Source organism: Hakea prostrata, chromosome 4 (assembly GCF_041222555.1).
Source record: "Hakea prostrata isolate BN-2017 chromosome 4, UWA_Hpros_2, whole genome shotgun sequence".
NCBI classification, from domain to species: Eukaryota; Viridiplantae; Streptophyta; class Magnoliopsida; order Proteales; family Proteaceae; genus Hakea; species Hakea prostrata.
In genome coordinates, this window is record NC_142603.1 from 15,983,552 (window position 1) to 16,055,640 (window position 72,089).

Consider the following 72,089-nt stretch of genomic DNA (forward strand, 5'->3'; position numbering starts at 1 on the left):
TGATATAATAATGTAATATTGAAGAAGGAAAAAAAATTATGCATACCTTACGTAAGGGTGTCAATTGCATATCAAAACCGTTTAATCGTACCGAATCGCACCGTTTAAAATCGCACCGTATCATACCATTCAAAATTCGCTACGTTATGTACTGAAACCGAATTTCTTCGGTACAGTTCCGATTTTAGGTACTCATACTGTCGGTATGTATCAAAACTGTACTGAATTAGTACCATACCAAATTAAGGGATATAAATTGTAATTTTACAATTAAAACACTCTACCTTTACCCTATCCCTAATTCCATATTTCAGTTTTTCGTTTCATCATTCACTCATCTTCTTAGATTTATTTGTTTTGTCTTTATTAATTAGATTTACTTGTTTTATCTATGTTAATTTCAAACGATTGGTTGATCACAATTTCATTAGGATCTTAATGAACTAATAACAAAAGTGTCATAAGTTCATTTATACCAAAATTGTACCGCACTAAATATCGTGTTTAAACTGTTTTTCCGTACTGATTTAATACCAAAATCGTACCGAATCGTTTTTGTAAATACCAAAACCGTAGCGTACCGTTTAAATTTGGTACGGTACGGTTATGGTTTTCGGTATTCAAAGTTGGTACCGTACCAAAACCTTACCGAATTATCGAAACCGTACCAATTGACACCCTTAACCTTATGCACCTTGAATATCCCAATGTTAAATGTTGACACCTACTCAACAATGATCTTCTTCAATTTACTCTCCTTGTCTTCCTTTCAATACCTATTTCTTATGGAAAAAAACAAAATATAGTTTTTTCAATATCAAGGATTTCAACACTAATAATGCATAAATCTCCCAACTCAAATATTTAGGTTCATGGAACAAATCAAGAAAAGACATGATTTAACTTGGGTCAATATATTCTACAAAGAAAACTTGGGTCAATATATCACACATGTGCTCTAATCCGATTTTGTGCAACTCAAAGCAAGTTATTTCAAGATCAATTTGTAGATCAATTTGTAGTTCAATCTTAAACAGTCAACATGCATTTAATTTTTTAATATAAATGATACGATTCACTTGACAACATATCCAAATAGATTTGATTTGGCCTAATCGATTTCCTTGATATTGGTTTAATCTAATCGAACCAAATCAATTCCAACTTCAATAAAATTCTAATTAGATTAACAATTTATACTTTATAGAATTATTCATAATTAAACCATGAAATAGGAAACCCATCATTCTAAGTCAAAATCCAAAATAAAAGAAGCGAAAATCACAATATATATTAAAGATATCTATTATATCTTGACAAATAAATTTCCAAATTAAAATCTAAAAAACACCTTGTTTGATTTCATCCCTTATTGACTTTATATGGATTCATCACTTCAATGTTGGGGGATTTTTATTTTTAATGACTTTTCATGCATGCATTCATTTTCTCTACATATATTAGTCCGTATTCGTTCTTGACCTTTGAGGAGTTTCAAACTCTTGATCTTATACTATGAGGCATTGGTCGTTTATCAATTGAACAATCCCCAGTTAATTTCACTCTTATTGTTTCAATATTGTTGTTGTTATTTTTTTCTCTTGATTTTAAATTAGACAATCTATATTTAAAGTTACCACTTGTTTGTAGTTGGTTAGTTTTAGTAAACCTCATCAAAATTAAGTGATGAGTGGATACAAATGTGAAATCTCTAAATAGAAAAAATATTAAACGGTCAAAATTAAAAGTCTATGATAAATATAAACTTACAAAGTATATTCTCATAATTGGTTTTCTCCAATGCTTTAGGCTTTTCATTTGCAATCTTGTTACTTCTATGATTATTATGAATCCTTTTCATATTCAAGCAAAAGATATCTATGTTAGTAAAATGTGAGATTGATATACACAAGTACTCTGGAAAAGAGTTGTTATAACCAAATATCATGTGATTTTGTGTATCTATATTCATACCGACCACGTGTATGTTGAAGCTCTATAGTTTTACGTACATTTTTTTGTCTGAAACTTTACAAATAATTAACTAGTATGGGGTTGGCTCAGTTGGCAAAGACAAGCGTCTCATAATATGATGTCAAGAGTTGAAATCTCCTTAGGGACAGGGGTGAAATCCTGTTGTATATTTAAATTAAGGTAAATATCATTTACCTCTTCTCTTAACTAAACAAATAGCACCTAGACCCCCTCTTAGTTGGATAATGTCACTTACCTCTCCCTCTTAACTAGCAAATATATCAAACACTTCCCCTCTGTTAACTTTCTTGGTTATATTTAATTTTTACTGTTAAATATTTTTCTAAAGCCTCAAACTACCCTTAGTTGAAAACATATTTTAGGTTTAAACCCTAAATTACCATAATCAACCTAGCAGTTAAAATATTAAATTACCCTCAATTAAAATAATTATTAAAAACTAAAATACTATAGTTAAAACCTAAATTATCTTTAATTATTAAAACCCTGATGTACCCTCTTTTTTTTTTATTTTTTATTTTATCAAACAACTAAAAAAACATGTACTACTTAATATCAAAATGTAATTTAAATTGAGACATCGGTTGAAGAAGATGATGTGTAGATTCTCTTCTTCTTCTTCTTCTTCTTTTTTTTTTTTTAAGTTTAAATTAAAGAATCAAAAGTTAATTCAGGGTGTTTTGGGTCTTAAAAATAACATCAATTGAAGGTAATTTAGGGTTTACGTTAAAAATATGTTTTCAGCCAAGAGTAGTTTGGGGTTTTAGAAAGATATTTTTAACAGTAATAGTTAAATTTAAGTTAACAGATGGGAGATGTTTGATATATTTGCTATGTAAGTGACATTATTCAACTAAGAGGGAGTCTATGTGATATTTATCCTTTAAATTATATATAAAAAACCATCCCTTGGACTGTAGTCGAAGCATTTGTAAGTTAGTCCGGATAAATCTTACATAAAGAGAGAGGGAAAAAAAAGGGCTAGCTATAGTATCCTTAGAATGTTAATTACTACATTATATTACAATGAGCATTGTTACTTTTATAAAGAAATAACAACTTTACCAATATCATGTGAATGTGAATTGTTAAAAATGTCATAGAAATATAGAATATCTTTAATTAAAATATTAAGTTTAGAAAAATCCAATCACATTATATTACAATTGCTTAGAGATTAACATAAAATTTGCTTTTTTTTAAACATCGTCCCTGTGCCTAAATTGCTTGTTTCGATAAATCTTCTTATTGTACTAGCCTCTATTGTTAGGTTTACTTTGGTTATCTCTCGATTGTTAATCAGAGTCTCATCTTGTTTTTGTTGTGTTTTTTTTTGGGGGCCGGGCGTAGCATATATATGTTTTTTGTCTTGTTGGAAGTTGTTTGGTGGGGTCCATAGCTTTACGCACACCACGATTACATCCTCAAAATTGATTTAGTGATTTTGGTTTTAGACATTACAGGGATGGCAGTAACAAAATAAAAGTTGGTAAATTTAACTATAGTAATTTGTTTACTTGAGTAAGAATAATATAGCAATAATAGAATTGGTAGCAATGAAGTTTTTATAGTAATAATAATGAAGTTCATCATGCTTTATCTCTTCGGCTTCTTTCTTGGTTAAACTTCATAGGCTCTTTTACTATTGGTTCAAGGACAATCATGGCCTAAGACAGGGATGCTCCCTAGTCCATATTTTTGCTAGGGATGAAAAATAATTTTTAGATTATTGGTGCAGTATAAGAACCTGAACTTTTTAAATGAACTAGTTAAACATTCATGTGCAAATATAGCACATATAAGCTAGCAAATCCATTGCAACCTGGCACCTTGGAGGGACCTTTTTACACCATTGGTAAGAAGAAGAGAGTAAAAGAATGTACAACGTACAGAAAGTACAGCAAATATATATATAAGCTAGCAACTCCATCACAACCAATGTATCCAGGAACCAATCAAATATACTTTATTGAGATGAAGAGTATAGTAAAAAAATGCAGACCAACAAGTGAAGAAGATTCAATTGAATAATCTTAAAATGTCTTCGAATCAAAATAAGATTTTACTAATGGATCTTGATAAGCATCAAGAATACAATGTTAGATGTAAGATACAATATTTCAAAGATAAAATACATGGTGGAATACCTGCAAGTCCATGATCATCTATATTTGAGAGCTTCAGTGGACAATCTGATAAATTTGCTCATAATCAATCGTTGGAACAACCCTTCCATCATATAGCCCCCTTTTCAATTTGCAACCTTGCTGAAAAGTTACTGGAATCAACATAAATCAGTCTTGCATTTGAACTGAGGTAAGCTTGATTCGCAATTAATCTTATAAGACCCCCACTTTGGAGAATTACAGTTTCAAGTTCTTCCTTATCAATTCTCAGAATGTGTTCACTGTTGAGCATTGCAATTTCTCCTCCATACTTGTCAATCACCTTGTGGAACACACCCTTCTGCTTATAGTAACCTTTCTCTGCCAAAGCTTAACTCATTACTTTATCAATTATTTCCTCGCATAACCATAGTCTTTACAGTACTTTGTTCCTTCGCCATCTCTTGCTCTTTCATCAACTCATCCAAAGCTAATCTACCACCACTCCCCATTTTATTGCCCTCATGTTTAAGCTCTTCTCACCCCTATCTGCTTTAGACTCTTCGAACATCACTTTAGAGCTCCCAACATTCTCCCTTGCAACACAGCTGAAGACATAGGCAAAGAAGGAGACATATAGACATGCTAGATAATGAAACACAACTCACATGGACAAGGGAGTGATTACCAAGAAATTAATATAAGAGTGGCAGAACATTACAATACCTTTATTGTGTTTTCTAGCGGAGCTGATAGTAGCAATTGATTACAACAAAGAGCAGGCCTTACCACTGATATATGGCTCATCGAGTTATTTGTCCATTGGACAATCTCTGGATCCCAAACTTGCAAGTAGTTGAACTGTCGCACCAAAGATTAGCATCACCATAACCTTAAGAGAAATACTTGAAGAAATCAAGAAAGGGAAATTAATATGAACTGAAAAACATGAGAACGTTGGTTAATTGAAAATATTATCCATCCAATCTCCAAAATTCAGATTCGCAAATGTGACTTACAATTGTCCATATCAAAATCTTAAACATGTTTTCAAGGAGGTTTACATTCATTATTGGGTTGTTAACTTTGTCTCAGGCTTTTTAGTGACAGCTCTGGTTGTGCTGTCTGGCCTGAAGAAGTGGTTATTGGCTATATGATGCATCTAAGAAGTGGCATTAGGAAGCTTTTATCTCTTCATTAGGCATGGTCAGGCTGCAACAAACTACCCAGCTTCCTAAAACCCTAATTTTTTCAAGAAACCTCCTTCTACCTATCCAAGTTGTTATGAATTTGATACAATGTCTTATTACATTATTTCATATTCACCCTCCAGATCTTAACCTAAACAGATCACCTGAATCCCTAATTGAGACACCCATCTCAAAACCCTAACCATTTCAACCCACCACAATTAGTGAAGACACTCATTCCACATGAAAACATCTTAAGGCTCTTAGCCATCCTGTCCTACCAACAATCTTTTAACCAAAACATTCTAACACACTTGTAATCTTCGAATTTCAAAAGTCTGTGCAAGTTACAACTTTGCCACCCAACCTAGTAAATGTTTGAAATATCTTGCATTATATCTCTGACTTGCGTCTAAACTAGTAGATTAAACGATATTTGCTTAGGTTTGATTTATCTAGTTAAAAATAAAAAACAGTAAATCATTTTATTTTTATTAAATGATAATAATAAAAGAAATAAAATTGATATAAAACAAAGCGGACATATTGCACAAAATTAAAGCTTGGATTAAGGTTTATATGAAGTAAATATTAAGATTAAATCAATGGTTAAAATTGTGATTAGGATCAAAGTTAAAACTAGAATCCGTAAATAATATCCCCAAACGTTATGGTTTCTACTTTCTAGGGCCGGTCCGGCTACTTTCGGCTCATCGAACCGGGCTCGAAGAGACTGGGCTGGGATAAGGCTGACCATGCCAATGTCAGGCCCGTCTAGGGGAAGCTTATCTGGAAGGTTCCTGCACATTTTAAGCAACGTCCAGCGGAAGCGCCAACGACAAGAACTGACGGAGTATTCACAAAGACGTCACTCTTATTACTCTCTCATCTTCTGGTGTTCGGGTGAAGAAAATGCTGTGGGAAGAGACCTGGTGCAATGAAGCGGTGGACGAAGAAGAAGAAGAAGAAGCAGCAGCAGCAGCAGAACAAGGCTCCTATTTTGATTTCGATATCTTTTCGCTCTTATCCAAAGTGAAGGTAATTGCTCCTTCTCATTCGTCGTTTTCTTCTCTTGTAATCGCCATTATACATTTCCCATGACGGGTGGAAACTAGGGTAGTATATATTTCTTGAATTTAGCGTTTTGTTTTGGTGAGGGAAGCTTCAGAATGAGCTGCATTTTATTGTTATTCTGTTTGAAAATCGAGGGTTTTCACTCCTATCTCTTATCTATTGGAACCTAGGGTTAGCAAAAATGGTTTGTAAGCAGTCTTTACTCGGGAACTTGTCCAATTTCGTTTTCTGTAATAATTGAGATGTACCATGGGTACCAAGGCAAGCTATTTGACGTAATCGTGAATTGCTTTGTTTGTGTTGGGGGCATTGTATTGACGATGATTTAGAATGCTACGAGAAGAATTGGATGTTCGTTAATTCTTGTGGTTACCGAGGTCCTCTTAAGTAGCATTGTGCAGCAGACGTATCTGGATTGACGATGTTTCCTTAGTTTTTATTGATGTGAGAAACTCAGGAACTATTGCTTCGCAGTTGGTTTGAGGCCCTAATCCCCAAAAAAGGTTTGTCCCGGACTACCGGCTACTTTGGATTACCATGTCTTTTCTTGCTATTTGACCCAAGTGCCTGTTGGGTTTGCCCTATGACATCATTCATTCTTTGCTGGTGCTTTCCTTAGTCCTCATGGCACATAAAACTTTCTATGCCATTTTCCTGCATTGTTGAACAGGAATTGTTGTGGTAGATTCCAACAAGGTAGAAGTGAGGCAAGTTATTGGTTGCACATATCTCCATCTGGCAGGACAATCTTTTAGGGGCTCAACCTTTGTGGCAGCATACGTCGGACCATATCAATTGAGAGATTACTGCAGAGGCTAAATGATCTTAGCAAGAAAGGCAAATCTTCTTGCCAGTACAGTTGTTATCTTCTTCTTATGGACCGGGCCTTGTTAATTATTTGCAAATAAATGAGCCAATGAAGGACATTGGGAGGAAACGCTTGTGTACTGCCTGTGGAATCTATGTTGAGTCAGAACCTAAAAGGATAATGGTTGGGAACAGGGGAAGTCCTTTGCATCCCTTAAGTAAGTAAGTAGATAATAGAAATAAAATGCCCTTTGCGGGAACGGATGGTCGTTGAGGTACCATCTTACACCACCACCCATGGAACAACCATGCCATTCCATCATGGTAGTAGATGAGGATAAATCCAGTTTGGCAGATTTGATTTATGTTATGGAAGATATTAGAGTACTATCATGGCTATGACAAATATCAAGTAGAAGCTTTTGTGGGCCTGGAAGGTGCAAAAATTTGAAATGTAAGGACTGAAGGAAAAATTGTTTGAACTCAAACCAACTCCAAGCTTAATATTTGAACTACGATGTGATCATGTGATAAGACACAAGTCATTTACCTTGGGTTTACGACCATCACGATGTATGGTATAGAGTGTTGGGTTGTTAAGATGCATCATAGTATCATATAGACAAACTCAGTGTAGTAGAAATGAGGATACTAAGATGGATGAGTGGCAAAACTAGGAAGGATAAGGTAAATAATGATCATACTAGAGCTAGTTTCAGAGTAGCTCTGATAAATGATAAGCTACAAGAAAATTGATTGAGGTGGCATGGCAATGTTTCATGGAGGCCTTTAATTCTCTTGTACAAAGAAATGATTTAATTCCGATTAGAAGAACTCAAAGAGCTAGGGGGGCCTAAAATAACCTCTCTTTTTTTTTGGATGAATAAAAATTATATTAAAACATGGGACAACAAGAAATACAAAGACAATCAGAGGGGGGGGGGGGGGCAGCCAATCTACAAGGCGACTGGAAAGAGGAGTTTAGACTCTAGAAACTAACAATCAACCTATTTCTTGGAGAGTTTTAAACTGGGGAGTGGGAGAGAGTAATAAATTTAGAAGATACATCAAAATAGATGCCATTCCAAATCAAGACTTGAGATCTGGATTTGGAAGTCCATTTCCTCATGTTGTGCTCCCACCATAAATGGTGAACAGTGGCGGCTAAGACGAGCTTACCAACTTGGTCGCAAATCGTGGAGCCAAAGAAGTTCGTAGGATCCAATTCCAATCTCGAGCAAAACCAAAAGAATGTCTTAATCTGGGCCAAATAGAAGCAAGGGCTAAACTCCAAATGGATTCGGAGAAGGGACAGAGAATAAAAGGTGGTCAAGGTTGTTCTTTGTCCCTTCAAGGTTCTCATTTCCATTCCAACAAAGAATGCAGTTGGGGTTGGCGGGGATGTGGCAACTGATGAGCTTGTGTTGGGAGGGCTAAGTTAAAAGCTCTCCAAAGGGTGAGGGAGCGGCGGGGGATTTGGCCTTTGAATCAAACCAGAGGGGCCCAAGGGACAAGGGGGATGGGGACTTGAGGAGGTTCCAAGCAGAGGTGGTTGTGAAGGTTTTGGTATGGGAAGGGATCCAAAAGGTGTGGTTAGAAGCAGAGGCCTAAAATAACCTTAGGAGAAGTGAGAAAGGATATGCATGGCTTAGGCTTCTATCTAGTATGGCCTCAAATAGAGCTGACTGAAGGATCCATGTAGCTGACTCCTTTTAGCTAGGATAAAACTTCTTCTTCTTCTTGTCAAGGGGTTTTAAATTCTTTCAGCAGTCATTTCTATCTAAGGAAGCAATTATTCTTTTTTAAATAAGGCTGTATATCATTATTTGACATCGTAGTCTGTAAAGTATCTTGGATTAACTATTTAATCTTAACCTTCATGTTCTTATCTTTTTTTGAAATTCTTTTTATAGGATTACTATAAAATATTGGAGGTGGACTGTAATGCATCAGAGGACACTATAAGGTCAAATTATATTCGTCTTGCATTGGTGCGTACATTAGTTTCAACATTATTTAGCTTCCATAAAAATCATGGTTAATCTCTTCCATATTATTGTATCCATTTGTCCAAGTATGGATAATATACTTATCCTTTTGATGAAGCTCATAGAATGTCATTGTTTCTTACAAAGTTTACTTTGAATTTGAACTACATGTTCTAACAATTTGGTTTGCTTTGTTAAGCAATGGCATCCAGACAAACGGAAAGATGAAAACAGTGCAACATCAAGATTTCAAGAGATAAATGAAGCATACAAGGGTCAGTATGTGCTTCCTCCCTTCTACGGTTCTACCCCTCCCCCCAACCCCAAAACAAACCCCGTAACCCCCCCCCCCCCCCAGAAAAAAAAAGGGTAGAAAATGAGAATCCCAGATAGGAACTTGAAGATGTCAGGAAGTTCTCTCAGAAATTGTTATTCCAAACATGGTTTACATAATAAATTGCAATCTTGAAAAGATGATAGAGAATATTAGATGTTATTGAATGATGTTTCTTTGCATGAATTTTTGTTTTATATATGTTCATATCATAAACTATTCATGATTATCATTCATTTAAATAAAGAATGCAATTTATTGAAACTAAACCAATATATCTTTTACTGATTATTAGGAGCCACGTACCAAAGCTAGCCGGTACTCAAGGTCATTCTAAAGATATAAAAATTGTGGTTGGTTCAACCTATTTATTGTTGTTTGAGTGTTCTTATTCTTTCTTTTTCTTTTATGGATGAATAAAGAATTCATTAGCCAAAGGAGAGAGAGTGGGGGTGGGGGGAGAATACAAGAGTAATTAAGGCTGGAGCCTTACCAAAGCCAGAAAGGCTAAACACTTAAAAGCAAACCAAAAGGGTAAAAAGGAATTTGTCATGAATGCCAATAGACCAAAACAAACATATTGGGCCTAATCTAGTTTTTTGTTCTGTTCTTCTTCTTATTCCTTCTAGGGGACTTAAAATCTGTTATGAAGTCTCCATTTATGTGGTGGCACCCTTTGGTAGAGCAGTTGCTTTTTTTGCAACCATCAAGATCCAAGATATACGAGGAACTAGGGGTTTTTGGAATTGATAGCACCCTCCAAATCTTGGCCGAGATCAGTATTACCCTCAATGGTGACTGGGGAGACTGAGTCCATCTCCCGCAACCTCCAAAGGGGGAAAAAATAGCCGTATGGTCACACCATTTGTGGAGCTCAACAAGGGGGACGGGGTAACAGAGGGTCTATCACAAGAGAAGGCCAAAGATTGAGGAAACTAGAAAATTCCAAATTAGGAAAAGGGTGGGGGGGCCAAGGGCGAGGGGTTTCAAAGCCAGGGGAGAGAGGCATTAGAAGCTGGGCCTGGCCCACCAGGGATAAGGGGAAGGGGCTGGTAGTTAATGATTGGGATGGACCCAGCCGAAGAAGTTGGGGGGGGGGAAGGTTAGACTGGCCCCAGCCCAGAAGATGACTGGGGTGGAGCAAGCGAGTGGGCCTGATGGGTCCACGAGGGGAGTTTGGCCCCTCAGGATCACAATTTGTCTAGAGTTTCAGCCATTTGATTTCTGGATGATTTGATATCAGAAATAGAACAGTAGATACATGCTTAATTGTTTGTCCATTTGGTTTTGTCCACCCTCCCAGTTCTCCGGCAAGCATATCTGAACTAATGTTGCTGTTTCCTTCCTTTTGAACAGTTCTGAGTGATCCCATCAAAAGGAGAGAATATGACAGGAAAGGAATGGCATTTGCTGATGATTACAACATCATTGTAAGCAAAATTTCGTATTTCTTCACTGGATCTATAAATGCTTGTGCTTTGTTTCATTGTCCTCTAGATCAAGCATTTTTTTGATGTGCAGGAGTTTCTTAACGAATACAAGGGCCTAATCTTAACCTGCAATGGGCTTGGGATCCGGCATTCAATATGGTGAAGCAAGTTTTTTGTTGATCAATAGATAGCATGCATAGAGATCCCGTCCTCTTGAATCTTAGACTGTTGTTGGATAAGGTATCTATATTCTGATAGGGTGAAAAAGGTTATGGGTTTACGGTAGGGACTGAGATGTATGGGCTATTTAACTTCTCTTCTGGTGTATATAAAGGCCAACACCTAATGTCTACCGTCAATTTATGTAGTTAGTTGCACAGTAGTGGACAGGTAATATGGTTTTGAGTTTGTCTTCCAGTTCATCTTGAGAGCTTCATTAACTATTCTAGCCATGCATAAATGGTTAATTACAGTAGTGTAATCAACAGTATCAGCTTCCAAACGAGATTTTCAGGGAATTTTTTTGATTGTTGTCCCATGTAATTGCATTAGGTAAGAAAAAATTATTTTAAATTATCTCGTAATTAATTGCATAAGGTGCTTAAATTTCATACTGTAATAATGATTTTTTATTTTACATAAAATTTGATCGTCATAACTGAATGATTAAATAAGACACTCCAAGGAAACTCTCCCAGAGGCTGAAAAAGAGTTGCAAGGATAAGGGGCGGAGCATGCCACCAGAGACGAGTCTGATTGAATTGCCAAGCGCCCCTAGCAAGTAATCTGCAGCCAAGTTTTTAAGACCTTTTTACAAACTGGAACTGACGAGAGAAATCTGATGGCACATTTAGTATCTCACTAGTGAAACCTGAAGTTACCCAATCTATCGATGGGGTCTTGGAGACGACTCATTGAGAGCCAACACTAAAGGGAGACAGAAAACACGATAAATCTATCAACAAAAGCAGTCCTAGCCAACAGAAGTCCCTCTTTGATGGCTTCAGCTTCAGTCAGCTGGCAGAACTGGACACAAAGTAAGACTACCCTACGGCATTTCTAAGAGGTAGAGCAAAAGAGCCATCGGTATATATCCTGCAAGAATCCGTGTGACACCTTTCCTTTCTTATTTTCATTTCTTTTGAAACTGAAAACTTCATACTCAGGGATGGGGATTATAAAGAGTCAAACCATGATTCATTTACTAAGAGGTGTTACCCATTACCAATTGAACAACTTGATATACTCGTACAACAGTCCTTGAATTTCACTCATAAAAACACCCAAGTCCAGGTGACAACTCTCACACTTCAAAGGTAAAACGTGAAATTGGATTTAGAGTGAATCATACAAAGAAAATATTTCTTTTCCTATTTTTAACTTCTTACTTAGGAGTGTGTTTCGAGATCCGCAAGCTCAACCCATACAGGCAATCGAACGATATTATCAAAAATGCAATGAAATAGAAAACTTGCGAGTTACCAACATGTCAACTAAGTAAGGATTCTTCTATATATTTCCCTTCCATGCTACAAACAGAACCTTATGAAAAGGTGACGAACACCAATTCAAATCGATCAATCGTCAGTCGACCCAAAAACCTCTTCCTTAAACTCTTCAATTTTAGCAAACATCTCTTCCCTATTTTTCTGCAGAAGCAAAAGGACAACAAAGCCCATTCAGTATGCCATTTTAGAGCTCAACAAAATCAAATGGGAAACTATATCAAGTAAAAGAAATCAGAATTTGCAACATAATATAGAAAAAAGAATCTGACCGCTATGATGTACTATATTAGTAGAGTGCATTTAAGTGCAAAACCTTTCCCTTTCTTTTTTTTTTTTTTGTGTGTCTTGTTGGGGGGAGGGGGCCTAATTTTATCCATACTACCAAACCGTGACCACTATAATGTGTTATATAATTAGTGAATGCAAAAAATTACAAGTATAGCCCTAAATTTTACATTAAAAAACTCTTAGGATCCATAACTATATTCCCAAGAGACCCTTTGTGGTAGCACTAACACAACAGCAACACTCTTTAACACACCCTCGAGCTGGAGCATAAACAAAACCTATGCAGACAGAAATGGCATTAGCAAAGGGTGAGACTAGACAAAAGCATGGCAAACATATCACCCAGCAAAATCCTGACAAGTTGGCTCAGTTAACAAAGACCAATGCCTCATAGTATGAGGTCAAGAGTTCGAATCTCCTACAGTTCTCTCTCCTCATTCCCCCCCCCTCCAAGAAAAATAAATTTAAATAAAATAAAATTCCAACAGTCAACAACTGGAACCCAAGTAGTAACCAACTTCCAATTTACAGTAACTCACAAAGTAAAATAAATTTCGATGTGCTTGGCCTTTTTGTCATCAGGCTGCTGGAAGTATATATGACAGCAGGATTATCACAGGGCCTCTTGATAGGGCATTGCAACCAACAATTCTGACTCTAAAGCAATGATTTCAACCCTGTACACTAAGCTTTTGTGTGAGCCATGGCTCTATACTCAGACCTCTGCAATTATGCATTATTACAACTGGCCACAATTGTTTGTGTCTTGGCCCTCCATAGGTGTATCTGCTGGATTGGAAAGAAGCATGCCATTTCAGACGAAGACCTTGACCATATTTCTCTTTGAGGGGACTTCTTTTGTTTTTAAAAACTCAAAAGCACTTCAAACCAAGAAAATACGTAATGCTACTCAATTCTTTCACCTGAAAATGTTATTGTAGATAACCTTTCACCTCTGTAATCCCAGATGAATCATCCCCAGGTACGATAATATCACTGACATAAAGAACCAATACAATCACCTTAAAATCCCAGTGACAGACAAACCCAAAATTATCCGAACAAAACTCTAAGAGTCTCCATCAAATGATGTCAGAACTGTGTAATTATTTAGGACACAATTCACCTTGTGTAATTTTACAAACTCTTCAAGCATTCTCCTGAGCGACACACCTAAACTTGCTTCATATGCACCTCATCCAAATGTCATTTCATAAACAAGTCAGAACCATTTAGAGTGATACATATTAAATAGACCTTTTCAGGATTCCGGTACACATTATTTAATCAGTCCTTATCAGGGACTGAGACTGTGGTAGGAAATATTGCTGAAATTTTGCTAGTCGCTGCCTAGCACCACAAAACATAGGCCGAAAAAGAAAAGTCTCAAATTTCGGTGAAATTTCGAAAATTCCAGTGAAAATTTGAAAATTATATGGGGTTGTACCATCTAGGGTTTATGGCCATGGATATGGATATGGTGGTTCATTTGCTTATTGTAGTAGCATGCCTGCACAAGTATGGAGATGGATCAGGTGTATCATTTATGACCCCATCTTTGGATATCCATTAAGACTAGAACAACTACTTATGCTTGTGACCAACTATATGGATAACTTTATCCGAACCATGTCATGGCATTGCTTATGTTTAGTATTTAGAGTATTCCTCCATGACCCAGGGGATGGATTCAACTTGACACATATTTGTATATTGAATTCTACTTGTTGTATGTGTTGTTGCATTTTAATGAAAATCTCAGTGCTGTCTTGCACAATATTCATATTTAAATTGGTTAAAATTCATGTTCCAGACTTCCAGTTACACCCGCATACAGCCGCACATGTCAATCAAGAACATCACTTTAGGTTAGGTTTTATGCAAAAATAACACTCCTAGTATGTTTATTGGCCTCAAATTAGGCAAGACACAAAAACCAGCCCAAAATGACCCAAACCCGCTGGGGGTGAAATTCCACTGAAACATTCCCAAATTTCAGTGAAATTTCAGCATTTTTGGGGTTTTGGTGGTTTCACCACGTTTTGGCAAAATTTCGTACCTTGCCGAGTACACAATAATTAAATATTCCTTATTAGGCTAGTACTTATTATTAGAGTTAAATTTCAATTCAGTTTTCTATTTGGGTGCAACTTGGAATGCAATTGTAAGGCTATAAATAAGCCCCTACACACGTTATAGTTAATAGCATCAGATTAATAAAGTTCAGCTTTTAAGCTCAGTTTGCATTTGCTTTGCTGTTCCATTGAGAATAGTGTTTTCAGCATTGTCAAGGAACCTCTAAGTGCATGAGATTAGGGTCCCTTGCAAAGCCAAGCAGGGATTCCGCTATGGCTGTTGATTTAGCCTTCACTCAAGTCATTCCATGCCCTCCACAGTTCAAGACAAAGCTCCTAAACTCATGCAAGTGGCAGCCAGCCATCCTCCTTCGATCTTGCCTTTTTTTATCATTATTTTTTTAAAAAATTTAGATTTTCTGAAACCCTAAAGCAACATACCCCATATCTTCCAACTTAGCCATCCAAACCCAACCTAACCTTGAGGATCATATCCCCATACCATCATCATTTACTTACCCCCAAGTTTCAACCCATTCTGACCAACCAAACCCTAGAAACATCAAGCCCTAATTCTGAACCTAATATGACCAACCTAAGGTTGATTTTGGTAAGATCTTGAAAGAACTAGCCCTCATTCAACTGAGGCTACATCACTAAAGAACTATTTGTAGCAAAGGTTTCAGTTTCACAACACCCTTGCTTAGAGACAATAGAGCTTAAACAAGTGGATTTATCTCTATTTATCATGCTCTCTTCAAATCGGTATTTATAGGTAGTGGAGCCGTGCTGGACTTCTGACTTGAGAAGGCACACCTGAAACAACTATTGGTCTAATTCCCAAGTAAAATGTAGATAATTCTATTCCTTTACCACTTCAATTAGCTTCTTCAGATAGCAGAAAAGAACTAATTTGAACAGAGTGGCAAGGAAAAATTACTTCTGGTGAAGGTTTACTCCATTCATGCAGAAACTACAATAAGAGAAAAAAGATCATCCAGTCCACTTCTTACAGAGATGTAAAAGAAGAAAAGCAAAGAAAGGCAAATCTTCCGAAAATTCCACAAGCAGAACATTTTCCTCAGTGTCAAACCATTTCCACTTTCTCTCCCTCAGGATGATTTGACATTTCTAAAGCCCCTAATACGATTTAGCAGAACAAGAGATGGAAGATATCATGGAGGGATATGATTTTCAATGGGTGGAAGAGAGCGCCTTGTCAAGCGTCAGCTTTAATGACTTATCTGTCCTATCTATGGAATTAATGGCAATTCTTAAAGGGCTGCAATTTTCTGTTGAAAGTGATCTATGGGAGTGTCCATCAGTTTCTGACTCCCAGCTGAAGAGGGATATCAATCATAAGACCAACAAGTTACATGAAAGAGAACATGGGCATGCATGGAGAAAATTGAACCAACCAGCAGATTACATGGCAGCTGCTGAAGTAGGAAACGGGAGGTAGCATGGACACCAAAGGATTTTTCTATGGAGCTTATAGATATGATTCAGAAGGAAGCAGAAGCATGTGTTTTACAGAGAGTAAGTGGGTGCTCTTTGTTTCGAGTCCTCTCCCCCTCCATTTGAGGGGTTCTAGGGGCTGCCTAGTCTGGAACTTAACAGAAAAAAAAAAAAAAACACTATAATGTATTATATAATGCAACCTTCAGCAAATTACTAGGTACAATTCAGACTAATAGATGTCATACAAAAGACACTTAAACCCAGAATTATATACACAAAATACCCCTGCAGTAGCACTAACACAAGAACATCACACAACAAAAAATTCATGACAACATCACCTTCAATATCAGATAGCGAGAACTGAACCAGATCGTGTAGACAAGACCCACAATTTCCAACAGCTTTGGAAACTGTAACACAGGAAGACAAAATTTCTCAGTAGAGATGGGGAAAATCCTGCATTCAAAATGATTCACTCATCCAACAGCCCCCAGCCCTTTCCAGCATGAAGCCATTGAAAACTTACCACAGGAATGGAATCAATGGCACCAACCAAGGCTGATGTTAACCACAGGGTAACCAAAGCACCACTTCCATAAAGGAGAAATGAATATGTATCTTCTGAGTCCAACTGCAATAGTTCATAAGCAGATGTCAATAGGAATATTGACTTACAACTGAATAGCATAGCTGTAAGTTTCTAATAAATTTGTCAATCATACCATAATTATATACGTAAATCATGTAATGTAATGAGAACGTCAGATGGTGAATTCTATTTTGATAAACCACCTGCTATTCAAATTCAAGTTACCGCCTCAATAACAGTAAATAGGTTTAGTTCTCTAAAGCTAGCAAACACTATAGTTAAACTGGATATGATCAGGTCATAGGACACCAGAAAAATGCCTTAATAAATAACCAGACCTTATCATCAGGAGATCAGCTCATCCCTCTGTTGTACTGCACCCACAATCAACCATGGTATCCTACCAAATTAAGATCTGTCAAGAAGTCCATCAAATGAAGGTTTGCAGGCCTAAGAGAACTCCTGGAATAATTAAGGACTACTAGAGTACAATCCTATACTGATCATTGCCAACAAAGCCACTGAGTCTACCTCCTGCCGAGAAATATCAAACTTCCATCAGTGAAAGGAGAACAGTGGCTAGAAAACCAGACCTTGAAGCAGAGTTCACAATCAGTATCCACTAAACTCCCTCCCCAAATGGCCATATCCAATGATTTAACAGGTCAACTGAGAGAACTTTTCAAAGATATATTTCTAGAAGCATCGTCATGTTGAAACTTTAATTTTGGCCCCAGGAATATCCCAAGAGTTAAATCGATATGATTTTCTCTCTCTTTTTTTTTTTTTTTTTTGCTCATTGCAAACAGTGGTTGCATATTTGAGTCAGCAACTCTCCATGAATCAAGCCACATGCATTAAACCCTGCCTAGTCCCCACAGTGTTAGGAACCTCGATAACTGGGTACACCTCTTTTGTTTAACCATTTTTTTAATAGCTCTAAAAAGTAAGCCTTTTGAAAGTCAGAGATTTCTTTAATGCGGATGATTCCACCAACAACTGGATGACTCTCCACACAGATCCCTTTAGTTTGTGAATTAAGAAATGATTGTAATCTCTAGATCAACAGTGCTTATCTCCCTAACACAGTGGAAGTACCAATATAGCAACAAAACTGGGCCAAAAACTGAGCAGCAGTGCAGTAGTGCATAATCAATCCAGTTCTGGTTCAGACCAAACACTACACTTTGCAAGTTAGCTCATTCTATAGAAACTAGATTGTGAGGATTATCTAGGACTATCTGATGTAGAACCTCAGCAGGAACTAACCAGCTTCAGATGGACCAACTGGACTTGCTTAAGCCAGCCCAGCAGTTCCTAGAAGGGCTGAAAAGAGGCCAGATCACTGTTCACGTGAACACAGCGTCACAGCCCCATTAGAAGACATGATGGGGCCCCAGACCAGAACACATGAAGACTTTTAGATGGGTCATTTTGATTTATTGAGTCCTAATTACTATAAGTTTGTTTCTGCTTTCAGTGTCAAGATTCAAGAATTAGTTTTACTCTTAGCACAATTAGTTTCTATTTTCATGTAAATTGGAGAGCAAGCATTAAGCACTGCATATATTTGAAATAGGCTGTAAGAGAGCTTCCCCACCCACCCCACCCCCGCCCGGGCGGCCTGGGTAGACACAATCTATTCAATTCATACTAGATTTTCCCTTTGAGCATGGAGAATCTCATCCATTGTGATGATAGGAAGGGCTAGGCCCTTTTGAGAAGGATAAAATTCTAGGGCTTAAGTGTCCGTCCTGTCAAGGGTGAAGAAGCCTTGTGTTAGGACCCTACGAGGATGCCACGTGGAGGAGAGAGACTGGGGTTATCATAGTTAGAGGGTTATAAAAGAAGGGGGAAGGGGAGATGTAAAAAGGGGGTATCGGATATTTTGTGTCAGGCCTGGGCAGCCTTTGATTGAGGGCACCATAAGGTGTAGGGGGTGAATGACACCATCAAAACTAGGTTTACCTATCATTCTATTTGTTCTTGCTTATTAGAAATTAAATCTTGTTAATTTTCATATTTGATTGACGGGTTCCTATCAATAAGTATCACGCACAACATGTTTTGATCAAAGGGGAGGAAGATGGAGACCAGACTATCCATGTTTTTCGGTAAAGAGAGTCTGAATGCATGGCTCAGGGAGAATACTCTTTTTTTGTTGGGCATATCAGGTTGACTATAACCATTGCTTGGGTGTGACTCTCCAACATTTGGAAGGGGATGCATTGGGAATGGGTCTACCGGAGGTAATGGCTAGTTTTCGATTGGAAAAACTTCAAGGAGACCCTGCATGCAACATGACTTTTGTGAAAAGAAGATGACACACAACCAGGGACTTGGAGCATTGGAGACGTCGTGGATCAAGGACTGCCATCAAAGACTAAGGAACTACAAATTTTAGAGGCAGATGGTGATGATAGTGGAAATGAGAGGGCTAAACAAATTCCTATACTACGAGAGGCAACAAAATCTTGAGGATGAGGAGAAGGCTGATCAAGAAGCACCAAAACAAGAGATTGCCAAAAAATGAATTTGGAGAAGTAGGTGGGGTGGAAAGTTATGTACTAGGAATTGTTGGCAACAGAGGAGGATTTGGGCAACTGTGAATTTGAAAGTAGTGAGGTAAGAGGTCAAAACTCTGCGCTTGGGGAAGGGGAGAAGCTACATCGGTTCAAAGAGAAACTGACGGTGGGATGGGGTGAATTCCGGCAAAACAACCATGGTGGAGAGTGGAGACAACAAAAGGAGGAGGTGGGCGGCCGTAGCACAAGAGGAGGCTGAAAAACGATGCGATATGGAGGTGGTTACTGAGAGACTCCATAACTCATTTTAACCATTTCCATTTGATCACGATGCAAGGAGAAGAGGTAGTTGATGGATCAGAGAGGGATGGTGGCGATACTTGGGGACAACTACTAGGGTTGGTATCGTGAGAGAAGAGAGGATGAAGATACTGCATCAAACTAATGGCAAAAAACTTCGTAATCGGGTTCAAGTACAAATTATTAGGTTGGTGGGCTAGGAACCATAGAGGCGTAGGCCCAAAAATCATTTGGGCCATTAAAAAGAGGTGACACCTAGGTCTATTTATGGAAATGCACCAACCGTTCACCTCTTACCTTAAACCTTCAACTAGGTCTGCATGCCTGAGGGAGCAATGACGGAATTTCTTTAGGGCCTAGTTCCGACGACATTCCCAAAGGATTAAGGAAGTGCCTTCGCCCCGCTTAACCTTGCAAAGGAATGAGGTGTACATCTCCTGGGACTGGCTTCAAACAGCTCCATCTTTTGGGGCATTCATTTTCTGCTTCTTTCATATAGATGAAAAAAATATTGGGTTTACAAAAATTACCTTTGCTTCTTTGTTCTTTGGGTACCTAATACTAAGGAAGCGAATCATTTGCTTATTGCCACCATCACCTAATATGCTCATAGTTAAAGTCTTAAAGAAACAAAGCATTGAGGAACTCTTACTGTCTAGGTCTTATATCATGAATTCCCCAAGGAGGAGCAATTGACAACCATTGAAAAGAAAAGAGAATCTTAGAGATGAGAAAGAAAAAACTGCAAGAAAGAAGAGGTAATAGGAAGCACAAGGGAGGCAACTGGGGCTGGGGTTAGGCTTGTAGGGACTGTAATTGGCACAGGAGTAGGGCATGATGGAAGTGGCATTGGTAGTATTGGCTCAAAAGCCCTCTTTTTCAACTTCTCTTTCCCAAGGGGGATTTTTCCTCTCATACATGGAAGGAGGTTAGTTCTTGTAGAAACTGAATTAACATGGCTATGCGGCAAACACGTAAAGACCAAAAGTTTCCAGTCTTCTCTTGCCTTGGGGACAAGTTGATATTCAAGTGGGGCAGAAATGTTAGGACACTACGAGGACACCACTTGGAGGAGAGGGAATGGGGTTATCCTAGTTGAAGGGTTATAAAAGGGGGGAAAGATGTGAGAAGGGGTATCAAATATTTTGTGCAAGGTTTGGGCAGCCTTTGGTTGAGGGCACCATATGGTGTAGGGGGTGACTAGCACCATCAAAACCAGGTTTATCCATCATTGTGTTTGTTCTTGCTTAATAGTAATGAAATCCTGTTAATTGTCATATTCGATTTGTGGGTTCCTAACACCTTGCTGCTGAGGTCTAAATCCACCTATTCAAACCTTCTTTCTTTTGTCCAAAATGCCTTAAAATTGTTTCCGAACTGCTGCTTCTGCTGTTCAGATGAAGTAGAAGAGACTTCACTACCGAGCTACTGTTGAATGCCTCTTGCTGCTCTTCCATTCAAACGAGGTGATGACTAAAAATTTAACCAGTTGAAACCATCTTATGCCCACCCCCTCCCCTTTTTATTTTCCATCTCATAAACTATGTTGGGTTTACTGGCCTTCCATTCCATTCCATCTTCCTCTCACTCGATCCACTTCTCCATCCATTCATTATCCCATTCTACCATTAAGTCATAAGTTTATATTTTCAGCCCACGTCTATCACTGACACTAAGCATCCAACCATCACAGCTACCTCTAGCTTCCAGCATAGGCCTCCATTCGTTCTAATGTTGGAACCAATCAGTTGACCGGTTTCCCCTGCAGCACAAAATTTCTATTTTGGAGATTTGCGGCACATCTTCCAACTGTTGGAATCAAACGAAACTTAAAGCAGTTGTTCATTAAAATAGAAGTTTCATCACACTTTGGATGACTGGGTTTGCTTGAACACTAAATTACTAATTTCTGTTCCTATCTCATATTTTCTGTTTTGTGGGTTAATTGGGGCCAAGTGCTCCTAAGCATAGATTAACATTGCTATCACTGTGTTTATTTATTTCCTTGTAAAGCTTGAATGTCCCCTATAAATTCCACTGCTGTCAGCAGGCTAATTCCTGAAGCTTCTGAAGTCCAAGTCGGTTTAGGATTCTCTTTAACAGCTTTATCTATGCAATCTTTTCAGCAGCTTCCAATAATTTTCTTCCTCATTAGCAACCTGACCTGGGCTTTCTGCAATAGCAGAAGCACCTGAATCACCATCAAATTACACCCATGTCTTCATTCTTCAAGATTACACTTTCAGTATACCTCTACTTCTTCCTTCTGATTTTGTTAGAAACATTAATCAATCCATACAATGGCAGGACAAGCTGGAACTAGTTAATATAAAGGATAGGATGATCCCTTACTTGAGCTAATGTTGACATACTCTTGTTAGATAAATCCATTTAAAACCAATCAATGGGAAAGGGGAAAAGTGAAAAGGAAAAATGGAGCTTTGTGTAAAAAGAAAGAGACAATGCTTCATTCTGTTGAGAATTTATCCCAAGTCTAATTTCAAAGGAGATCCATGTTCTGAGAAAAGCAACTTGAACACTGGTTTCGATCACAGTAGGAATCTAATAATACTATGGGCTATTAAGATTTTTTTTTTTGGCAGGTTTTTGGGAGTATTCACCATTGGGGAGTCATTGCAAATTATAGATGATTACCACTTGGTCATGAATGGCAAGAGGAATTGTTGCCTTGTTGGATTAAGCTTTTGGATATTCAGATAGTTGATAGTTCTTCTAGACATATGGCAAGAGAGTTCTTGACACTAGGGCACAAACAAACAGGGAGAAGAGCTCCAGGTTCTCTGGGTTCCCTATTTTTATAAAATTCTAATAAAATTTATTTGGTTAGAAATATTATAAACTAACATATTTTCTCATGTTGACAACATGGGTATTTCCATCAACTCGAAAACTCAGGAGGGGCATTTGCAATTTTGCAAAACAAAGGGACAATTTCTGCATTTCGATAAACATCATGGGGTCCAGGTGAAAATTTTCAGCTTAAAAAAAAAAGAAAGAAATATATTCATGAATGCAGCAGCAGAGAACAAGATAACAGTATAAAATGTAGATAACTAATTTGATGTCCATAAGAATGTAAATGGATGCAGATCCACATGCCTACATGAAGAAATAACTTACAAGGACACAAATCATGCATTATATATATAATTATGAACGTAACTAACTTGCTGTCCATGAGAACCCAAGGCATAAGCAGGTTTACAAGCTTATGCAAAGAGGACATGCATAAAAAAAGAATCATATGATAATATAATGTGAAATGGAATGAAACCTTTATATTAAGCTTGTCCAAAACCTCAAAGATCTGCATCTGTTCCCCAGTAGGCAGTTCTTCAGATGCTTCTGAAGACATTGCTTCATAAGCTCCAGTTGCTTCGCTTGGTGGAGGTTCGTCTGTTGTAATTACTCGATCAGGAACTCCTCCTGAATTCACATCTAAACTAGTTGAAGCTTCTTCAGAGATCATTGCTCTGAGTAAAGGGGTAGCAAAATGCAGAAATCCTGGTGGGACCAAGAACAGACTCACATGTAAGAATTACAAAGTATTGTCCACAAAGTAAGCTGTGGCTGGTTAATCCAGGAAAAACATTTGTTTCTGTAATGTCTGAGCAAGATATATTGATATATGTAAAATTAGCATGTTTTAACAGGACCCAACTGCCATCTACCCATGCAGGTCACTACCATTCAATGGACAGCTCTAATTCTTTTAAGTTATCAGCTGCAATGTAATCACATAAGATCAGTTTTTCTTTTATCCAGTCATATCACCCGATTCACAAAGCATTGGATCATGAGGTATTTAACATTCAGGGCTTTTTCCTATAGTATCAATTCTCAAAAAAATAGGTGGGTTTCATTGCAATGGGAAGTCTGTCTATTGTAAGTCCAAGTTAGGAAACAGCCACCTAGCAAAGCAGGTAAGGTACATCACTCTCCCCAGACATGCAAAGCAGGGTAAGCCGGTAGGAGGAGTGTTGTGCACTGGTACGGCCTGCCTCCAGAACAAGGTTCTAAATCTCAGTTTCAAGGTTAATTTTGGTCCGGACCAAAATTAAGATGCACTGGATTTTAAGTTTTTCACAATGGATGTCCGGGAAATGCTACATCTGAAACATCCAATCAAAGCTTCAAAACATCCATAACCAGAACTGCAAAAAATTATATAAAGCGCCAGGGAATATTACTACACCAAAATTTATAAAGAACACCTATGTTAAGCAATTTTTCCTCCTTTGAAAGCATGTGAAATATTGAAGGGGTCAAACGCCAGGGAAAACTATAATTGCAGCAAAATCAAAATCCATTATACCCTCCCTAACACCACCCAAACCATTTGTACAATTCTTCAAGGTTTTGGTTCAGGTAAATGCCAGGAAGATAACTCAAAATAAAATTGACTCGTCACTAAGCGAATGGGCTTCAAGGAAACCTAGCTATTTCAGAAAAATGGAGACCATCTCATTGAAGCTTAGCTCAAGATATAAACTGATTCACCTTATACGGTTGCACTTACATTGGTTTTTATAACCTTCAATGATAACAACGAAACCAAACAATCCCACTTTCCCCTTTCTCAACCCGAACCAGTAAGAGAATCTATTAAAGTCAGTTCAACATTCATAAAAACGCAATTCAAACATCTAAAGCCAGAGTCAGAGCAACATGCAGCATAACAAAAGAATGCAAAAAGCTCATACAGCGGAAAAAGACAGTTGAAATCAAAGCGAAATGAGAAACCACATGATTCGTATTCTGAAAAAGAAAACTAGGATTGATAGAGCAGAATGTGGACTGAGAAACGAACCAGGTTTTCTGAAAGACATTGTGGTTCTCTTGGGCGGCAAACAAGCGGTGGAGAAGAGAGAAGAGGGACCTGGAGCGGCACGCCTATGGTGGAGGGAGTTGGAGATGGCGCGGGAGTTACAGAGGGCCATTTCGAAACGCTTGCAATTCCTGCAAATTGCCTAAACAGAAGTTCTCAGCTGCTGACAAGGTTGAAGGTTTGAAGCTCTTTTCGACTCTTTCTGGTCTTTGCTGCTACGACCCTACGAGCGCGACTCCACCGAGCACTTCTGTCTGAACTCCCTATGAATCTGCCGTCGGATGTCATTTTCTCAGTGAAACCGTTGGATTGCTTCTGTATCGACAATCAAGGATAATCTGACGGTTCCTACATGTAGAAAAATGTTTATAAATCTCCATTTGGCGGCATTAATTATATAAAAGCTTCCCAAGATGTAATCATGGTGCTCGAAGCTGGCCCGAAGGAACCTCATATCCAAAAAAAAAAAAAAAAGTTTATAAATATACCCCTGAACTCATAAAAAGGAAAAATATAAGAGAAACGGACAAATAACCGTCAAGTAGAGGGCTAAAGGCACCAGATTCAGATCAGATAGTGGTAATATAATATTTGCATTCTATTATGTTCAAATAGATTCGGATAATATCCTATAGATTTTCGGACAGATTCAGTTAGATTTGGATGATAATCCGATAGTTATTTTCTTTTAAATGAGCGTGAATACAGATTGAATACAAGTTTTTGACTACCTGTTTACATCTTTACCATTTTATTTATGAGGTGATTAGGTTTGAAATTTAAGAATTTAGCAACTTTGTAACTATTTTAATAGAAAATCTAGAAAAATAGTCATGTATCAAAGACAATTTTTTTATAAAAATAAGAAGAATAAATCTAAGTAACTTAATCAGATAATTTTATTGGAGGGATGATAATTTGTAAGGAAAGGATATATCATATCCGCATCCTAGAACAAACTCAGATACCCAGATGTAGATGCGAATTCAAAAGCAAATTTCACTTATCCATTTACACCCCTACCTACTGCCAATAATAGTTTTTTGGGATAATTACTATTGACCCCTTGTATTTTGATTTTATTACCAATGTATCCCTTGTATTTTTCAAAATTATTAATCTAACCTTTAACTTTGTCTACAATTACTAATGACCCTATTGTTAAGTTTCGTTAGTTTACTGATGATGTGGCATCTTTATATCTTCTCAAAATCCCAAAATACTCATTATACTTATCTCTTTACTTATTTACCCTTTTGTCAAGTTACAATAGTACCCTAAATTAATTGTGGAGAAAAAAAAGTAACCATTATCCGTTTTATTCTAAAAAAACCCCACCAAATAAAGAAAGAATGATTGAATAAAACTCGAATAAAAATCGAAGAGGAAGGAAGATCGAATTCAACTCAAATTTAAAACTGAATATCACCTAAAATATTTTCAACTTAATCGTTAACTTCACTCACTTTGTTAATTCCTTCTCTCGCAAGACTGCAACAACCTACAATGGCTAAGAGGAGCAAAGCAACATCAGCGATTTATTTTATGCATTGAAACCTTAGGAGAAAATTAAATCTAGAGGGATTTGGATTTAGTATAGAATTGAAGCAAGGATTTTCAAGAAGTAGAATTGAAATAATCTAACAATTTATTTTCCCACATGCTATTGAGAAAACAAAGAACATCATATTTACAAGATTCTGTGGTTTCCTTTGCATTTCCTACGTAGGCTTGAATGAACAAGACGAAGAGGAGAAGGTGGGAAACGAAATTGGATTTGGATTGGTGGTGGGCATGACATTTTTGCTAAAGAAAACCTTGTTTTTTTCTAGGTTGATGACTTGACCCATTATGTTAGCAAAGATTTCCAGCACAATTTTAAGAATACAAATATCCTCTACACTAGCTTTATAGAAAAGAAATGTATCATTAGCAAAAAAGATGTGAGAGATTTCAGGGGCACCCTAGCAATCTTAATCCCTTGGAAGGCATCAACATTCCTAAAATAGTTGAGAAGCCAAGAGAGGACTTCCATGACTAAGGGGAAGAGGTATGGGCTGAGGGGGCAGCCTTGCCTAAGGCCTCCAGAGGCGGAGAACCAAGAAAAAAGAGCTCCATTAATTTTGATAGAGAAAGAGGATGTGTAGAGATGAGACATTTTTTCAGAAAACACCATTTAGGGATGCTAGAAGCCTAAGGATGATCTCTCATTCCATTTGGTCCTAAGCTTTAGCCATATCAAATCTCAAGGCTACAAACCCAAGTTTGGCTTTAATTTTGTTCATGAAGAGGATGATTTCCTGGGCAATTATGTTGTTATCATTGATTTATCTTTGAGGGACAAAGGTTCCTTGGAAAGGTGAGATAACTACAATCTTATAGAACACATTGCATACGTTAATTGGTCCAAAACCAATCACCCTAAATGCAATATCTTTCTTAGGAATAAAATAGAGAAGGGTACGATTAACCCCAACGGGAAGAGTATCAAAAATGAAGAAATTCTGAACAAAGTTAAAACAAGATCCGATTGGATTAGGTCCCGACAATTGTGGAAGAAGACAGCTTGAAAGCCATCAAACCTTGGTGCTTTAATAGCTGTCAATAATAGTTTTTGTTTTTCAGTTTTAGATAATTTTCATTTGGAGTTCTTGAGTCTTGAGATTTGATTTAATTTTTTTTTATCTAAAAAAAAGATGACATCTTGCATTTGACTCGTTGTTGCCTCGGATTGGGAGCATGGGCAGGTTGGGTGAATAGGACCTCCACACTCTAGTATCCAACAAACACTAATCAAAGTCATGCCATTAATGACCAAGCAGTTTTTTGTAATTTAGTCTTTTTAATGACAAACATGCCTTACTTTCTAGGTTCGATTAATTTCAAGAGAGAAAAGAACAAATCCGTCTCTCCCAGTCACCTTCTACTTATGTTCAGACTGATTCTACAACTGTTGTAACAATGGTGATTAGTGCATTAAAACCCTGTGTTTCAAGAGCCTTGCATGAAAGAGGAACTCAGAAGTACTTTGCCGTGAAAGAGCCGTGAGAAAATCCAAGGACCTGATGAAAAATCGTCCTAATGTCAGCATCACAATTATCACCGTTGTTTGTGAGGCTCAACAAAGCCAGAACCAGTAGAGAGTCGCTACTCGCTAGAGGGTTTCAGCGTTCTTCCTGAATAGATCATCCACGAAGCAGATGAAGTGCCGTTTTGGTTCCCTGCACTGTGGGTGACAATCGAAGGAGCCACGGAAGGGGGTACTCCAACGACACCTACAACACTGGATTAAAGAGGATAACGAGTCATTGGCACAACCTTGTCTCACTCACCTGTTACAATAGAATCCGGATAACCGAGCACCAATGGAAAAAATAAACAAATCACAAAGCTTGGATGAGCGTTCCAATCATTATGATTAGAACAAAACCAGATTATCAATCCACTAAAAATGAGGATTAGAGCAAAACCATATCATATCAAGTGTATGAACACGGAGATTCTGAACAACAAACCCAGTTGTATTTTCCTCCGATTCTAAGGGTTTCCGGTAAACCGAAGAGTCGCAATTCTTCTCACTTGCTCATCATCTCCACTTCATTTCCAGTTTGGTTATTATGGATTATGTGATCTCACTTTGTCCAGAAAATGGCAAGTAACTTTCACCACTAAGGAATTCATTTTCCCACCTTTTACAGTGTCAGCTGAAGAAAATTTCACCAAACACTACACTATTTGGCTTTATACATTACTACCCCATTCGATTCTCATTTAAAAGACAAGTAAAAGGAAAATAAATCTCGTCTAATATTAGCTGCAGAAAAAGAAAATTCCTCATCTAATTTAACAAAGAAAACAAAAGACAACAGCCAGGCCATGCCACCCAAATTTTATAACCCTGACAAAAATACACCTCAGGGTTGTAACCCTGAATGACCTATCACATCAATTCAAGATGGAGGTGGTGGAGGCGGTGGCATGGACATTGGAGGTGGCGGGGGAGGCCTTCCAGCCATATGCTGAGGTGGTCCTTGTGGCCAGCCCGGTGGTGGTGCATTCATCATACCCATTGGTGGTGGTGGAGGCCTTGAAAGAGCTGCCTGTGGTGGAGGTGGCATATTAGGTGGTGGTGGTCTGGCAAGTGGTCTGAACTGCTGCTGAGGTGGAGGCATGACAGGTGGCACCATCATTTGACCCTGTTGCTGCATCTGACCAGGCCATTGTTGCCCCCCTAGTTGCATAGGAGGGGGAAATCCCCCAATCTGTGGTGGGGGAGGCCGGACTGCTGGAACTTGCCCAGAAGGAATGGTACCATTTGAAAAGGGACGAGGAGGAACAGGGACCCCCATGGGACCATTAGCCTGAGGGCCATTTGATAGTGTTGGTGGTCCGCTTGCAAAAAGGGTGTGGGGCCTGTTTTTCTGTGTACCAGGATTGCTTGCAGCCAAGACTCTCTCTGCATTACAATTGTTCAAAACAATTAGCATTTCTAGAAATTAAAAATAAATAAATGAAAAACCACCATCCAAATTGATGGAGGTGGTTGGTAGAAGATTCTCAAAATGAAAGGTGTTAGAACTTAGAACTTTGAGCTAGTCCACTAAGTTGGCAGAACCCAAAGGGATTTGAACATTAATTAGTGAATACAAGATGAAGATGGTTGATTTAAAACCCTAACCTGCAGGGGTACCATGACGTTCCCCTTTCGTATCCTTCTTGTAAGCATAGGACACTGTAATTTGACGATTGCAGAGATATTGACCATTCATTGCCTAAAGATACAAGAAAAAAGAAGTAACTACTAGCAAACTATTTATTACCATTTCAGATACGACTGGAGATACAGAACCACGGACGTACCTCAATAGCTGCATCAGAAGATTCGAAAGAATCATAGCTAATAAAACCAAAACCACGAGAATTCCCAGTCTCAGGATCTCTCATTATCTGTAAAAGGAACAAGTGTTGCATCAGAGACCATTAATAGGAAGCTGTGACCCCTATATTAACTTTGCATCTCATTTAATCATTCTAGGTCATCCATTTTCTTTCTTAATAATTACTATGCTCCCAAAAGAGCTCCACCTTCTGATCAGCATCTATACATTCTTTTTGGGGGAACCACTTGCAGAGCTTGTCTTTTTAAATGGGATCTCTAGCATAAGAAGATTATAAAAATAATAATATTAGTAATATTAAAAAAAAATCCCTACGCTATGGAAGCAAAAGATGGTATTATGGTCAATAATTTTTTTTCGCGCTGTACTATAACTCAGGCACTGCTTTCCATGTAGAGAAATTTAAACCCACCGACCTGCTGGATGGATCTTTATAGGGTTCTTTCATTGGCTATTTAGGCACATTAATTCGACAGCAGAAAAGCCTACATACTGAGATGGTGCTTTGCCTTTAGGAATACTTCCAACGTCACAAAACCATTTTGTCTTGGGTACCTGGCTGGTTAATGCTGAAACTACAACCCACTACTAAACTTGGTATACATCTTGAAGCTCCAAAAAGTAGTAGTTCAGAGAACCAAATTGAAGCAGGTTTCTAGTGTAACCACTGCCTTTATTAACTCAGGTTTCCACTCAGGTTAAAAAAGGGCCACAGAGAAAAACCAATGAACCCAGTGCATAAGGCTCTTGCCACTCAGGGTCTATGGAGGGTCATAATGTAAGCAACCTAGCAAACAGGCATCAAATAGCTTTAGATTCCAGAACTGATTGGAACGTGACCCTTGGATTAAGAAGCAAAAGGATGAATAGGAAAATACACCTGGATATTCCCAGCCAGTTGCTAGTTAAGTAGACGAGCATCATCAGAATGTTCACATTAAAAATAATTTCAGCATTCAGTAGGTTTCCTGAAAAAGCCACTGATATAAGCACAAAATTCTACCCTGGCTGAAAACCTAATTTGGACACCAAGGCCCCACCAAGATGGCGCAACTAAGGGCTGGCCGGATCCCTTAAGGGCAACTTGGTCATTTTCTCCTCTCAGTTAATTATTTTAATTTTTGGGTCCAAATTTGTTTTTAATTCCTTGTTTGAGTCAGTTGAGTCCTAGTGCCACTAGGAATCTGATAAAACTCATTTTCTTCACTCAACTGAATCACTCAGGTTTTCAACACAACACAGTCATGCACAAATAATAGAACAGAGAAGGAATCTGATTAATTCATCTATCCATTCATCCAAAAGTAAATCGATGTAAAGAGAACAGTGCAGCAACACTGCTCAGTTCAGTTCAATCGATCCATACCTCGATCCAACGATTCAACTATGAAATAACCAGACCTTCACCTTACCCGAGAGTAGAACTCTCCCCAGCAGCACCTCTACTCTTCCTTACTGAATTCTTCCCTCCCTTCTCTCCAAATATAACCCATAGTTCTCCTCACTCACTCCCTTTCCACATAAGCCACAACCTGAGAAGTATCCCTCTGCTGTACTTTGCAAGGTTGGGGTTGTTCACCAATGCTAAGCTGCCACCTGTCCTCTCGCTTGCTCTTGTCCCTCAACAGACACAGACACAGCTGGACATGATCCTCTACTGCCCTTCCACTTGTTACAGGTGTATACCTCAGTTACTAGGGGCCCATCAGAATCTATTTCAAATTAAGGTTCCTTGTGGATAATTAGGTCTATTACTGCAAGTTAAATTCTTTATTTTGTGTGGCTGTTATTTACTTAGTACAGGGGATCCTAGTCTAATAGAGGAAACCCGAGTTGAGTTGATCTTTATTTCCCAATTAGAGTCTTAAGTCTTTTCCTCCTTGTGTAAGGCTAAAAATAGCCCACCCCTCTTGTTGTAAACTTTAGGTTGAATTGAATAAAAGGAAAATGAGATTTGAGGGGAAGGGTTGTGGCCTTCTTGGGATGGCCACAGATGAGATTTTGAGTGGTCTTCAACAAAGTCCAGCGTCTTCATCCAATCTCCAGCATCATTCAACCAGTCCAGCACCTTCACAAGTACAGCAGCCCCCATCCAGTCATCCGCTTTCCCAACCCCTCTCACTCACAGCCCACCCCCACCCCCTACCTTTCATGTGCAGCCCCAAGAAACCCCCTCCCCACCCATTGCAGCCCCTTGAAACCCTCCCCACCCCCCACCCCCAAAAAAAAAAAAAACTTGCAGCACCCGCTCCCCCTTCCTCTCTCTCTCGCTCTCGGTCCCTTTTCTTTCCCCTTCTTTGTCTTGCGGCAGACCTGAAAACCAGAAAAGAAAAGGAAAGCATCAAAGACTCCCAAGAGCTTAGCAAGAACCCTTCTTTCCATCAGAGATCAAGCCCACATTTACCCTAAACCTTTCACGATCAATCCCCTCATTTTCTTTTAAAATAAAGGGTGATATTAGGTATCTCAAAATCATCTCCTAGGAGTTTGTTAAAACCCTAACATCTCACAAGCACTACCTTTATCATCCCTAGTTCATCCCATAGATCGCAGTTATCCTAAAGTCAACTCATTAGAATTTTGTTAACCCCATCCTCACCCAAACCCAAGTTTAACAATATTATCCATCCCATCCAGATTTGATAATTACTTGCTGGTTCAACAAAAAGGATTCTGGGCTAATCCTAAGTTCTAGGAAAAATATTTTAATAAACCCTAAGCCTAGAATTGGGTTACATCACCCACCAAGGGAGGCCTTCCCGTATTCTACAATTTACTACCATATGGATGATTAAGTGGAGCCCAAATTCTGTAGATGGGCAGAACCAAGGGCCCCTTGTTTGTCAGTCAAGTTTCAGCCCTAATGGGGCTCGCCATGTGGCAAGACAAAGCTTTAAAAATCCATTAGAGCAAGAAACAGCTAGGGATGATTAAAAAAAACAGCTGAAAAACAGGGGAAATTACAATACATGGAGAGGAATATAATAAAATCTGATTCAGAAATTTCACACATGGGAAATCCAGACCATGTCCCCCATGATGTTGCACAATTAGGGAAACCATATAAGAAGGCCTCCTCCCTATGTGGGCCACTGAAGGACTTTTTCCCTTGTTAAACCTTTTACCCTTTTTCCCAGATGGGTGCAATATTTTGATTACTTATTGGAATAAGGTTCTTTGAGCCTCTCGTCTCATCTCACTACAGGAAAGGACCCCACTGCACCTCATTGGTGTGCTCCTCTATGCCACTTGCTGAAAGAATCTCATCCTATATCAACGTCTGATTTCATGTGAGGCCATTGAGAGAGAACATTCAAGTTTCTATTGCTAAAACTTTCACTTCCGACAGTACAAGATGGTGTGCTTGCTAACAAAAAGGCTCCAGGTGTGCATAGAGGAATTAAGCTGATAACGTGGAAGACTGGAAGTACAAAATTTTTAAGCAAAACAGGAAGTTAAAAGGCCAAAGAATGCACAGTTGTTAACTGCAAATATGATGCAGCAGTTCTCTCTTCTACTCAGCATTCTAATAAACAGACCAAAAAAAGTAGAGCCACTAAGAAAGACGATACCTTTGGGTTTGTAACAATGAGTCCAAATGCACTGAAAGTATCATAGAGAAGTTTTTCATCCACATCCTGGAAACCAAGTCAAATAAAAGTAATGAGCAGAGTAAGGATGGTGTTGGTGAGACAGCTAAGGTCTTGATACAATCTGACAACTTACAGGGTCAAGGTTTCCAACAAAAAGGTTTGCACCAACATCCAAGCTCTTCTTATCTTGGGAAGCCTGGAGACAAATGGAAACATTATACGGTAGATCATATATGAAATTTTATAATGTACAAAGAAAGACACTCATAATATATTACCTAAAAATGTACCTTCTATTTGATAATAAAACTGAAGTCCTTGATTACCATAAACAGTTAAGAGCCAAGAGTCAAGAAAATCACTTACCTTGTTCACACGTATTGGTTTCCCATACAGTTTAATCATGTTCAGAACCTTTATTGCCTAGATTATGATAAGAAAACATTAGTTCAAGGGAAGAAACAAAATTTAGCCCAAAAAAAGAGAAAATAAAAGAAAAAGCCCCACATTATCAGCATTTTCAAGTGAGAAAAAAATGTACAACAAAGCATGAGAACTTGTGGGTTAAATAGCATCAGATTGTCCTTATCTAGTTGATTAAATAGTATTGGATTGTCCCATAATGCTGATAAAATGGACTAAATTGCAGGGTTTTTTTCCTTCCTTTTTTCCTAATCTAGTATATAATGATATCATTTACTAAAAGAATAACCAGGGAATAACGGAAGTATGTTTCACAACAAGCTAACTTCTAACTATAGTAGCTACTTTGATTCAGTAGGCAACCGATTACTTTAGGCATCACCTTGACAACAATAACAGTAAACTCACTTATACAGGCTTGTTTAAGTGGTATAAAACCTTGTGTTGGTTTATATTGTGTTAGGGGCTTTAATTGAAAGTTTGTTCTTTTATTGAGCAACTTTAATAGGACCATGCTAAGGGTAGAGATCAGGCATGCAAAATTTTGTTATGTAACCTATATTTCTTTATTTTAATTGTTATTAGGAGTACATTTAGGCTGGATAACGAATCTATATGTCCAGTATCATTTTAAGTTAGTCTTTGGCCTTTAGCATTTTAGTGTTTTTTAAGTAAATTTTTTTGAGTAATGTATATTAAGTTTGCAAGGGGTTCAACATTGTAGACAGATTTAAATCAATCTAAAGCTTTGGCTGCTCCTTCCTGCCTGAATATTCCCTAGTGCTCGATTAAGGAATCTAGTGTTTGGTCAATGCCAATTGGTGATTGATCCATCCAAACTCCTCGTGGTGAGCATAGTTGTCAAGGAGTCGCCTAGGCATCTTGGCCATTCTTTGGGTCAAGGCATCCTAGTGTTGCTTTGTCGCCTAGCGATGCCTGCTCACGTTGCTTGGGTGTCGCCTTGGTTTTTTTTCGCACCCTATCACCTCGCCTCGCCTTGTTGCCTTGACAACTATGGTTGTGAGAAACCTGGGTGTTTTTTTTGTTGTTCTTATTCTCCTTCCTCCATCTTTTTCTCCATTAATTAAGTGTTCATACAATTTTTTGCAACTCAATCTCTGTTCTGGAATTCATACACAAAACTCTTTTTTTTTTCTTTTTTTCTTTTTTTCCAGCTCAACAATAAACTCAGGGAATCTGGCCACAAGATCGTACTCCAGTTTTTAAGAGTTGTTACTTCACCAGGATAGACACTCAACCTTAGATCAGACCTTCTGAGATGGTTAAATTAAGAATTCCTATTCTTCACTTGGTCTACATCATGGATTTCTTTGGTTATCATTGCAGAATCTAGTCCCTAATATCAGTTCTGATCAGGTACTGTAATTCCACATTTCTGGTCATTAATCTGATATCTGGTTTGAGTATCCACCTCCTAGTATAGTTGATCCATATCTTGAGATCCAGTCATTCAACAAACCAGGAATATTCAGCATTGGCCCCATCTTTGAGACTAGATTTCAGCCCCAGTTTATTTCAATCTGATCATCTATTTTTTCCCTTCTGAGAAAAGATTATGTTTTGATACTATTTTGATTATCGAAACCCAATATTACATTTAATAACACTTTTGATTAATAATCTGATTCATATTTTTTTATTTCATATCTGTAGACACAATCAAATGGTTTAGTCTCCATATACTTTTGCAAAATCTCCTGCTAAAGAGTGTGGAAGTTAAGAATCCTCTTCAAAGCATAATATTGAGAATGCTCATTGAATGAGCAATTTAATAAGAGATTTCGGATGGAATCAATATTGATATACCGAGTATTTGTTGATAAGAAGTATTCTGGCGATCCCCACGATCTGAGTCCGAGCTGTCGGAATTGGAATAAGTTCGGTAGTGTGAATCTTGGCGATATTCTCTATCTAATGAATGGAAAGTCCGCTTTGAAATCGCTCGCCCTGCACTCACCCGTCAAGTATATGCTTCAACAGGTATGTCTCTCCCTCATCAATCGTACTAGTTGATGGAATGGAATTCTCTTATTTATTTTTATTCAAAAATAAAAAGAAAGATCTCCATTGGGAATTAGATCCCACTCTCTATCCCCCTCTTCACAGAAAATGGAAAGAGAAATTGATGGATTCATCGGATACTAGGTCAGGACTAACGGGACTCGAACCCGCAGCTTCTGCCTCAACAAGGCGATGCTCTAACCGATTACCATCCCATTGGGGGTGTACAGCATACATATTCTTATGATTTTATTCAAACCATTTCTATTTATAATAGCTGTCTCAATTCGAAAGAAAAATCTCAAGTCATTAAAAAAAAGGGAAAGAGAGGGATTCAAACCCTCGGTACGAATAACTCGTACAACAGATTAGCAATCCGTTGCTTTCATCCACTTAGCTATCTTTCCTAATTGAATATTGAATAATCCAAAAAGAATTCAACTTACTATGTTACAGTTACACATGAAGTAAAGATTAATACAACAACAACAATAATAAGCTTTGTCCCAACTAAATGGGGTCGGCTACATGGATTCTTGCCTTTAAATCAGTTCTGTTTGAGGCCATGCTAGATACAAGGCCTAAGCTATGCATATCCATTCTCACCACTTCTTTTAAGATTGTCTTAGGTCTAACCCTAGCTCTTCCAGTTCCTTCAATCTGGATTATATCACTTCTTCATGCAAGGGCATTTATAGGTTTCCGTTGAACATGGCCGTGCCATCTCAAACAACTTTCCCAAAGCTTATCAATTATGGGAGCAACTCCTAGACCAACTCTAATATGATCATTCATTATCTTATCCTTCCTAGTTTTGCCACTCATCCATCTTAACAAAGATTAATACTTAATAAAAATAAAAAGTTTTTCAAATACTATTAACTATTATCATAGATATATTGTTATCATAATTATCATAAATAATAATTATTAATTTCATTTCATTTTATTTAATATATTTTATATTAAATTTATCTTTAATTTATATAAATATAAATAATTTATTTGCTGTTAGCTTGTTACAGATAAGATCTTAAGATCTATAGAAAATTTATTTACAAATTTTCTCAACAATTCCATTTTGATAACATTAGAGCTCAAAAGGAATCTCTTCAATAGAAAAAAGAATAAAGTAAAAAGGTAAGGAATATCTCTTTGATTTCAGATTTCAGGTCCTTTCTTTTATTATTCCCTCGGCTTGGCCTAGTCAATACCTAGCCGGGTCCTTTTTTTGTTCCAATAAAAATCATAGATCAAATGATTTGATTTATTTGATTTTTAAAAAAAAAATGTTTGTTATGGGACCTGGTACCTAATTCTAATAAGTATCTTTCTTATGGAACTTCAATTTTAAAAATGAAATAATAGAGAAATATATTTAGTTTAGAAATAAGAAAATTAAGAAAAAAATAAACCCAAACAAAAAGGGCGAAGTGATATAAAAAGAACTCTGTTGGATTTTGTTAGTATTATCTATAAGAGGAGATCATATGAAAAATGGAACCAATTCTTTCCTTTCCTTGGGTTATTGGCCATCCGCTAGTAGTTTCGAGTTTAATACCGATATTTTAGCAGCAACAACAACAATCAGCCTGTCCCAACTTAATGGGGTCGGCTACATGGATTTTGCCTTCCAATCACAGTTCTGTTTGAGGTCATGCTAGATACAAGGCCTAAGCTATGTATATCCTTTTTCAACAGTTCTCTCAAGGTTATTTTAGGTCTACCCCTAACTCTTCTAGTCCCTTCAATCTAGATTATATCACTTCTCCGTACAGGGGCATTTATAGGTCTCTGTTGAACATGGTCGTGCCACCTCAAACGACTTTCTCGAGGCTTATCACTTATGGGAGCAACTCCCAAACCAATTCTAATATAATCATTCCTTATCTTATCCTTCCTAGTTTTGCCATTCATCCATCTGAGCAACAAACCCAATAAATCTAAGTGTAGTGCTTGGTGTATTGATCTTTTTTGGAAAGGGAGTGCGTGCGAGTTATTTATTTCAAGAATAGGCGGGAGCCAACCAGCTGCACCACTTTCTTTTCTTTTCTTTTCTTCTTTCAAACTAAAAATTAGGAAAGACAGGTGCACGATCTCATTCATGCAAAAAGCTAACAATAATCCTTTCTTTTTAGGGTGCTGGGGATTTTATACTTTTCCCCCCCTTTGGTGGGGGTGGGTGTTTGCTGCTAAGGAGAGATGCAGAGGATTCATTGCTCAAATTATCAAGAAGCATAGAAAATGAAATCCTATTAACAGAAATTGGGCAAGGCTTCATCAGCTTGGGTGTAAAATAGTAAAACGACAACCAAATGGAAAATCTCCAACTAGAACTAAGATTAACTTTTTAACTCGCCCAACAAACTAACTATGCAAACTAAATGTAACTATAGTTCTGTATTTCTCCACAAGAATATGGCAAAGGATAAAATTATTTCAATCTTCAACCACTAAGTAAAAATGCTACATCCTTCTGATTATGCTAACAGCCTTCCTTATAAAATATGGGACAATATATCTCATTGAACCAGAAAAAACCATGCCAAACATTTTCATATATTTTAACTAGCTTTTCCTGAGAATCTTATGCCAATGCTATTTGCCTTGAATAGTTTTTAAAACTTTAAGGCTCTTGCTTTCTTGATGGAAACACCTCTTATGATCTAATAAAAGCAAAGCTAATTAATATGCAACTGCATGCAGTACTCACATAGTCAGCATCTTCTTCACTACGGAACTCCACAAACCCATATCCTTGATGGAGATTTGTCACCCTGTCCTTTGGCACATAAACATTGACTGTAACATGATGAAGAAAATGAGATGTTATCACTATTGAAACTGATAGAAATCAACCAAACACAATTCAAGAACAATTCAATTACAAATGTAAAGGGGAAGTATCTCTGTACATGTTTGGACTAATTAATGCAGACTAAAGACAATTCAAGAAAAAGTTTCATCTGTGGAAACCGACAATTGTCTTACTCTGTAAACCAATCACTCTAATTCATTTACACGTACAATTGTGAAAAAATAAGCCTTTGAAAGAGCTCACTGGGAATCTGAGATTGGAAATTATGCAGCAGGGATAGCAACGATAGGTAAATTAAATTAGAATGCAAGGGATAAGACTCAATTGATATTTCTTCTTTTCAACGGCAGTGATCTTGGCCATACTTGATTAGCTGAGCTTTGTCAACTTGTCAGTCCTCTTGTGTATATATCTCTAATAGAAGTGAACTGTGCAACTTGGGAAGCACCATCATTCTACTTCAGTCCTCATGTCGAGAAAAAGTAATTTTCCATTCTCTTTAGCCATATTAGTATTCTTATTTCCAAGTACTTCAATAAATTTTGTGGATCGCCATGCCAAAATGACTATGCAATAAAGGTTAAGAAACCAGTCTTACGGTAAAATTCGCATGCATTGGGGACATTAATATAGAGCATTATGCACCTTCCTAGCAGCTAGAGCTTTTTGGATGAGTGGTTGTCACAACATTCATGATAGTTATCCAACTACTACTCAAACAGCTAAGTTATAATAATGAAAACAGTGAAACATACCAACAGGGCCTGCTTGAACAAACAACTCCCATAGTAATTCTTCAGATACCTGAAACAGACAATCACCAAATACAAACAAAACCGAATGTTCAGTTGACTTACAAAACTAAAATTCAATAAAATAAAACCAAACCATAAGCAGTTCCAATATGGAGCCTCCATTGAGAATAGTGGCGTTCAACTTTACAGAAAGACCATGAATGAACACCCTTGCGCATGCTGGTTGCCTAACTAGTCACCTTGTGGAAACCCTTATATTACCAGATTTAGACACTCAAATGGATAGCCTCAAGAGGTCATCACAACCGAAAATATATTATCCCTTCCATAGTGTCAAGGTGGCCAGGGATCTAAAGCCTCAGTCACCAGGCCGGAGTCTTGTTGGTGTCCCTTGCATCATGCCCCCTCCAATGACTTGGGTTGCCTAGACACCATGATAATTATGATCCTTGTAACCATCATTTTTGGTTGTTCAAATTAAAATAGAAACTGGAAGAACTAATATCTAAGCCATCAAATTTCAACCTTGAGGCATTCAATGAGCCAATGAATAGTCCACCCAAAGAAGAAAGATTTTCAGCTAATTTAAAGACTATCCATATTACCTTCGCTTTCTGAAACAAAATTCTTCCACAATTGTCTATTAAGAAAAGGAAGTTGGGAAGGTAGCAGGTCGCTTAGTGAGATTTGCTTGGTCAAACAAAATGGCTCTCGAAAGAATTCAATGAACCCTAACTTGTGTTTGAAGGACACAACAAGAGTTTTATCTATACTAATAACTTACCAAACACATAACAAATCAAATCTTCTCAGTATGGAGTCTTAAAAGAAGAAAAAAAGATCTTAACAAAGATCCTAGCAAATCTACCCTTAATAAGGAGACCCCAAAAATGGAAAGTAAATTTACTAACATCTAACACCCGAATCTATCTTACAAGACTCCCCCTCAAGTTGAAGCAAAAATATTTATCATCCACCAGCTGTTCCTACCTATGCAATACATCTTCCAAAGGAGGATCATCTGTAGGAATCTCAGGAGAAATATCTAGAGGAGGGATCAAGACCAAAACCTCTTCACTACAACTCTCCATTAAAGAGGTGTCGGGGAAAAGAAAAGAATGTGCTCCTAGAACACAACATCCATAAAGACAAAGAAGTGACGAGAACCAAGATGATAACACTTATAACCCTTTTGTGTTGGAGGATAACCTAAGAAAATACACAGTAACCCATATGGATCCAACTTACCATAAACATGGAGGTTTTGGGCAAAGGCAACACAACCAAAAACCTTAGGTGAACTGTAAAGGCTGCTCTTCCTAAAAGAAGCTCAAGGGAACAACGTTAGTTTAAGACTCAAAAAAGGCATTCGGTTAATTAGATAAGCTGTAGTAAGAACCGCATCACCCAAAACCAAGGAGACACATGCATAGTAAATATTAAAGAACGTGCTACCTCAAGTAGATAGCTATTCTTGCCTTCAGCAACCCCATTTGAGGTGGAGTATTGATACAACTTATTTGGTGTATGATGCCATGGTAGCGAGATAATAGGGGAATGCACCAACCAAGTACTCAGTCCCATTATCCGTATAAAGGATTTTGACTATGGCGCCAAATTGTGTCTTAACCATATTATGAAAATTTTGGAAGCACGGGAGGACATCACTTTTCTAGTGAAGTAAGCAAACCCACGTGGTCCTAGTGAAACAATCAATGAAGTAACAAACCACCTATGACCAGAGAAAAACACAATTCGAGAAGGATCCCACACATCAAAATGAATAACTGAAAAAGGAACACTACTACAATGATTTGAAGAAGGGTAAATATGTCTAGTTTGATTAGCTAGAATGTAGGCCTCACAATGAAAGTCATTTAAATTACATCTCTTGACTAAATCAGGAAACAATTTAGGTGAAATAAATAAAGGGATGTGACCAGGACAACAATGCCACTGCAATAAAGTAAAAAATGCAAGAGAAGTGGAGCTAGAGGCCGTAGAAAAAGTTGATGGAGACTGATCTAAAATGTAGATCCCACTTTTAGTTTACCACTACCAATCATACGCCCCCGTTACCAAGCCCTAAAACACACAATGAGAAGGGAAAATGGCTATTTTGCAATTCATGTCACAAGTAAGGCTACTAATAGAAAAAAAGTTAGCCGCGAACTTAGGGAACATGCAAAAACAGAAGATAGAGTAAGAGAAGGTGAACAGATAATAGATCCCTTCTCAAAAATAAAAAAAGAGACCCATCAGCCATTCAAACAACTTGAGTAGAAGGAACAAAGGAATAAGTATGAAACAAGAAAAATGAGCCAGTCATAAGGTTTGTTGCCCTAAAGTCCATTATCCAGGAGGGATAAGTTGAATTGATATTGTGATAACCAAAAATACTTGTGGAATATTGTGGATCAACAGAGTGAATAATGGTTGTTAGAAAACAAGCATTAATTAATCAAAACAGCAGCTGAACTTGAACAAAGAAAAGAAAGAAAAAGAAGAAGAGAAGAGAGATGAAGAACTAGTAGAAGAGGCTTGTGATTCTTGCTTAAGAGTCTAGAATCACAGAACACTTTTATTTATAGCTTCTAATGAATCTAATACAACTTGAGAGACAAGTAATTGTCCTCTAGAAGAAGAAAACAAAATATTACAGCTTTAGTAACTTCCTAACTCTTAAAATAGAAAGTTCTGAAAATAGAAACTACCACCAAAATAGAAACTATACTTTCTAAAAAACTCCCAACACTTATGTAGCAAGATTCCCACATTAGAAATAGAAAATATAATCAAAACAATAGCATAATACTGTTCACGTGAACAGTAAAAGCTGTTTTTACTGTTCACGTGAACAGTAAAATCACCGTGAACGAACGTGAACAGTAAAATCACAAATTTACGTATACTTCAACACTCCCCCTCAAGCTGGAGCATACAAATCTCCCATGCCCAGCTTGCAACAGATAGACTGAAAACTTGGTCTGAACAGAGCTTTGGAGAACAAATCAGCTAGTTGGTCAGTAAAGCTCACAAAAGGAGTTGCTATAAGCTTCTTCTTCACTGCATCACGCACAAAGTGATAATCTACCTCTATATGCTTTGTTCTCTCATGGAACACTGGATTACTAGCAATGTAAGTGGCTGCTTGATTATCACAAAACATTTTCATAGGGGCAGAAACTGGAAATCCTATTTCCTCTAACAATGAACGAAGCCACATCAATTCAGCAGCGGTGTGGGTCATAGCCCTATACTCAGCTTTAGCACTAGATCGAGCAATGGTGGACTTAAATTTTTTTTTTTTCAGCAGGATCAAAGACACTATCCATATAATGCCGGTAGTAGGGAGAAATATCCACATTGAATCTTCAAAATTGTAACTCCAAAGTCCAAATAAATGCTTCGAAAGAAGCCAAGTTGTAGGTAGGCAAAATGCACTATCCACATAATGCCTGTAGTAGGGAGACATGTCCACGCTAAATCTTCAAAATTGCAACTCCAATGTCCATATAAATACTTCGCAAGAAGGCAAGTAATAGGTAAAGTATGGGTATGTAAAAGGCAATATTGATTACTGTGGACCAAGTAGGTAGGTAAAAGACAGTATAGGTTACTGTGGACCAAGTAGGTAAGGTAGTATGGGTTACTACAAACCAAGTAAGTAGGTAAAAGACAGTATGGGTTACTGTGGACCAAGTAGGTAGGATAAAAGACAATATGGGTTATTGCGGACCAAGTAGGTAAGGTAAAAGACGATATAGGTTACTGTGGACCAAGTAGGTAAGGTAGTTTGGGTTACTACGGACCAAGTAGGTAAGTTAGTTTGGGTTACTATGGACCAAGTAAGTAGGTAAAAGATAGTATGGGTTACTGCGGACCAAGTAGGTAGGGTAAAAGACAATATGGGTTATTGCGGACCAAGTAGGTAAGGTAAAAGGGTAATATAGGTAAAGATAGGTAATGATATTGTTGTAGAATGCCATAAGTTGAGGGCAAAGATCTTCACAAATAATATCCATCAGCACATCTTGAATAGATATAGAATAAGGTACCATTCTCCCCCTCACGTGTAACATTACACGTGGACAATTAATGATGACCAGTGAAGCAGCCAAGAAGTATGAGCACAAAAGAAACCCAAGAAGGAAAAGTAGCAGCCATAGAGCAGTGTATTATTCACCAATAAAGCTGATCAAGTAGCAGAAAATCGTCTCACAGGACAAAGTCTTGTTCACCAAGGGGGGGGGGAGTCTGGACCACCACTAACCCTTTAATAGGGTAGAGGAGCAAATTAGATCAAGAGAAAATTATTGAACCAGCTTGGAATCTCAAAATTGCAGTAGTTGCTGCAGCAATCCACTCAGAAGAAGTGCAATAACAAAGAGTTGCAAAGAGGATAATATCAGATCTTGGACCATAGCAACAAACTTCTGCTAGATGTGAAACTCTAACAGATCTTGATATGAAGGAAAAGTAGTTCTTTAGGTCTTTGTAGAAGTATTAGATAAAAAGAAGGCTAAACTTGATTCTGAAATAAACAACGGAAGAAGTAGTAAAGTAAGAAGGTAGCAGCAGAATTTTTCAGAAGAAAGAAATTCAATGAAACAAGGGTACTAGTATACGACTTGCAACTAAACTTATAGCACAAACAATGGAAGACAATACTTAGGTCTTGCAATCCGAATTATGGGCATATCTTTGCAAGAATCAAGAGGAAACCCAAGACATCAGTATAGTGCAGATTGAACTTCAGATTTGCACACAAAAATAAGGTAGTAGCAGCCTCAGTTGAATCAAATAGGTAGACATATCCCCAAAAAGCTTAGGATCTTTTTGTAGTATTAATACATAAATACTTGGTGCTTCAAAAGTTAAAGAAGAACGATAGCCAAGAGAGAGAAAACAGCCCCTAGGTTGATTAAACTTGCTCTGATGCCATGTTAGAAAACAAGCATTAATTAATCAAAACAGCAGCTGAACTTGAACAAAGAAAAGAAAGAAAAAGAAGAAGAGAAGAGAGATGAAGAACTAGTAGAAGAGGCTTGTGATTCTTGCTTAAGAGTCTAGAATCACAGAACACTTTTATTTATAGCTTCTAATGAATCTAATACAACTTGAGAGACAAGTAATTGTCCTCTAGAAGAAGAAAACAAAATATTACAGCTTTAGTAACTTCCTAACTCTTAAAATAGAAAGTTCTGAAAATAGAAACTACCACCAAAATAGAAACTATACTTTTTAAAAAACTCCCAAAACTTATGTAGCAAGATTCCCACATTAGAAATAGAAAATATAATCAAAACAATAGCATAATATTGTTCACGTGAACAGTAACGTGAACAGTAAAATCACAAATTTACGTATACTTCAACAATGGTAGAGGCTACACATGCACTGGAAGTTAGCACTAAAGAAGACACATCAAGTCTGAAACTGCTAAAGGTGCTAGAGCTCATCAGAGGAAAGAGGTGCTAAAGTACTCAAAGTATCAAAAAATTTGCTTGGTGTACAGATGCTTGATTGCTGCCCCTATTTTCATCCCTACCTCCTCCACGAGTTACTGGATGTTCATGTAACTTCCAACACTTATCTTTTGTATAATACTCCTTGCCACAATATTTGCACTTCACTAGGTGCAAGAATCACCAAAACTAGACTTACTACTGCCAGAACCAGGAACTAATGCATACCCGTTAGATGTTTGGGTGTGTCCAATCACTATCCTATGACTGCCCTCAGTATCAACCATAGCATAGGCTTGTTCCAGAGTAGGAAAAAGTTCTTGGTAAAGAACCTATGCAGCTGTGCTCGAATTTGATCATACTCAACATTCAACCCTACTAAAAGACCATGCACTCAGAGATTGTCTTCCAACTTCTAAGAGGCAACAACATCCATATCATAGGATGGAGTAAAATGGCCATAGAAGTCAAGAGGTACTGCTAGAAGGAGGGAAGTATGGTACTGCTAGAAGGAGGGAAAAGGAGGACTTGATACCTCTAGGACCATTGATGGCCCCAGAGGTTATCATCGGGCTAGAAGCTTGTTGGTGGTGGCTATAATTGGCCCTAGAAGAGTTTCTAGGACGGTGTGAACCTTCTAGGGTGGTTGCAGGTGGTAGGAGAGCTAGGGATCAAGAGGCAATTGGGCTGGAAGGATCGCAGAAGTAGTGCAACTCTTCTGGTGTTTCCGGAGATGGGGAAGAAGGTGGCTAATGGAGGAAAAGCAGTCTGAGATGGGAAAAAAAGGACAGAAAAAAATGGCGGAAGGCTAGATGGTGGTGGCAATAGCTATGGAAGAACCTTCAAGGTGTTGTGATGGGAGGAGAAGAGAAGAAGATGGTGGCGGAAGGTTGTTCCTAGCCTGAGATGGTGGTGGTGCTAAGGTTCAGATAAGAGTTGGCTTTGATACCATGTTGAGAGAATTGAATGAATCCTGACTTGTGTCTGAAGGACACAGCAAGAGGTTTATTTATACTAATAACTTAACAAATACAGAAAAAATCAAATCTTACCAGTGTGGGAATCTCACAAGAAAATATAGAATATCCTAAAAGATCCTAGCAAGTCTACCCTCAATAAGGAAACCCCAAAAATGGAAAGTAAATCTACTAACACCAAAATCACCCAAATCACCCAAATGGCCAAATCTAACACCCAATTCTGTCTTACTACAATGGCACTAGCAGATCTTACTAATGATAAAGCAGGTTTGAGTAAGTAAGCAAAAAATGAAATTAATACAGTCGGGTCTGGCTTACGTAACAGATTACACATAACTAAAGTTTCAGATTGCACAGAACGAAGAACAGGCTTAACAACTCAGAAATCTATGGGAGATATCACCAGAACAGAATGATAGAACAAATCAAAAGTTGATTGGAGTCTCACAAACACAATCAATATCAGTTTCCTGTATGAAACAAAAGCCAGATGGTTGATAACCTTCAGTGATATCTACAACAGGCAGGCACTTAATTGTACACTATGGCATCAAAGGGGAGGGAAGGGGAGGGAAGGGGAGGCAGAAAAAGAGAGAGTGTCTGTTCTGGGACTGTCAACAGCAACACGAAAAGAGAAGGTGGTAGGGGAAGGACTCAAAACCCCCGCACTTTCAGAAATAAACTTTTATTTAGTTGTGTCTATTTGATGCAGGAAACATCTTTATACTAAAAATTTGAAGTAGTGATTAGATAAACTTCAAATACTTCAAGCAAATCCTATTAAAAAAAATCAAACAACTGGGCTTAAAGACTAGCATTGACCAACTAGCATTAACAAGCAAGCTCTAGCCATCATGGACCCCACAAATAAAAAAATAAATTAAGATAATGACCTGAATTTTATTAAGAACAAGAAACCAACTAAATAAAAGACTACAAAATTACCACCCATGGGCCCTATTTAGACTGATGGCTTAGACAACGGGTTGTAACTCTTTGGCTTTGATTACCAATGTCTGTTGTGTCAACTACTTTAATGCCACTGCCCAATCAATGCAATACTGTTTCTGGTTCCAAGTATGCTGTCGCTATGGTTAAATTCTACTCGAAATAACAGAGGTTTTGCCCCCCCCCCAAAAAAAATCAGTTTCAACTTTCAACAAAGGACTCACTCGGTATGTCCAACTACTACATCATCCACTCCACGAGTGGGTGAAAGAGCAAGTTCTTGTATTCAATGAGCCTAACGGTGAATCTAATTTCAAAATTGTAGATAGACGTGTGATTATGTCACCATGTTTGTTTCACATGAGGGCCCAGGTTCACTCAATAGAAGCTCTACGATTCACTGGGCTTGAGAAATGATAAGGAAGACTTCAATTTTTCTGCATCCCCTGTCAGTCAAAACTACCTATAACATACATGGTGGTGATGATAGGGATGACAATGATGAGGGTGATCAACCTACAGCCATAGATGAAGATAATGTTCAGAAAGGGAAAGGGAAGTAATAGTATGTAATCCTGTCCCTGAAAGGATCCAACATTCAAGTTCTGATATGACCTAGTAAGTTCAACAACGTCAAGAATGGGGTTTTAGGTGGTTTGTAAAACCCAGGGTTTGAAGGTAGGATTAGGATCTGTTGATGTAAGGGAGCCCATTGTTGAAGATTACATTTTAATGGTGAAAGTGTGCAGGAGTTGGATGGGAGCAAGTTAGGGTTACATTTCTAGGTCTTCAAAACAAGAAGATGAAGGAACCCAAGGTTTATAATGGTCAGAATGGCTGCTACTTGAATTATGTTTCACAATGGGTGTGCAGAGATTCTACCCAAATATGAGACTGATGTGACAGCTGGTTTGGTCTATAATGTATCCAGGAACAAGGCCAAATGATGGAGGGGATACTGGGGTTTGGTGACCCAGAGGATTAGGAGAAGAGTTGGGGTTAGGGAAGAATCAACTAACTGCTGATGAAGAACTTCTTGAATAGCAGCTTGACTGGTTGAAGATGTTTTAAACTTTGCAGAGAACATCAAGCAACCAGAAAGGTTTCTTCAAGACATTGAATCAAGCAAAAATGGGCTGATAGAGGGGGAAATGGGGAATAGACCAGATATCTCACAAGTCAAGAATGCTACAAACAACTCGTACCCATTCAATCAAGGCTCAAATTAGAAGTTTTAACCATATATAGCCATAATGTTTAACCTAAAACTCAAAACTCTAGGACTCCAACTAAAACTAGGATTAAAAAATATGTCTACCACAATGCAAGCACCCTTTTTAGAGGGTATATTCTCCATCAATACAAACCAATGGAGGACAGGATGGATCTCATACTAGTAATGTAGGAGAGTTCACTAAGACAACTCTACAAAAGGATTGATGACAGGCGCAGCAGAACATCAAAATTGCAACAAAATCAGGATTAGCAACTTGGAGAATAAGAACCAAACCACCCAGTAGAACTTCACCAAACTTGGATCAAGTGGGGGAGGTATGGAATGGATTCTATGTTCCAAAAATCTGCCAATTCTGATGAGAAAATGTTAAGCTTCTTATGAGAAGGGCTTCAAATAGAAACTAGCCTGCAAGGTTATTGGAAAGATCAATCAGACCACCAGTTGGGAAGTCACCAATAGTCTTAGCCCTTCATCCTCTCACCAAGACAAAGGGTTGCATAAAAGGAATATCTATTCATTATCATGAATACTTCAGGGGGCTCCTAAAGCCCATATTTCTTTATAGGCCCACAGGATCTCCTAGTAATACTCCCACCAAGCAAATATGGGGATGTGATAACTACTCATATGAAAACATAAACAGTATTTTGGTCTTCTGTTCTTCCTGTTTGGTCTACATTATCTAGAATCTTGGATTACAAGCTTGTTTAACACTCTTGGAGTCTGAAGTTTTGAGGATGGTAGTAGCAGGTATGCAAAATGCTGTTGATGCAAATGAATGATGTTTGGCAAGAAATATGTCAGAGGATCACAAAAACCAGGGCTAGTCCACTTCTCTCTTAGTTAATCTTAGCTCTACATTTATTGCACACCCTCCTTTGGCCAAGGTAGCTCCAATTCTGAGAATGTTGAATATGGTGAGTATAAGAATATGGCTATTATGGCCAGCGTAATTAGGGCTCATCATTTCCCTGCAAGTATGGGACCCACTCACAAACTGTGTCATCTTTGATGAAAGGCATCCACCTATACCCAACACCCAGCTATATCTGCCCACTCAGACCTGCAGTTATGGTGGATTTATATATGTGCTATTGTCATTATAACGGTATAACCAGATAACTTATAGCTAGGTTAGGTTAAGCATATGTTGATGATTCCATCTATAGGAATACTATGACAGACTTGGAGAGATGGTTCATACAGTCCAAGCATTCATGCATTTGATCCCAAGCTACAAGTGATCTACCCTTCAAATAATTCTATGGGGAATTGACATCAGAGGGTATAACTTGGAAAATCATTGGGCACGTTGAGGAAACAATTTATGTCATCACCTCTTCTATTATTATTATTATTATTCTTTCTTTCTTTCTTTTTTTCTTTCTTTTTTTTTTTTTTTTTTTTTTTTTTTGGTGGCATCTAATGGTTTTAACATGAGCATTCATACTTAAATATGGACTCCCTGAAATTTCAAGGGAAATTTCGCTGGAACCAAATGTCTTTCTCATTCCACAGAAATATTTTGATTTTCTGCATGGGACGAAATGGGGTACCCTGCCGAAATTTGAACTTTGGCTATTAGGAAGTGATATATAGCACATACCAATATTTTCTGAAACCAAGGAACAATGAAAACACTGAAGATAAATGGATCGCTGTTCAGTATATACCTGAAATGAGCAAACAATAGAAGCCCCTAACAATCTCTACAATACAACAATGTGGACTTCTAGCCTCCTAGAAACATATTTGACAAGTACCAATTCTATCAAGTGATTTTAGAATATTTTCTGCTTCAATTCCTTCAGTTATTGCTTGAAAATGATTCTAGAAAACAGGTTCAGAAGCCCAATGCAAAGCTTGAATAAAGTAACTGCTAGTTCTCCTAAGGACATTAAATAACCGAAGCACAAATCTCCAATTGGTAACATAAATCCCGTTCTCTCACACTGTACTGCAAAAACCCTAGTTTCGTCATTCGAACTACAATTTGAAAGACCAAAGTTAGGATTACCTCCACATAACAAAGAAAGATTCAGTGTTCAGGTATTACCCAGTAACATGCAGGAGGCAGTAAAAAAGATATAGAAATTATTAAACACGGGCAGTGAGATGGTGAAGGGTGAGATTGTAAGAAGCAAAACCTGGGGGTCGAGGTTTCCAACATAAGCGGTGGCATCTTGATTCCTCTCAGCCGAGTGTTGGCCCAGGAGGTTTGCTCCAACACCTGGAGCTATTCGAGTTGTCATCCCTAGCTCAGCTCCAAATTCTGCTCATCCAAGGCAAGAAAATTCACGAACCAATTAACCATCAACGCATATTCAAAATTAAAGCTCATATATAAAGCATACAATAAATGGAAATCAACACTTACTGAGTTACTGCGTTTTTCTTTTTAATCCAATCTCGAAGAATGATATCTCAAATCTCCTATTTAAATCTTCACACCAGAACTGGAAACGAAATCGTTTCAGCAAGACCTTCAATGTCCTTGGAATCTATTATCTATCGGCTTATCTGTGAGCAAAAGCAATGCTTTGTCTGTGGACGAACTCACAAAGTCACAATAAGGTAGTGCGTACTTTGTGATCAATCAGACAATTCCAGTTGCTTCGGCCTAATGGGCTGAGCCCCATCAGTAAAGTACAGACAAATAGTTAGTTGCCTAAACTGGTTTGAGCCATCAAAAAAGGCGTATACTGTCTTGGAACATCCAAAGTAATACATGTCTTGGAATCATCCAAAGTGGATTTCCACCGGGCTGCGTTGTCTATGGTTGTCAGAGTGTTGGCGTTGCTACCGTTTAGGATGGAATAAGTGGTCGAGGTCCAAATCTCAATCACTCCTTTTGTATTTATTTTCTTTTTTTAACTTTTTGAACCATAAATAATTGTAACAAAAAAAAAATGCAAAATGAGTGGTCGAGATTTCGAACTCGACCACTCGATTTGATCATGGCCATATGCATCTCAAATGCACAATGCTAAAGTTGAACCCATGGTTGTCATTCTTATGGTGCAATGGGCATGTACAAAATATTTCTCCACCCAATTCAAGTCGTTGATGCCTATAGCACCACCCACATCAAATCTGCAGGCCAAGTAGTGCCATAGCTCATTAGTCATTGTTGTGGAGGCTGAAGCTATTAGAGATGATCTTCATTTAGCTATAAACTCTTATATTGATAGAGTTATTTTATTTTCTGATTGTCAATCTATCATTTATGTTTTAAATTGTAGTAATCAATCCATCGACTTAATAAGTATGAGTATCATTGAAGAAATTCAGCAGCTTATTGCAAATTTCTCCTTTGTTGATTTCAGGTTTATCAGTAGATCTTTTAACTATGCTGCAGATACTATTGTTCGTTGAGCAAATCTTTTTGCTCTTTTTAGGTTTTGATGATTTGTCCCACCTCATTTTCTATGTGTAATTACCAGGGATATGTTAATATAAGATTAATAATATTTTAGAAAAAAATAAAAATAAAATCTCTAGACAGCTCTTCAGGCGTTCATGAATGGAACATATGTTGCTCCAGATGGGCCGTTGAATCATGCTTTACCTCTAAATTCTATTCGTGGGCTGTGGGTTTGGCGTTGATCAGACCCAACGGCTGCTTGGTGCTAGCTAAATTGTCCCCAACTTACTTTTGTGATGCTTTTTTTGGGGGAAAATCATGTCATGCATGTATGTTTAATACGATACATTATTCTCTCTCATATATTTAATAATTACTACAACTTTTTCATATAAATTGCCACTAGTTGTTGTAAATATGTTTAAAACTTAATTAATATTATTTTATATAAATATATATTTTAATCGTTTCTTTTATCCTATGGTTTTATTTAGTCTTATATCGGGTTGAGAGGAACTGATTATATCGTTTATATATAATAAGGACCTATGTAATATTAATTTGGGTTAAGGTTCAAACCCTGTGAGATGCAAACTTAGCCTAAATCTTGTTGTGACCCTGCCATGGTATCTAGATGACTTGGGACTTGGGTTGTGGGTCATAGGCCTTGATCCGGAAGACCCATTTTGTCATGGGCCCTATTCTAGAAAGCCCACTGCTAGGTGAAAACTTGGAGATGTGCAACTATATATTCAAGGTCATTTTCGTATAAATGCTACTATTTGGCATGTCTAATTGTCGTACCTATACCGTCATTTTCATTAAATGTTGCTACATGTACATCAAAAGACAATATTTCTTAAAAATTGTCAAGGTATATAAATATAAGATGACATTTATTACAAATGACACTATATATTCCACGAATGTGGATCATCTCTCCTAACAAGGACCACTCTACGCTCCTTCAACGGCTTTATAACCACAAATTATGTAGGGCTCACGAATAAAAAATAATAAAACTAAAAAAAAAAAAACTTCATCACCTATTCCTGTAGGTCCCATTGTATTTTTTGGTTATAGAGCTGTAAGATGATCTGAACTCACAGTCTACTGCACTGCTTTCTTAAGGATAACCTTCAAGAGACTCTCTTGAATATACACTCCACGTCAACTCAAACTCAATACAAAAATTAAAGTAAAATTTTCAAATCATTTAAAATTACTCAAAACTTAAGTTAGTGTAACAACTGAGATTACGGTTGAGGTTACAGTTTGAATCCAAACTCTTGTAAATAAATTTTATGAAAATAAAAAAAAACTTGGCTGAGTTGGTTCCTACACGTACGTGAAGGTAAATCAGATGGTTTCTTGATGGGCAAGACTTCGAGTCTCCTCAAATTTCACCTTACTAACCCTACGGATCTCTCTCCCTCTCCCCTAGTTAACGATAGCCTTCGGCAGAGTTCGTTGGGTATAAACTCCAGAGAGCAACTCAAACTTAAAACAAAAATTAAATTAAAAACATCGAATCATTTTAAAATAGTCAAAACTTATCTAGTGTAAGTTTGTAACAACTGAGATAACGGTTGAGGTTATTTCCAGTTCTTTCTAGTCATCTAAGTTCTCTTGGTTGAATAAACCCAGAATTAGACATGGATTGTTCATCATCTGTTTCAAATCAATACAGACCAAAATTAGTCAAAAATCTGGAACCGAAAAAGGTTGGTACACATCTTTGGTGTTTGGAGCTACTGAATCAAAATTCTTGTAAACCAAGTGGGTCTAATCTTCACCCAAATAAAGTGCGTCTAATTAAAACCTAAGAGGTTCCATGACCCATTGCAATATATAATAAGAATAGACACAATCAGCATAGACTATGATTCTAATGCTGTTATTTGAGACATATATATTATTAAGCCATCTATCAGTCGGATAACTTGTACACAACTTCACCAGTACTGATAGCACCACCATAATCAACTGGGGAAGAAATAGAAAGCATGAACTCATGATATACTGAAGGTCATAGACTAGTCATGAAGCATTAGCAGAGATACTGATGTTTGTAAATGCTATACCGATGTAACTTAATCATCAATGATAATCACTTACCTCACATTCTTGTGACAATTGTTGACACTAGATGTCCCAAAAGTAATGCACAGTAGCTGCTTCTATGATCACTTCCAATTCACTAGATGAATATGGGGGAGGAAAGGGTACAGGATTCAACTGTAAATTGGAGAACCTTGTGAAGGCCGGCAAAGCACGTATGTACGGAGGACTCTTGCTTGGCCTTCGCTTTTGTCGATAGCTCATCCTAGTGATTCACCGAAGAGATGAGACCTTGAAAGCTGCTTTTTCAAGTGTCAGTAGCGGGACGTTCTGTCAATCGGGAAGGTTTTTGGAGGTAGTGGCAGAGGTATCAACTGAATGAAGGAATTGATTCAACTTAAGTAATCACTGATCCTTAATTCATCAAAACCATTGATATAGAAAATCTCAGTTGCAAGTCCTCATTATTCTTTCAGTTAGTAGAGAGTAGAGCGGTTAAGAAGCCCAACCTCCCACAGGAAGGTCTTGGGTTCGAACCCATTTGGCAGAGGTATATTAGTAATATCCCCCATCCTATATATAAATTCTTCAGCTTCAAAATAAATAAATAAATAAAAATCTGAACCACTTGTGCCTTCATTAGCTAGTGCAGTTGATCATTATCTGCTCATACAAATTGATCAACTGCCACAAAAGATTTGGCTAAACATGAACGGACCAAGTGATGCATGATTTATCTTGATCCACTGACAGAGATGAAGAATTCTTGTTTTTCAAGTCACCTGAAAATTTTTGGTGGAGTGGAAGGAGGCATGGGTTTGAACTCAAGATTTGGTAACGCATGGAGGTTCTGTTGGTAATGGAGTTTCATTTCTTGCAATAGGGATATTTGAGATGTGATCTATTAAATTCAGGTGCAAATAGTCTTTCACAGGTGCAATTTGCAGTCTTATGAGGATGCTGGAGGACTTTAGGATACATTGATGGAGGTTCTATTGGTATTGAGTTTCTTTTCTCAACAATTGGCTGAGAGGGGATTACAGGCAAGTCCAATCTTCTCACTGTGACGAGCATCAGATCTGAATATGGAGAGCAAAAGATACTGGAGCTCTGGTCATCAATGTTTGGACTGATTGCAAAAGATTTAAGTAGATTGGTCGCAAGATGGAATGATCATGTAGGTTATGTTCAATTTGATTAGAACAAATTTCAAAACATGTTACTTAGCTTACAATTTAGCAATTAGACCTTAAACGGCTAAGGGTAATGCATTATGGACTTTGTGTTAGACGTAAATGTTTTTTTTTTTCCTCATTTAAAAATAAGAAGGCATCATCATATACAGTGGAAACCTTTGAATGCTCTATTACAGAGATGTGATTGATTTAGATTGGATGTGCTAAAGAAGTGGTGAGGGGATATAGGTACTGCTTAGTCCTGGTTACAAATACTGCATTAAATAGAGTTCATAATAATGAAAGCATCTAAGAATAATGAAAGCAACCAAGTAGCAGAAGCCATTATGGAATCTTATAAAACAAAAAAGCATAATGATATATATATCTCATATGTCAGTAAGCTGAACTCAAAGTACAGATGAAGTTCGAGAAGCAAATTTAGACTAGAATGAAGTTAAGGGTATCCAAAAACAAATTAAAAACTGATTAAGCTGTTGACATGAGGAACCCGATGACCACTAAGAAACGTCCCAATATTCTTCCCTTCCAGCATAAACTGCCCGGTAACCAGATCATACAATAGAAAGAATTCATTTTGAAGAGCAGTGAAGGTTATCACAGGTCTAGGATTCTCTGTAAAAAAAAATGGCCTGCAAAAGATAATTTTAGTAAGTCCAAAGCTATCTATGATTAATTGAGGATTGATACTGAATTCCTTACTCCATGCTTGCTTCACAGCATCATTCAAAACCCACAAGTCCAGCTGATTGGAAAATTCAGACATCGCTAGACATAGAGAACCCTTCATCTGGTGTAGACTGTAACTACGTAACCTTCTGGATAGGATTGATTTTCCTGGGCTATCGATTAAACTGAATTCTTCAGTTGCAAGGACCATTTGTAAGATGCAAGGTTTCGTCTCTGGTCGTCTTTGTATCATCCAATATATTGCTCCATTGATTGAGTGTACTCCGGGGTCTATGGTCTGAAATGTGAAAGGAATATCCAATTCTCTCTCGATCCATTGGGATAATCTACTACTACTACTACTACTACTACTATTGTCTTTGTTTCCCAGTAATGTTAACACCGTACACTTGTGTGACATTTCTCGTTCGTTTCTTCGGGATGGTGAATCCAAGATGATCACAACCTTATATTTCTGATTCAAACTGTCGTAAGTGAATGAGGGTGGACAACAATAAAAAGCATTGTTCTTAAGGAGGAATGGAGGAAGCTTCAAATACCATTGGGTGATGGGGTTACAGACGTAGTAATGTCTCTCTCTCTCTAGAATTGGCCTTCTATTTTGTAAGAGGAGGAGACCATTGGAGGAGTCTATAGGGATCACGGTATAATCCCGAACAATTTCTCCTACATCGAAATTGATTCTCTCAAATCCTCTTTCTGTATCTGCATTGACAAAGAAAACAATGCCATTTGCTTCTGCTTTTGAATAGACGATTCCGATTCCAGCTGCAGGCAGGGATAGTTGGAGTTGAGATTTTGCAAACTCAGGATCGCCGATCAGGGTGAACCACTCCTTGCGTACAGACCTGAACCTCACCAGAGATTTCACCGGCAATCTGGCAAGAACTTCCCTAACTAGTTCTTGAGGGAGATAGCTACTGCGTTGGTTTGTAGCCATGTTTAATTATGGGGTAGTGTTTGTTTTTGGTTCTTCCTGCATTATTAATATATATATATCTGTATCGTATTGGGACGGGTAAAAGGTTTCTTCATCTTCATAAAACTCTAAAGGCTCTGGGTATGTTAAAGATAACCTTCGGCAGGGTCTGATGAGTATAGACTCCATATAAACTCAAACTCATTACAATAATAATTAAATTAAGAATTTCAACTCATTTTAAATCAGTGAGAAACTTAACAACCGAGATAACGGTTGAAGGTTACAGATTGTACCCGAACTCGAAAGGATTCACATCCTCTGTAATTCCTTTTCTTACAATTCATTCCTAGGATTGTGCCATGTGGCATTTAAGTAATTCAACAGTTATCCAATTTAAATTAAATTTGAATTTTATTTATACCCACCCATAAATTTGAATTTTATTTAAAGTCTTCAGAACTTGAAAAGTTAGTATTTGTTTCCAAGTTCTTGTGAATAGATATTTATAAATAGACCTTTATATCTTGCAACCAATACGTGAAAGGTAACAGAATTTTATGATTTTTCTTATAATATATATTATAATAATAAAATAGGGAACAAATGTATTTTACATTGCATAGATTTTATTTTTTTTGGTAAACACATTGCATAGAATTTCAACTCACTCATTATTAGCCAAAAAAAAAAAAAAAAAAAAGGATTGTCGTGGCAGCCCCCCCCCTTTTGTATCCATTGACTCTTATCTCCTCTGTCGTGTGCGTGGTGTAACTTCTCTCCGCCGTGTGCATGGTGTATTCCTAGTGCTTCTTAACTATTTTCCGGTAATCTCTACTGAAAATGAAGCAAATGTCACTACCACCTGATCCTCTGCTCCTCCCTCCACCCACCCCCAGTAACAACCCACCACCACACCAATCTACCTTCCATTGCCCAAATATCCAACCCCTTTACCACCCCCATCATAATTGTTTAGAATAAATACACGATTTTAAAGTGGTTCGATCTTCAATGTGAAGTCTACGTCCACGGTGAAATTCCAATCAACTATGTTCTAAGGTGAACTTTTATTATCTTTAAATAGAGATGGTGGGGTAATGTTTGATATTTTACAAGGAATGTAGTTCTACAAAGAATGGGATCTTTACAATGCTTAGGACTCTTAGTCTTCATGTTGTATTGAAAAACTAATATCCGATAACACTTCCCCTCAAATCGAAGATGACATTTGAGGTCAACTTGGACAATAATTTTTGGAATGTTCCCTCGGATAAAGCTTTTGTGAAAAAAATTTGCTCTTCACTTCTTATTTATATATGGAGTTACAATAGTTCCATCTTGGAATTCCTCACGAATAAAATGACAATCAATTTTGATGTATTTAGTTCTTTTATGAAGTACTGGGTTGGAAGCAACGTGAGTAGTTGCTTGATTATCACAGAAGAACTTCATAGGTTGACTAAAACTGTCAAATCTTAATTCTTGAAGAAGAGATCTAACCCATACCAATTCACTAGTTGTAGATGTCATTTATAGTTGAATCAATTGTTTTTGACATGAAAGTGCCAATTTCATTGTCGTCATTTAATCTAGTTGATGTTATTTCCTATTGCTGTTAAAAGTGTTTGCTTCTCACACAGCTTCTTGCTGATTCTCTTAAGGGCCTGTTTGGTTACATGAGTCTAGAGATTTCAAATCTATGGAGTCATAATTTATAAAATTAATTGTTTGGTTAACCGAAGATGTGGAATGAAATCTATGGATCCATCAGTGATTTTTGTGAATGCGCAAATGTTTAGCATTTTTATTGTAGGGATGGAATCTCTGGATTTCATCACATACCCATAAATCTACAGATTCATGTTTTTAGTGTAAAAAGATGAATCTATGGAATCTAGAGATTTTCACAACCAAACGAGTGTAAATCTAGCATTCATGAATCTAGAGACTGACTTGAAATCTTTAGATTCATGTAACCAAATAGGCCCTAAAATTTTCTCTTATTAGAATCAAAATTGTTAAACACTCTATACCATAATACTTTTTTTTCTGTGAGAATTAAGATCATATGAAGATCGTCCCTTAATTCTCTAAATCCCTTAATTATCTAAATCTTTCCACTCTGTCTCTTAAGAAGACAATAACTTCTGCAGTAGATCTTCCTAGCTTAAAACCAAATTGGTTATCCATAATATTGATTTTTTGTCAACCTCAATTACTATTTCATTACATAAATGTATAACTCGTTATGAACGAAATGCTGCCGGATGGGTGCATACCGAAGACCTCCCCACGGGAGTCTGAGCTTTTAACCTCTCAACTAACCCACCATTGACAGACTCGTTATGTTTTGTTCCTTCGTCCTTATACATCTTTAATCACCTTTATTTAATAAATCAAGCAATACTTACATTATGATTGCTGACATAATTACCATGGTATGCACGTATGCAGCTTTGTATCCGTATGTCATTTTATAGGATTGCCATGCATCTACTCCAGCTTCCTGCTTGTTCCTTTAGGAATTGTTGTATTACTTGTGCAGTTTTGGGTACTCCTGTTATAATTTTCATTGTGCTTCTGTTTGTCTATACAAACCGATTTTTTGGCTAGCTCCTGCATGTATACCCTTTACTGAAAGCTGTTGTTTAGTCACTTCAGTTTCTTTTTACTTTCCTTTCCTTTTCATTTTCTCATGTTTATATGGAACATGCACCTATGAAGGTCATATATAACTTGCATCATCTATCTAAATTATTTTTCTTGGTATCTTGTGAACAGTTTCAGGCCAAGATGTAGTTTTGATGCCAGTCTCAGCATACTCCATATATAAACTCCATCTTGGATTAGGCCTATATATATCTCAGTAGTTTAACAATACTACCAATCTGCTGATCTTGGCAGGAGCAGCATGCTGAAGCTTAGGCAAATTTCTGTTGCCAATAGGTCATTCTTCTCCCAAAGGCAGGTGGGCTTAAATGTCATTGTGTGTATTAGCATATACACCAATAAGTTTTTGCTCTAGATTCCGTTCCTGGTAATCAACACTATTCTGGGCTCAACTTCAGTATTGCGCATTAACTATGCTGTGAATGCTCAATCTTGACCATTCGCTGCAGGTGATGTGCATTAATTACGCAGCATCCAAGCAATTTTCCACTATTCTTGCTTTGAGACTGAGGTTTCTCCTGTTGGGTGGGACTAGGTACCACAAGTTAATCCCATTGGCATATTTTGTATTACTATTGAAGTGAAGCTGGCTGATATTTTATGACAGTGAGGCTCCAAGGAAGTGTAAAGATTGAGAGAGTTCTTCTTAGTCCTGTATTGTTTACCTAAAGCCCCTTCCATATTATTTGAACTCAGTCTCAAAGGCATGCGTAGAAGTAAAGTCCGGGGGATAGTTTCCTACAGTCTTATCCTTACAATTTTTGCTGAGAGACTGTTTTGATACCTCGACCTCAATACTATAATTGTGGTCCACCAACCATTGCTGCTCACAAGGCCGGCTTCTTTTCTCTCAACTTGTCATTCTTCTTGGGAAATTGAGAAATTAAGTAACATTCAGGTTTGCCATGCCAAAATGAATTCAAGTGGTCCTGTTATGAGGGCTTCTCTCTCTCTCTCTCTGTGGACTCTGGTAGCAGTGCTTGTATATGTCCCTGGCCCAATTACCATTTAGGTATGGCTATTAGCCAGGTGGACAGCTCAGTAAAATAAATTCATAATTGGGCCTACCCTTCTGACCCATGAGTTAGTAGCCCAGAATTGGAGATAGTGACAAAATTTTTGAGCACATCAAAGGCCCACTACCTCCTGCCCGGTCACCATCTCAAATGCAATCATAGCTAACAAGGAGTACAGCTTTGAAGACCTCTTTAATTTTGTCAGTTTTACCAATTCTATTTTGTCTCCAAGCTATCCTTCCCCCCTCAGGCTCTCAAGGTAACCGGTACTCCATCCAGTTTATAGTAACTGTATATATATCCCTATGTTCTTCAATGCTTTTACGAATTAATCAGTTACGATAGATATTTTAAGTTATCAAAGATTTTCGAGAACACCCACGTTAATTGACAAAAAGTACGGACTTTTTAAAACTATGTCAAATGGGCAACGACCAGTCAAAGTATCACTTAAATTTACACAATGGTACATTCTATCAGTAAATTTCATAAAATATTGGTTATATAATTTCATGGTTTCTATATTACCATTGATCTCTTGTGACTTTATAAGTAATTTCATCTCTTTCTTTTTCCATGGATAGTACTATTTAGTATAGTTTTGGAGTGTTTATACTTTCTATCAATCGTCTTGAGATATTCCTAAAATTTTCTCTAAAATTAATTATCAGCAAACAAAAATACTTCGCAAAAATTTGAAAAAAAGTGTGATTTGAAGAGGGATATGATTTGTCTCCATATGAATTTGTATTCAATTCTGAGTTGAGTAATAAGACCATAATCTAGGAATATCTTTGATGTGAAATGAATTACTTTTGTTTCATTCTTCATTGATTATTCACTAATCACCATCTAATGATACCAAAATTCTCGTCAATTGTGTTAAATTAATTGCTTGTCACCATCCATGTCTGTGTCTTTTGCTATGAAACCAAGACAAGATTGAAAATATTGAATCCCAAAATCCCCACCCCAATGCTGCAAAATCATCATTATCACAAGACCCAAGTTTTCAAAAAACAAAGAGACACACTCATGCATCAAGAAGGAAATACAAAAGGTTCCCAGACACTGTGAGACAAACCAGAATACAATGTTTAGGATCTCTGGCTTCTCTACTGGTCTATGCCTTTTGGTCAAATTAAATCATGCTTTGACCAGCAAACTCGAGGTAAGCAATCACTCCTCCAATGGTCTTCTTGGATACCATTAGAGGCTTGTGCACTCAATGATATTCCATTGGGCCCGGCCCGAACCGACCGGCTTGACCCGGTCTGATGACCGTTCCAATTAGAGATCCTCCTGGGTTTTGGGAGAGTAATCAAATCACAATTAACAACTTAATAGTTCTTTAGTTGAACACCTTCTCCATCTTCCTTACACCACATGAATCCACATGCATTATAGTTCTTTGAAACCCATCTGTTATGAGCTTAAACCTGTTTGGAATGGTGGGGATTGCTTCCTGGTTGGTCCAGTTGGGTTTTAAACACAAGCAAGCAACTCTTAATTAACCAAAGTATATGATTCTCAACTTTTAAACATGTGAAAGTCCATTAGATTTGGCAAAAAGAAAAGTGGATTATATTTTCTTCCAAAGTGAGATGAACATGTAAAGTTGTTAATTATTTTTAATTTGAATTAAAACCTGTATTTGAAGACTTTAGCTAATCTCAAGTCTCAACTCATTAGTCATTACCCTTTGGGCTTTGCTACCCAGAAAAAGGAATTAGAAGAGTGTGCCTAAGATCCCAGTTATCTTATTTTAGTTTACAAACATAAAAGGTAGGGAAAGGAATGTGATGGGACCAACCGACTTTTGAGGATCTTCCTTTTCTGTGTGTCTAAGACTTTTTTTAAGTGTAAGACAAAAGGATGAATAAACAGAGAGAGGAATCTCTAGTTTCCTTTTATAAACAGTTAATATAGGGAGACAAAACTGTAGGATAAGCTAACAACTACAACAACTTCAATTTTTCTGGGTGAAGAACAACTACGTACCAACCTTTTTTAACTACTCAGAAGGAGAATTGAATAGAGATCAATATTAGATTGAAAATTGTTCTTGTAATGTGTTCCTTTGACCAAGTCTCACGTGCAGTACGGACAAAGGTTCCATTGATAAAGAATTTTCCAAGCCATTGGTCCCTCCCCAGAATTGCACTCTTGAAGAAACCCTCTCTCTCTCTCTCTGTCCATGTGTGAGCTTGAGCTTCAAATTAAGAACAAGAGAGTGGTATTGACAATTTTGCCAACTGGGTGTCTTTCTATCTTTCATTAAAGGCAGAATTGAAACCAAACAAGAATAAGAGGAAAAGAGAAGTGTTACATTGGAACCATACAAGAAAGAAACACAGAGAGAGAGAGAGAGAGAGAGAGAGAGAGAATGCTTTAAAACAACTGTACATGGTCATATATGCTTATCAGCCTTGGGCTTGCAGAAGTTTAAAAATAAGTAAATAAATAAAGAGAAACAGTGAACAGTTAAAAATTAAATTGAGGTGGAAGTGAGTCACAGCACTCTCTCTAGAGCTCGAATCTCAAACAGTAAGAAGACTTGCTTTGGACCCGAGGGGAAGTCTTAAGAAGAGAAGAGAAGAGAAGAGAAGAAAAGAAAAGAAAAAAAGGTGGTTCTCAGTCCACACTCGTGCCTCTCAGCTCCAGAAAAGTGAAGAAGGAAAGGTTTCATTGAAATTTGTATACATGTGATGTGATCCTCAAGGCTATGAGGGTTTTTGAGAATAACTCTTAAAAAGGGAATGCAAAAAGAACAATAGAATTCCAAAGTTGCCAAGAATATCTTCAAAGCAGAAGAAGAAAAGGGTTTGAAATTTGTGTCCCAAAGTCTAAAAGTGTTTTTGCATGTGTCATTAGAACTTGTTTCTAAATCCTTCATCAATGCTATAGCAAAGTATCCAAAGCTTTTAGTTTTTTGAATTGATTCCCAGAACGATCATAAGAGAGTATCTCTCCATGCTTATCACCTACTTGCAAAGTTCACACTTCATCACATTCTTTATTTTCTCCCTCCATAAAGGAAAAGGTGAAGGTGAGTTGTTAAAGAATAACCAAGGTCTTCAAGTACTAATGCGTACTTGTATTATAATAAATTACATATTGAATACTGTATACCATTATCTCCTTCATTTCAAACAGTCTTCAGTATTCCATAGATGTTAATGTACATTGACCATTTCACCATTCTTTATATTCTAAGTGTTGATGTAAAAAAAAAATCCATTTTAGTCTAAATCCATCGATTACTATGTATCAGTTGTATCTAATATAGATACGAATCACTTAGCATTACATTGTATCATGGGATACTTTAAATTATATGTGGTTTCTATCTAATTTCACTAGAAAAAAGAAGAAGTCAACTTAGCTTTTATACCACGTTTGAATTAAAATTTGTGGATGTAAATCGTTAGTTGACTTATGACTAGTCTTCTTGATCCTTCATGTTCTTCCTTTGGTTCCATTTTACTTTCATTGGTTGGTCGGCATCTAAGATTTCATAAAACAATTAAAACAAAGTCAAATGCTAAGCTGCAAAAGATGTCAAGATTTCAATACAAACCCAAATTGTGAAGCCAACCAGAAGGTCCAACCGGCCAAAGAGATAGTGTTGAAGATACTTTTGTTGCAGAAAATTAAGAAGAATGGAAAAGAAGTAAAATGTTTCAATTGATTCCAGTATCCATTCCAACACAACTTCCATGGTAGTTGATTGAACCGGTCTGAACCGGTCTGGCCAGTTGAATCACTATAAACAATAGATTGTAGCATTTATGAGGAAAATCGTGCAATTGGGGGACCATCAATATAGTATATCATGGGGTTTTCTCATTGCTGGCCCCCATAACATATCTGAAATGTGACCCATGTAATAAGAGAGAGAGAGAGAGAGAGAGAGAGAGAAGAATGGTCCCCCAAACCCAACTCTGGAAATCCATTCGTTGATTAATGTTTACATGTAACCAGAGAGAAGTTAAATACAGAAATCACAGTACATATCTCATGCAAAGTTGCAGGCTTGCAGCCATTGGAAACGTCCATCCCTGCAAAACAAAAGAAAGCATCATGGGCTTCAATGTGGTCCATATTCTGGATCTCTGGAATCAGTGTTTCATCATTCAGGACCACAGGGGTGATTTAGGTGATTTGGGTTTTGCTTTCAGTCACTCAAAGAAGAAAAACCCATTCTTAATTTAGATTCATTTGTAAAGTGAAACTTCAATATGGGCTTCTTTTTTTTTCTCTGATAAAGTAATGTAAAAATAGATGTAAAAATAGTGAAAGGCGAGGGTTAACTGGTTAAGTAATACATAAAATAATATATAAACTCAAGAAAGTTGAGTTGAATCTGCGTGGGATTTACTGGATCTCTACTTACAGATAAGAACCCAAAAGATTATGATGAGCAAAAGAACAAGCGGAGAGAATAAAACACCTTCTTAAAAAAATGAAGGGAATATGTTTAAATAATTGAAAATAAGATTATTAAATTTTTTTTTGAGGAGGAGTGTAAATAACAAACAAGATGAAAGGGAAAGAGAGATATGAATGGCAATAAAAATAAACAGCTATTTGGTAATTTTTTGTCATGCAAACCATGTATAGATCAGATTTTTTTTTATTTTATGGGAAGATAAGACCCTAGGTATTTTTAACATGTGAAGTGCTCGGTTGCTTATCTTTTGCACTTTTATTTAAAAAAAAAAAAAATTGACATAGTTTTATAATTATTTAAAGAGAAGGTGGTGGCTGACGGTTGTTTATTGCTTTAATGGTTCTAGAAATCCTACCATTAAATTTGGTGGGATAAATCAAAATCATAAGATTCGGTTCAAATTTAATTCAATACATCTAATGGTAACATCTATTATGACATAGTTTTATAATTATTTAAATATATATTAGGACTTTGCCTTTGGTTTCGAGAAAGTTCGAACTCTTGACCTCATACCTCATAAGCATTGGGTCTTTGCCAATTGAGCCAACCTCTTGAGGTATTTTGGAGTCTTCAAGGGAACATTATTTGCTCTCTTCATACATTTTCACCACAAACTTTGTATGAGCTCATATCTAGATATAACAAAATAATTCAGAGGTGGGATCCCCAATAGGCTCTACATGGGCGGGTAGGCCTCACATGAAATTTGAGGGAAAAATGCTTCAGGGGAGCAGACGATAGTGGTCCCCAACAAGAAGTGATCTAGACTTGGTATTTTGCACTCCTTTCCCTTTCTGTCCATTTTTCATGTGTTTCATGCTCCATTGTCATTCTATTCTTCATCAGACGGTTCAGATGGATTCTGCCTCGAGTCACTTAGTATTATGACATTACCACTTGTAGTACACTGCTCCATGGGCATTTGGCTAATCAAAAAGTTTAGCACCCGAAAAATATTAAGATGGTAATAGAACAATATGATGACACAACAGTGAGTGGTAATAAAAATGAAATCCATTTTGTATATTTAAATAGTATAAAACTATGCCCTGAAGATGTAGCCGAAGTGCATATAAGCTGGCATAGATAAATCACAAGTCTAAAAACAATGAAGTGAACCATTCGATTGGTTTAGAAATTTATCAAGTGGCAAGTCAGATAGAACTTAAGTTTTACTTGTTGATAAAACCCTAGGTTTTTCCACATGAAATTTGATTTTTGGACAGAAAGGGAGAATATTGTAAACTAATTAAAGAATAAGGGAAAGTTACATTTGTTAATCTTTCGAACTTGATCAGTAAAACACAACTCCTAAAGCCATTTGTAATTTAAATTATCTAATATGCATAATGTCAACAAATTGAATCCGAATAAGGGGGAAAGAAAAAGCAAAAAAGGAAATTTCTCAAAAACATTTGAAAATAAATTACAATTTGTAATGCTAATCCTTGGTTTCAACCTTTCAACTCTATGAAAAGAAGAAAATGAATCCATGTTAAAGATTGCCCTTTAATCATATAATCTCATATTTCCAAATGTTTAACAAATTCATCGATCCAAGCTTTTGATAGTATTTGATGACTATGTCGACCATATCAAATGGTGGCTGAAATTAGGAATTAACACGGATTCCTAAGCATTGAATACAAAATTAGATGTTTTATCCGGTATTTAGATATCCATTCAGATATATCCAAGAAAAAAAATAGAAATTATTATTTTTTAATCGTAACCAAATGTAGTTCAAATCTTGATATTATTTTTTGAATCTTTGGATATTGATGCGTATCATCTCAATGTAATCTAAGAATATACATAATTTTTAGTAATTATATTAAGTAATTACTATATATATGTAATAGTTTTTAGCTTTTTTTAAAATTTTTAAAATTTTTATATTTCATTAGACAAGGCAATAATCTAATAAACACTATGTAACAATGGCAAGCTTAGAAACGTGTATCCATGGTTTTGTGCATAGAATCCCCTTTAAGACATAGTATTCTTGATATTTGCCAAGCTATTTGTGTAGGCATATGCTATCGATCCAAGCTTTTGATTGTATTTGATGACTATGTCGACCATATCAAATGGTGGTTGAAATTAGGAATTAACACGGATTCCTAAGCATTGAATACAAAATTGGATGTTTTATCCGGTATTTAGATATCCATATGTTCAAGAAATAAATCGAAATCATTATTTTCATAAATCGTGAACCAAATATTGTTGCAAATCTTGACATTGCGTTGTGAACAACATTGGAGTATTCATACTCATTATCTCAATGTAATCCCCTCAAGGTATACAGAATTTCTTCAGTAGATCATATTGACCAAGCTCTCTATATGTAATTGATTTGGGCTTTTTTAACCCTTTATTTCATTAGACAAGGCAATAATAATCTAATAAACACTATCCAAAAATGGCAAACTTAGCGGTGAAGGTTTTTGCACTAACAGAGTTCAGGAATAGCTACAAATGGTTGACATGTGCTTGCAAACTTGACAAATGTCCACTGGGAATAAGTGTATCTCTCCTCTCTTTGCACAATCTTGGTTTCTCTTTGTGATTGTTTATCATTCAAAATTTCCATGGCCAATGAGAAAAGGATTCTTGATTCAAATTGTGCTTTTTTGAATAACATCTAGCCACTTGCCAACAGTTTCTTTGTTTTAATTTCTTCTCAACAACAGAGTCTAGGTACTAAATGAGAGAATTCAACAATTTCTTTGTCCTCGATGGTCTTATTCCGAGGAATTAGCCACTTCGGCAGTCTTTGATGTTTATATGAGTATCTAGAGTACAAACGAGATATATTTTTTTTTGTCCCAACTATTCTTGTTAGCCTTCACCCAATAAGGAAAGGGGGCAATTTCTAAGTTTTAGTGTTGTTGATACCTAGATGTTTTTCTTCACCTTTGCCACCTCCAGGGAGGCGATGGTAAGGAGAGCAAATCTAACCACAAGTGCGATGCATGGCTAAGATCCAAAGTCGAGAGGAAAACATCCCAGATCGTACGCTAAGGTCCCTAAAGCAATCACTTAGTAGAAAAAAGAAGTGATCGAGCAAATGACAACTAGGAGGTAAACTTGGAAGTAGCCATGCACCTTTAAGAAAGCATAATAGCTCACTGGTCTAGCTTCATGGCACCGAAATATATCACGCTCAAGTGATTCACTGAATTAGTGAGAGAGTTATGTAACTAAGAGGAATATATTGTCTCAGTCAATGGTTTGGTGGCCAACTGATCAACTCGGGTGTAACTAACCTAAAGGCTAGAAAAATGATGCTTACAGGGAATCAATATATAATTTGGTGCATCGTTTCATAGTTCTTAATTTTGGTATAATATATAAGTTGGTGCATCGTTTCAGAGTTCTTTTCATATACCAAAGTTGTCCACCTGCTTACAAATACTCTAACATGGAGGGCCCAATATCTATATTCTATACTGTGTGTGATTACCACATTCCACTCTCTAGCAGTTGGAAGAAGAAGAAGAAGAAGAAGATAATAATAATTTTATTATATTCTCTTGCTTCTTCGATCTTTCAATTCCTAAGCTATATAGTTAACTGGTGTTGTGTGGAAATATCAAGAACACCTAGTGGACCCAGATGGCCAATTCTGCTAGCTTCTTCCTGAAAGTTCTTTCATCGTCTCTTTGTGTTTGAGACAACTGACAACACAGTTATTTCTCACCATAGTTTGAATATCCACAAAATGTTAAAATGAAGTTCTAATAATAATAATACTAAATTTTCTTGTACTGTTCTCTCTCTCTCTCTCAATTCCACCGAAAGAACTAAAGTTTTTTAGTACAAAAATGTCACATCATTTGTTAACCAACAGAACTTAACAACGGAAGAATATCAGTAATGGGATTAAAAAGGTGGGATTTTTAAAAAGTTCAAAGAATAAGGTAGCAATTAATTAGCTATCATATGATGTGCATTAATACTTTCATATGAACAAGCATATATTACTTTTGCAACCATTTTATTTGTCTCTCTCTCTTTTCTATATCTCAGAGGAATGAAGAAGAGCATATAGAACAACACAACAAAGTTGTTGGAGCATGTGTTAATAATGGAGTGCCCCTTTGCCAAGGCTACATGGTTTGGCATTTGCCTTTGATATATTGATAGGCTACCTAAAAAAACAATAGGATTTTGAAGAAGGGTGTAGAGGGAGAATGGACTTGCCGCATTAGCCGACAGATATATTAATTGATGCCTAGTTTGTCTGATAATTCCCAACAATATGGTAACCAAATAATCAAGATTTTTGATATTCTCGAAAAAGAACCAATGTCTCCCACTCCTATTCTCTCACCCCATTTTTCTACTACAAACAAATGGTTTCTTTAGAAAAGATAACTCTATCTAAGAAAATGAGTTTAAGGGAGCAAAGAGGACAAATTTAGCCATATATAAGGTGGACCTCGCATATTTGAGTTTGGTGCCAGTATTTGAGTTGGGCGCCTTGATCTTACACATGGCAAGAATGCATCCCCTTTGCTCCCTGTGGATCCCGACTCCTAAGAACTAGCAATATTACATTGGAAGATATAATGATTCGAAATCACTACTTCACCCCGTAAAAGACAAAATCTCGTTCTAATCGATGCTTCCACACTCATTATCGTTGGACCTTGCATTTATGCAATTGCCATGCTCTTGAGAAGAACTCTTCCCTTCTCACTTATATCATATTAAAAGAGATACTCGAACATTTTTTTTTCTCTTGATGTTTGTCTTTACTTTTTGTTTATGCGAAGAGATAACTTTAATGACATCATGGTAAAATTAGAAGCTACAATCTACAAAATTTCTTTCCTTTTTCATCTTCCCGAGTACTTCCAAAAGAGGTCTCCGAAATCAAATCTTAATTGTAGAATCTCATAGATAAGGTTTTTGCATGCTCACCTCCACTACCATAAGCTGTTTGTAATATATTGTCAAACTATTTCATTCATGCAAACACGGAACACTGAGTTGCCCTTGTATCGTGTCCATATATATCATATCCTCCCAATTCATCGCATTGAGACCCATCACGATTGATCAATATCCAACCGTCGAGTGGTTTAGAGCATGTCAAAAGAGGCTCCACATCAGTTGCATAAGCTCCTTGTAGCCCCCATGGACCAAACAAGCCAATTTTGTTTTTACTTTTTTAACCATTATTCATTTTCGTAAAATTAAGATGAACCATCAGGCATCAACCATGTCATTTCTACCATTTCGTTTACCAAAATAAGAAAAATCATTTCTAGCGTTTCTTTTTACCGAAGATAAAAAAGTTTCTAGCATTTCTACTTTCTATCCACAGGATGGAGCCCACAGAAGGCAGCCAAAAGGAGTAACCGGCAGTACCCGGTAATTGACAACGATGGATTACCGGGATTTTCTTATTCGTCCACGTGGAGCAATCAGGAAATCCATCCGTTCCTTCTGCGTTGACGTTGGATCTTATATGGTTATTTCTTTTTTGCATGATGGATTTTTACGATTTAAAAGAGTCCAACCTTTTCATGGGCCTGGGCCCTGGCCCATAGTTTGATTCTCTTTGGTGCTCCTGAACCATTACAAAAGCGTTGGAAGAACATGATGGGGACCATTATATACAAAACATAATATGAAAATTATCTTCAAATCATCATTAAATAAATATATGAAGATTATAGGAACATCGACCTAAACACTTTTAACTGCTACAATACCTTCTAATGTAATGTTAGTTCTAATGTGGTGTATTTAAGCATTTATATTAACCTTATTTATTTTTTATTTAATTTAGCGTTACAGACATTCACTTCTATTTAATTTCTTTTATTACAAAAGTACATAGTAAGTTGGATATTTATTTCATGTTTTCCTCCATTTATTACAAAAGTTGGAACAAATTTCACAGTCAGTAGTTGACGCAGTGCAATGCTTTAAATGTCTAGTAACACTGAAAATCTCGACATCATTTATATTTGAATTACGTTAGATACGAATCACACAAAGTTGTCACGTGGATTCCTTTATATACTATTCTCAGTACTTGGAACACACATTTTTCTTCCTTATTAACAAAAACTACCTATTTGATGGTTTGGAAACTAACCCTCTTCATCTATAGGGAATGATTCAATTATCCTTTTTTTTTTTTTGGGATAAATTAGATTTTGTAAAAAGAAAGGAATCTTCAAAAGCCTCAAAACCAGCCTTAAGCTGAGAGGGCTGGTGGGCTTTGGTGGGCCCATTGGGCTTTTCTAGCATAGACAAGAGGAGAAGGGAGTTTGTTATAGTCAACGAAACGGAACGAAAGAATTGAAAAAGACCAAATTTTTGTAAGAAACGGTTGTTCCGGTCGTCACCTGCTCAGAGAGAGAGAGATTTTAACCCATGCGTGGGCCACCACTAAAAAGTCACAAAAGGACAAGATCGCAGTCGATTGGTCACTCAGTTGTACAAGACGATTTTCTATTTATACCCCTGTACTTTGACTCAAATTACTCCACCAAGAGACAGAGAGAGAACCAATTCTGTCTTTACAAAATGTCAAGTATCACTTGACACGTGTCCTACGCATTGACCAAATTGCCATTAACTTTCAGCCTCGCTGAGCTGTTTCCCTCCATTTTTTCCCTTTTTCTTTTTGTCTTCTTCCGATATCGGGGCAGCCTTTAATTCTAATTCAACCAATTAGAAGCCTATTTCTACATTGGGCATCGGGGTAGTTTCGGAAAACAAGAAATGGCAACTTCGGCAATTAAGTGAAACTAAAATCTTCTCACTAAATCACGTTTTCGGTACGGAACATCTCAAAATTTAATATCGAATTATATATGTAAGAAATTTCTCATTGCTCTATCAGAAGACTCTGAACTGTAAACAGAATTAATACTTAAAAATCATCATTTATCATATATTCAATCACAGATAGAAAATCTCTCATTAAAAAAAAAGTGAAATTCAGATTCCTTTTGGGGTTTTTTTCCTTCCATTTTTTGTTTCATTTCTAGGAAACCATTAATTTTGTGCTTGTTTATTTTCTTTGTTCTAATAAATGCTAGCTCTTATTCTGTCACTCACCCTAAACCAGATACTTCCCTACATAAAGCTCTCCTTTTGTTGCATCAGTCTTGTGTGGACAACAACGTTGAGTCTTTTTTTTGGTCTCTGCAACTTTTTTCTTCTTGGGTTTTGATGATCTTATTTATCTGTTACCCTTTAGAAGTTCTTTGTTTTTCTCTTCTAATTTTTTCCCTTGTTGAGGAGATTTGAGGAGACAAGAGAGACTTCTCGGAATTTTGTAATGGCACCCAGTTTTGATTGCTCAACCTCTAACCTTCTCTGTACAGAAAACTTGTTTTTAGATGTTGGATGTGATGGGGTTGGGGAGGAGTTTGCTGATGATGGTCGCCTAGCACAAAACCATCGTACAATGAATCAAAACCAGACCTTTAATGGTGGGCAGTTCTGGACTGAACTTCCCTTGCAAAGTGAAGAGTGTTTCACTTCGATGGTTGAAAAAGAATGCCAACATTTGCCGAGAGATGGTTATACGGAGAGGTTGCAGAGTGGAGATTTAGATATAGGTGTTAGAGGAGAGGCCGTAGAGTGGATGAGGAAGGTGGGTTGCAGCTTTTTTATTAAAGCTTTTAACTTTCTTTTTCCTTGCTTCTATCGCCGTTTGTCTCGTGAATGATCGGTTTCTGAAATCGGTGTTTACTTCAGTTTTTCCTGCATCAAATGGTAGAACGCGCTCTGCAGATTGATTTTGATTCTTCTGCCATTTTCTTTTCAGATGCATTATTGTGAATTTGGTCTACTCTTCTTTTCTGATTATAATCTTAATATGTGGTTGGTATTGATTTCAATCTTACTCATACATTCTACTTTTCTGAAACGGATTCTGGGTTTCCTATTTCTAATCACATTTAATTCTAAACTTAGCGATGACTTTTTCCCTTATATGGGAAGCAATTGTATTTTCTCCAATTGGGTTTGGGGGTTCATGTTTTCTGATTATTATTGATTGGATTGTCGCTGTT

General features: G+C 37.1%; 5 protein-coding genes across 7 annotated transcripts in view; 2 read left to right on the forward strand and 3 right to left on the reverse strand.

Annotated features, from left to right (window-relative positions):
* Window positions 1-6,090: 6,090 nt before the first annotated feature.
* LOC149018166 (uncharacterized) lies at window positions 6,091-11,952 on the forward strand. Its single transcript, XM_089152487.1, has 5 exons — window positions 6,091-6,328; window positions 9,085-9,162; window positions 9,359-9,434; window positions 10,850-10,923; window positions 11,015-11,952. Exons 1-5 carry the CDS (start codon window positions 6,203-6,205, stop codon window positions 11,084-11,086), a joined length of 426 nt encoding a protein of 141 aa, XP_089008613.1. The 5' UTR covers window positions 6,091-6,202; the 3' UTR covers window positions 11,087-11,952.
* A 10-nt stretch (window positions 11,953-11,962) lies between these two features.
* LOC149018167 (protein CURVATURE THYLAKOID 1D, chloroplastic-like) lies at window positions 11,963-24,773 on the reverse strand. Of its 2 annotated transcripts, XM_089152484.1 has the most exons (6): window positions 24,504-24,773; window positions 22,968-23,197; window positions 16,785-16,889; window positions 16,597-16,668; window positions 15,735-15,767; window positions 11,963-12,572 (listed from the first exon to the last, which is right to left on the reverse strand). In XM_089152484.1, the coding sequence occupies exons 1-6, from the start codon at window positions 24,631-24,633 to the stop codon at window positions 12,501-12,503; spliced, it is 642 nt and encodes a 213-aa protein (XP_089008610.1). In that variant the 5' UTR covers window positions 24,634-24,773; the 3' UTR covers window positions 11,963-12,500. The 2 variants fall into 2 exon arrangements, with proteins under 2 accessions (XP_089008610.1, XP_089008612.1); XM_089152486.1 differs by lacking the exon at window positions 15,735-15,767 and having other exon boundaries at window positions 24,504-24,772.
* Window positions 24,774-28,032: 3,259 nt separating this feature from the next.
* Window positions 28,033-50,256, reverse strand: LOC149018168 (uncharacterized). 2 transcript variants are annotated; one of them, XM_089152489.1, is made up of 10 exons: window positions 50,041-50,256; window positions 49,811-49,935; window positions 39,031-39,079; window positions 38,171-38,259; window positions 33,379-33,435; window positions 33,146-33,208; window positions 32,992-33,057; window positions 29,382-29,468; window positions 29,200-29,293; window positions 28,033-28,977 (listed from the first exon to the last, which is right to left on the reverse strand). In XM_089152489.1, the coding sequence occupies exons 2-10, from the start codon at window positions 49,913-49,915 to the stop codon at window positions 28,472-28,474; spliced, it is 1,116 nt and encodes a 371-aa protein (XP_089008615.1). In that variant the 5' UTR covers window positions 49,916-49,935; window positions 50,041-50,256; the 3' UTR covers window positions 28,033-28,471. The 2 variants fall into 2 exon arrangements, with proteins under 2 accessions (XP_089008615.1, XP_089008614.1); XM_089152488.1 differs by having other exon boundaries at window positions 28,034-28,977; window positions 50,049-50,256.
* A 4,485-nt stretch (window positions 50,257-54,741) lies between these two features.
* LOC149018169 (putative F-box protein At5g62060) lies at window positions 54,742-55,914 on the reverse strand. Its single transcript, XM_089153857.1, has one exon. The coding sequence runs from the start codon at window positions 55,912-55,914 to the stop codon at window positions 54,742-54,744; it is 1,173 nt and encodes a 390-aa protein (XP_089009983.1).
* A 15,084-nt stretch (window positions 55,915-70,998) lies between these two features.
* The window catches only part of LOC149018170 (cyclin-D3-1-like), a 3,065-nt gene continuing 1,974 nt past the window's right edge, over window positions 70,999-72,089 (forward strand). The window contains exon 1 of the mRNA XM_089152490.1: window positions 70,999-71,668. Coding sequence (XP_089008616.1) covers window positions 71,351-71,668 — 318 coding nt within the window. The 5' untranslated portion in view covers window positions 70,999-71,350. The remainder of the gene's footprint in view (window positions 71,669-72,089) is intronic.

Bases quoted from the DNA above. Each gene is read 5' to 3' on its own strand.
- LOC149018167 (XM_089152484.1), bottom strand. From the start codon at position 24,633: ATGGCCCTCTGTAACTCCCGCGCCATCTCCAACTCCCTCCACCATAGG. The intron at 16,890-22,967 runs GTTTCATTCCAT...GAACTATTGCAG, and splicing joins TGGACAAGCTTAATATAAAG to TTGGACTCAGAAGATACATA. The intron at 16,669-16,784 runs GTAAGTTTTCAA...CCTGTGTTACAG, and splicing joins CCATTGATTCCATTCCTGTG to TTTCCAAAGCTGTTGGAAAT.
- LOC149018169 (XM_089153857.1), bottom strand. From the start codon at position 55,914: ATGGCTACAAACCAACGCAGTAGCTATCTCCCTCAAGAACTAGTTAGG.
- LOC149018168 (XM_089152489.1), bottom strand. From the start codon at position 49,915: ATGACAACTCGAATAGCTCCAGGTGTTGGAGCAAACCTCCTGGGCCAA. The intron at 33,209-33,378 runs GTAAGTGATTTT...ATTTGTCTCCAG, and splicing joins AACCAATACGTGTGAACAAG to GCTTCCCAAGATAAGAAGAG. The intron at 29,469-32,991 runs GTATCGTCTTTC...TTCCTTTTACAG, and splicing joins TCATTGTTACAAACCCAAAG to ATAATGAGAGATCCTGAGAC.
- LOC149018166 (XM_089152487.1), top strand. From the start codon at position 6,203: ATGCTGTGGGAAGAGACCTGGTGCAATGAAGCGGTGGACGAAGAAGAA. The intron at 9,163-9,358 runs GTGCGTACATTA...TGCTTTGTTAAG, and splicing joins ATTATATTCGTCTTGCATTG to CAATGGCATCCAGACAAACG. The intron at 10,924-11,014 runs GTAAGCAAAATT...TTTGATGTGCAG, and splicing joins CTGATGATTACAACATCATT to GAGTTTCTTAACGAATACAA.